Genomic DNA, 71,157 nt, shown 5'->3' with positions numbered 1-71,157 from the left:
CTCAGGAACGCTGGCTCGCTGGCAGCGGAGGTCCCGGCCCACTGTGGACAGGTGTCCGGTTACACTCTGCTCCTGACCCTCTGCTCCTGCTGGGAGCTGCTTCAGGACAGGGGCCGTCACCACCACTCCTTCAGCGACAGGAAATACTTGCCAGAGAACGTCACCCTCCAGGAGCAGAGCTGGCAACTGAGACTACCTTTCACTTGTCCCGAGACTCTTTCAGCTTAGATGGATTCCTTAATCCTTCCTCCCAGCTCCAAGACCTGCAGAAATTCCACACACTCAGTGTCCCTTTTAAGTTTAGAAACTGACCTAATAACAACGCCTCCTGTTGGAGCAGACTTTACAGGCTTGCAGGTGCCTGGCACGTACTACCCGGCTTACCTGCATGTCAGCGCCGGGAGCTGGGCAGGGAGATGGTTCAGTTTGGATATTTGTTTAAGTGATGAATAATCAAAAACTACAACAGCCGACATCGTGCTAAATATTTTTACAAATACGATCATTTGTAAAAGGAGCCCTGGTGGCACAACAGTTAAACACTTGGCTCCTAACCGAAAGGTTGGGGGTTCAAACCCAGCCGGTGGCTCCGTAGGAGGAAAGACCTGGTGATCTGCTCCCATAAAGATCACAGCCTAGAAAACCCTCTGGAGCAGTTTTACCCTGTCACATGGGGTCACTATGAGACGGAAATCGACTGGACAGCACCTAACAACACAACAACAACATCATGGTTAAGCCTCAGAACAACCATATAAAGGTGGAAGCGGAACTATCTCCATTTTCAGATGAGTAAACTGAGGCTTAGAGGTGTTAAGAAACTTCCCAAGGTCACACGGCCGGGACATGGTGAGACCAAGATTCAAACCCAGGTGGTCTGGCTCCAGAGCACAGGCTCCTCACACTCCTTGCTCCGTTCTGCCCACATGTCTATGAAATACCAGCCGCTGTCGGACACGCCGGAAATATGGAGACAATTAAGACATCATGTCCACTCTCAGGGTCTCAGCCCAGCTGGGAGACAAATGCTAACGTATTTTTAAAATTATATATTGCAGGGTGATACCTGTAAAAAATATATATATATATATATGCATAGGAGTGGTTCCAAGGACAGTGATTAATTCTGTCGATAGCGAGATCAAACAAGGTTTTGCAAAGGAGTGTTCAAAAATGAAACATCATGATTCAGCTTCTTTTCTATTTCGAGTGTCTAATCTTTAGCCATCATCCATCCACGATGGTACCTGCTGAGTTGTCCTTCATCCCTTCCTACTGCACTTTGACCTGGGTAAGAGGGACCCCATCTCTGAGCCCTAGAGGGCTCACATATCGCAAACACAAAATAAATGAATGTCTTAGAGAATATGAGTGCTCTTCTGTCACCCAGGATCCTGCGCTCAGCATTGGCCAGCACAACTCCTCACCTTAGACATCCACTCTCGTAAGCAACACCATTCAGGCCCCAGAAAACATTTCTCCACATCTTTTCACATAGAGTCGTATCTTATGAATCAAAAGGAAACTGTGTCCAAATGCCAGGAAAGTTTGTGGGTTGTGCTGCTGCCAAAGTTGGAGATGGATTCCTCCCTCCAGAGTGTGAGCAGGACTTGAGCAGTGGACACACTCAGATAAGAATAAAGGTAAACTAATTAACTTATCAAATTCTTCCTCTCAGATAGTACAAATGCAACAGGTTGATGTAAAATGACGTATCTTTTCCTGTTGTTGTTAGGTGCTGTCAGGTCAGTTCCAACTCATAGTACAACCCTATGTACAACAGAACAAAACACTGTCTTGTCCTATGCCATCCTCACAGTCTTTGCTATGCTGGAGCCCATTGTTGCAGCCACTGTGTCAGTCCATTTCGTTGAGAGTCTTCCTCTCTTTTGTTGACCCTCTACTTTACCAAGCATGATGTCTTTCTCCAGGGACAGGTCCCTCCTGATAACATGTCCAAAGTATGTGAGATGAAGTCTTGCTATCCTTGCTTCTAAGGAGTGTTCTGACTGTACTTCTTCCAAGACAGCCTTGTTCTTTCTTCTGGCAGTCCATGGTATATTCAGTATTCTTCCCTTTTCATTGTCCAGCTTTCTCATGCATATGAGGCGATTGAAAATACCAAGGCTCGGGTCAGGCGCACCTTAGTCCTCAAAGTGACAGCTTTGCTTTTCAGCACTTTAAAGAGGTGTTTTGCAGTAGATTTGCCCAATGCAGTAAGTACATTGTTTGATTTCTTGACTGCTACTTCTATGGGCATTGACTGTGGATTCAAGTAAAATGAAATCCTTTACAACTTCAGTCTTTTCTCTGTTTATCTCCAATGTTGCTTATTGGTCCAGTTGTGAGGATTTTTGTTTTCTTTATGTTGAGGTGTAATCCAGACTGAAGGCTATAGTTTTTGATCTTTGTCAGTAAGTGCTTCAAGTCCTCTTCACTTTCAGCAAGCAAGGTTGTGTCATCTGCATATCACAGATTGTTACTGAGTCTTCCTCCAGTCCTGATGCCCCGTTCTTCTTCATAGAGTTCAGCTTCTCAGATTGTGTGATTCATTTATATAAAATACCCAGACAAGGTAAATTCATGGAGACAGAAAGCAGACACACAGTTGCCAAGGGCTGAGGGAGGGCGAATAGGGAGTGATTGCCTAATGGGCACAGGGTTTCCTTTTGGGGTGATGAAAATGTCTTGGAACTTGAGCGAGGTGATGGTTGTACAACACTGTGAATATATTAAATGCCACTGAAAGATGCGCTTTAAAATGGTTAATAGTTAATTTTATGTTATGTGAATTTTACTTCAATTAAAAAAAAAGAAAAGCCTATACTTCGGAAACTCAAAAGCGTTTTCTCTCAAACGATTGCCTCTACTTTGTATTTTCAAAATAGAAAAATCTGTCTCTCTGCATATCACCGAGAGTCTTATCCCTTTCCTAAAATGGAACACAGAATAGGTGACTGCAAGGAGGTAACAGGAAGAGCCCATCTGTTATGGTTTGGAAGGTGAATCTGGTTTTACTAAAGGTCCCTGGGTAGCAGTTTGTGCTTGACAACTAACCTAAAGGTCAGCAATTCGAACCTACCCAGAGGTGCTGCAGAAGAAAGGCCCAGAAATCTGCTTCCGTAAAGATTACAGCTAAGAAAACCCTAGGGGTCCCCATGAGTCAGAATCAACTCGATGGCAACAGGGTTGGTTTTATGGTTTTACTGAAGTCCTTGGGTGGTGCAAACGGTTAATGCGCTCAGCTGCTAACTGAAAGGTTGGAGGTTTGAGTCCACCCAGAAGCGCCTTGGAAGAAAGGCCTGGCAATCTACTTCTGAAAAATCAGCCATTGAAAACCCTATGGAGCACAGCTCTATGCTGACACATGTGGGGTGGCCATGAGTTGAGGTCAACTCGACAGCAACTGATTCTGATGGTTTTACCAGATGAATAAAGGAAATTCCAGGCAGAGGCAACAGTGTTCCGGGCACAGAAGGTAACTGTTCCCACTCCCAAGAGGAGGACATTAGCCACAGAGAGGTCCAGAAAGCCATCCACTAAGTGAAGACCTCGATCCAAGCTGTAGGTGTACTCTTCACTCATGGCGGCTCTGAAGAATCAGGAATCAATACAGTTAGCAATTTCGAGGACACTCGATGGCTGCCAACCTGTTTCAGCACCAAATACAGCAATGTCGTTATCCATCTTTCCCTTCCACTGTTACCCTGAACTTCCTGTTACTTTCCTTCTGCAGGGTCTGCCCAGGAGAGAGCAATAGACAAAGCCATCATCCCCAGGTTTGCTGGGCTTCCAACCTCTACAAAACAATCAAGGCTAAAAAAGACTGTAAGGAAATTCAAGCCTGTCAGTGGATCCTGGTCTGCAGAAGTCATTCCATTCTTCAGAAAAATTACAGTTCTGCATGAAAAACAACAATGCATGCAACACTGGGGTGAGAAGGAAGTTAAATAGTTGACAGGTAAAGATTCAGTCTTCAGCCCCTTTCAATGCCAGGAGTTTTGTCATTAGGAAAATAACTAACCACAACAGCCATAACCAAGTCCAGAAGCCGTGATTTAGCTCTCCAGAGATCTCAGAATGCTCCAATTTCCAATGAGAACAGGCAAGAGATGTATTTGGAAATGTACTGAATGCTTACGTGAACTGCCCCGTCCATGGCTCCACCCTGAAGTTGATGATCCTGACGTGACCCGCTATACAGCTTGCAATGCTACACCTCTTTGTGGTTTGCCGAGTTTCTTTCCATGTCAGTCAATTTTGGTTTAACACACTCCTGCCAGGGCCTACTCTGGATTCCATCCCACACTCCCCACTTTGGCCACACTCACGTGTCTCCCTTGGGACACTTGGTGGGCACACAAATGGTGGGGTGGCTGGACCTGGAGCCCCATCATCAGCACTTGGCTCAGCAGGAGGCAGGGAAGAGACTCCTGGCTGGGACAGAAGGGGCCTTGGGTGCAAGCTCTTTTAGATGCTGCTATGTTGCTGCCCTGGGTGGTGCAAATGGTTAACGTGATCAGCTGCTAACTGAAAGGTTGGAGGTTTGAGTCCACCCAGAGGCACCTTGGAAGAAAGGCCTGGCAATCTGCTTCCAAAAAATCAGGCACTGAAAACTCTATGGAGCACAGTTCTGCTTGGACGCACTTGAGGTTGCCATGAGTCAGTCATTGCTTTTTGGTTTTTTTTAGGTGTTCTGCTCAGTTCCTTCCCCTGTCTTATTTTGACCTTGTCCTTCTGACTATATCCTGGTACCTAACTATTCCCCTGGTTTCTCTCTTCCTGAACTGCCTTGACTGATAGCTTCAGCTACTGTCCTCCCGAGCCAGGTGCTCGTCAGCCTTTCTCTGATGATCACAACCCTGCTTCCCCGCTTCCAAGCTACCCTGCCATCCGTTGGTCTGGCATGATACAGTTCACTGAGAATATAATACACTTTAAACATAAGGTCATCTGTCCCCTCAGAGAATACATAGAAAACGTCTTCCTTCAACACTTCATGTAAATAACTACGAACTCCATTCTCACCACCCACATCCTGGCTTCACCCGGCCCCCTTCCAGGGAAACACATAAATCATTACACCTAGAAGGAGATCATCTAGTTCATCACACTCTTCTCACAACTGAGGAAACTGAGGCATGAGGACAGGAAACCCCCTGGCCATGATCACCCAGCAGGAGAACTAGAGCCAGCACCCATTCTCTTGCTCCACACGAGCTGCCCAGTTGACTGTGTGCTGTTCCAGCAGCACCTGCTCCTACAAATCTCCTGTGACACCCCAGAGGACAGTTACTGTAAATTGTGGGGGCCTGAAATGGGGTGCTGGGTGTGCAAGGGAAAAAAAGGCAGAGAAGTTATGTCACAAATGACACAACAGCGCTCTGTCAAGTTGGGTTGCAGGGATTCTACCATCCTGAGAGCCTGCGAGCCTTTCTGAAGACTAAACATTTTCACAGTTCCTTTGGCCCAAGAGTTATTTTCTTGTCGGAAAGAAAAATGGAAAATTCTCCTTACAGAGGGTAAGAAAAATAACTTCAGCTGGACAAATCCAGAGACAAAGGGTCTTCTGAAACTGAACAAGGATAGAGGAGCCAGGGGGAGCAGATATTTATTTAAATAACCGCAGAATGTTTCTTCTGGGTTTCTTTTTGTTTGCTCATGCCAAGAACTTCTAATTGGCTCATTAGAGAGAGGCTGGGTCGCATGGGTCATAGGAGGAGTTGGGTGGTCATGAGCCTGCAGACAAGCCCCAGCTCATTGGGGTCCCCTGGCTGGGCAAGGCTGTTCGGAGCTGGGCCCCATAGGCCCTGGGTAGAGAGGGGGAAGTGTTTCCTGGGGAAGACCTCCACCCATCCAACTGAGCCACTCTCTAGGCTCAGGATTATGAACAGCCCAAGACCCTATATATTAGCTAGCGTGAAAATTTCCTTCTCTCTTTCAATGAGTTACTGCTTTGCATATGATCTGAAATTTGTTTTTGTTATGATATTCTTTATTATTGTAAAATATGTGTATATAAAACACAACATTTGCCAATTCAACATTGTTTACGTGCACAATTCAGTGGCACCGATTATGTTAATCAAGTTGTCCATTGTCAAGTTTTCCTTCACCATAAACAGATAATCAAAGCTTCCTAAACGATGACTCCCCTTTTCCCTCCCTCCCACTCCTAGTCACCACTAATAAACTTTTATCTCTGTACATTGGCCTGTTCTAGATACTTCCTGTAAGTGGGATCACACAGTACTTGTCCTTTGTGACTGACTTATTTCGCTCAGCGTAATGTTTTCCAGGTTCAATCACATTGTAGCATGTACCAAGGCTTCCTTTCTCTTTATAGCTGAGTGTATAATTTGTTACTTTATCAGAATGTTTTAGGTGGATTTAATCAATTTCATAATCTATTAAACTTTATCTGAATCTTCTCTCAGTTCTTTAGATAGGAAAAATCATTGCCTTGAAAGGAAAAATCATTGCCTTGAAAGAAAAAATCAAGTTAGCATCTATTTTTAAAATATTCCATCTAGGAGAGAAATCTGAAAAGGAAAAATATAACTGTTGGAAAATAATGAAAATGTCCACAACTTCAGGTACCATGGAAGGGCAATTTCTCCCGTGAGATTAAGGAAGTAGACTGTATATGAACCTAGTCTGAGAACCTACTAATGTTCTTAAAGAATGCTTCAGCTGCGTCATCATGAGTGACTGTGAGTGTTGTTTAACAACAGGCTACCAGTTTCTACGGCTTGTTTCAGTTTGTTAATCGAAGTCATAGTGTCGTGGATTGAATTATTTCCCCCAAAAAATGTATGTTTCAGTTTGGCTGGGTCATGCTTCCCCGTATGATGTGATTTTCCTATATGTTGTAAATCCTGCCTCTATGATGTTAATGAGGGAGGATGGCTGGCAGTTGTGTGAGGCAGGACTCAATCTACAAGATAGGAATGCCAGTTGAGGCAATCTCTTGAGATATAAAAGAAGCAAGCAGAGAGACAGGGGGACCTCATACCACCAAGAAAGCTGCACCAGGAGCAGAGTGCTTCCTTTGGACCCAGGGTCCCTTCACCTGAGAAGCTCCTTGACCAGGAGAAAGTTGAGGACAAGGACCTTCCTCCAGAGCCGACAGAGAGAGAGAGCCGTCCTCTGGAGCTGATGCCCTGAATTTTTACTTTTAGGCCACTTTACTGTGAAGAAATAAATTTCTCTTTGTTAAAGCCATGCACTTGTGGTATTTCCGTTGCAGCAGCACTAGATGACTAAGACATATAGGTAGATGGCTTTCACCCAGGAATTGCCTTGGATGGGCACATGCAAGTGAGGGGCTATGAAGCTGGGGCATGCCATCCAGCCTCTCTCGAACAAGCCATCTAGGGGCTCTCAGGCATGAGTCCCTCGGTAGTGCAAACAGTTCATGTGCTCAGCTGCTAACTGAGAGGCTGGCGGTTTAAGTGCACCAAAGACACCTTAGAAGGAAGGCCCGGCAATCCACTTCTGAAAAATCAACACCGTTTACACTGACATACCTGGGGTCACCATGAGTGGAAATCCATTCGACAGCAACTGGTTTTGTTATGTTGTCGTGTTGTTAGGTGCTGTGGAGTCACTTCTGACTCCTAGCTACTCCACGTACAACAGAGATTGTTGCTATGTTTGAGCCCGTTGTTGCAGCCACTGTGTTAATCTATCTTGTCTAGAGACTTCCTCTCTTTCAATGACCCTCTACTTTACCAAACATGATATCCTTCTCCAGGGACCAGTCCTTCCTAGTAACATGTCCAAAATGTGTGAGATGAATTCTCGCCATCCACGCTTCTATGGAGCATTCTGGCCTCACTTCTTCCAAGACGATTTGTTCACTGTTCTGGCAGTCCAGAATTCCAACCCCTAGCGACCCTATAGGACAGAGTAGAACTGCCCCATATGGTTTCCAATATATTCAATATTCTTCACCAACACCATAATTCAAAGGTATCAGCTCTTTTTCAGTCTTCCTTATTCATTGCACAGCTTTCACATGCATTATGAAGCAATTGAAAACACTATGGCTTGGGTCAGGCACACCTTAGTCCTCAAACTGACATCGTTGCGTTTCAACACTGTAAAGAGGTCTTTTTGCAGCAGATTTGCCCAATGCAATACATCGTTTGATTTCTTGACTGCTGCTTCCATGGCCTTTGATTGTGGATCCAAATAAAATGAAATCCTTAACAAATTCAATTTTTCTCTGTTTATCTCGACGTTGCTTATTGGTCCACTTGTGAGGATTTTTGTTTTCTTTATGTTGAGGTGCAATCCATACTGAGGCTGTGGTCTTTGATCTTCATTAAAAGTGCTTCAAGTCCTCTTCCCTTTCAGCAAGCAAGGTTGTGTCATCAGCATAATGCAGGTTGTTAATGAGTTTTCCTCCAGTCCTGATACTGCTTTCTCCTTCATATAGCCCAGCTTCTAGGGTTATTTGTTCAACATACAGATTGAATAAGTGTAGTGGAAGGTTTCAACTCTGACACACACCTTTCCTGATTTTAAACCACCCAGTGTCCCCTCGTTCTGTTCAAACAACTGCCTCTTGGTTTATGCACAGGTTCCTCATAAGCACGATTAAGTGTTCGGGAATTCTCATTCTTCACAATGTTATCCATAATTTGTTATGATCCACACAGTCGAATGCCTTTTCATAGTCAAATAAAAAACAGGTAAATATCTTTCTGGTATTCTTTGTTTTCAGCCAAGATCCATATGACATCAGCAGTGACATCCCTCGTTTCACGTCCTCTTCTGAATCTGGCTTGAATTTCTGGCAGTTCCTGTCAATGTACTGCTGCAACTGTTTTTGAATGATCTTCAGCAAAATTTTACTTGTGCGTGCTATTAATGATAGTGTTTGATAATTTCCACATTCTGTTGGATCACCTTTCTTTGGAATGGGCACAAATATGGATCTCTTCCAGTCAGTTGGCCAGGTAGCTGTCTTCCAAATTTCTCAGCATAGATGAATGAGCGCCTCCAACACTGCATCTATTTGTTGAAACATCTCAATTGGTATTCTGTCAATTTCTGGAGCCTTGTTTTTTGCCAATGCCTTCAATGCAGTTTGAACTTCTTCCTTCGATACCATCAGTTCTTGATCATATGCTACCTCCTGAAATGGCTGAATGTAGACCAATTCTTTTTGGTACAGTGACTTTGTGTATTCCTTGCATCTTCTTTGATGTTTCCTCTGTTATTCAATATTTTGCCCATAGAATCCTTCAATATTGCAACTTGAGAAGTGAATTTTTTCTTCAATTCTTTCAGCTTCAGAAATGCTGAGCATGTTTTTCCCTTTTGGTTTTCTAACTCCAGGTCTTGCACATTTTATTGTAATACTTTACTTTGTCTTCTTGAGCTGCCCTTTGAAATCTTCTGTTTAGTTCTTTTACTTCATCATTTCTTCCATTTGCTTTAGCTACTCTATGTTCAAGAGCAAGTTTCAGAGTCTCTTCTGACATCCATTTTGGCCTTTTCTTTCCTTCCTGTCTTTTTAATGACCTTTTGGTCTCTTTATGTATGATGTCCTTGATATCATCCCACAACTCGTCTGTTCTTTGGTCATCAGTGTTCAATGCATCAAATCTATTCTTGAGATGGTCTCTAAATTCAGGTGGGATATATTCAAGGTCATACTTTGGCTCTCATGGACTTGTTTTAATTTTCTTCAGCTTCAAGTTGAACTTACATATGAGCAATTGATGGCCTGTTCCACAGTGGCCCCTGGCCTTGTTCTGACTGATGATATTGAGCTTCCCCATGGTCTCTTTCCACAGATGTAGTAGATTTGATTTCTTTGTATTCCGTCTGGCAAGGTTCACGTGTGCAGCCACCATTTATGTTGTTGTAAAAAGGTATTTGCAATAAATAAGTCTTTCAAAATTCTATCATTTGATCTCCATCATTGGCTCTATCACCAAGGCCATTTTTTCCAACTACTGACCTTTCTTCTTTGTTTCCAACTTTTGCTTTCTAATCATCGGTAATTATCAATGCATCTTGATTGCATATTTGGTCAGTTTCAGGCTGTAGAAGTTGGTAAAAATCTTCAATTTCTTCATCTTTGGTGCATAAATTTGAATAATAGTTATATTAACTGGTCTTGCTTGTAGGTGTGTAGATATTATCCTATCACTGACAGCATTGTATTTCAGGATAAATCTTGAAATGTTCTTTTTGACAATGAATGTGATGCCATTCCTCTTCAATTTTTCCTTCCCAGATAGTAGACCACATGATTGTCTGGTTCAAAATGGCCAATACTGGTCCATTTCAGCTCACTAGTGCCTAGGATATTGATCTTCATGTGTTCCATTTCATTTCTGACAAATTCCAGTTTTCCTAGATTCACACTTCATACATTCCACGTTCCAATTATTAATGGATATTTGCAGCTGTTTCTTCTCATTTTGAGTCACACTACATCAGCAAATAAAGGTCCCAAAAGCTTGACTCCATCCATGTCATTAAGGTCAACTCCTCTTTTATAAAGTTGCTATGAGTCAGAATCTATTCGATGGCAATGGGTTTGATTTGGTTTTGGTCTACTTCGAGGAGGCACCTCTTCCCCAGTCGTATTTTGAGTACCTTCCTGAGGGACTCATCTTTCAGCACTGTATCAGACCATGTTCCACTGCTGTCCATAAATTATCACTGGCCAATTTTTTTCAGAAGTAGACAGCCAGATCCTTCTTCCTAGCCTGGAAGCACCATTGAAACGTGTCCACCATGGGTGATCCTACTGGTATTTGAAATACTGGTAGCATAACTTCCAGCATCACAGTAACACGCAAGCCACCACAGTACGACAAACTGATAGACAAATGATGGCAACTGGTTTTAGTCATGAGCAAATAAAAGAAACTCAGAAGAAGCATTCTGTGTTTATTTAAAATAAATATTTGACACCATAAAAGAGGATTGGCCCAGCCTCCCAAGGGTTATTTCACCTGCATGTCAAGACACCCACCTCAAGGCCAGTGAACACTGACAACGGCCAGTGAATTGGGCTTACAGCATGATTGTGTGATGGGAACAGATTTGGGGGAAAGAGCATCAGACTCAGGGCTATGTGACTTTGGGCATTGCTTTACATGTCTGAGGATACGTTTAGTCTTCTATGAAATAGAATTACTAATACTAGCCCTATCTGCCTCACAGGGGTGAGAATCAAATCTTACAAGGTCTGAAATAGTACTTTACAAACTATAAAGCACTTCTTGAAGGAAATTATATTGCTGACGCCATCATTCCATCCACTAAATATTTATTCAGCACCCACTATGTACTAGGCACTGCTATTGGAGCTAGAGTAATAAACAGATACATTGTTAATAGATAAAATTTATTTTCTTCCTGGACTTTTGGGCCGGATGGCTCTTTGGTGTGATAGGCAGTCTCTAGTACGGCTCCCGGTGAGCTTTGCCTCCTATTATTCATGCCCTTCTGTGGTCTTCTCCCAAGGAGCCCTGGTGGTGCAGTGGTTAAGCACTGGGCTGCTAACCAAAAGGCTGGTGGCTTGAACCCCCCACCCACTCTGCAGGAGAAAGATATGGCAGTCTGCTTCCACAAAGATAGTCTTGGAAACCCTATTGGGTAGTTCTACTCTCTCCTACAGGGTCACTGTGTGGGAACTGACTCAATGGCAATGAGTTGGGGGTTGGGGGGGGTAGTATTTTTTTTTTAATTGGGACCAACCCATGGGACAAATAGAATGGGTAGAAGTAACAGAATGTGACTCTCAAAGGGAGCCATGCCCAGCTGTTACCCTCTGGTTGGCTGGCTCCCTACCCTCTCTGACCTACAACCTTTGCAACACACACACACAATTGGACTCCACCTTAGGAAGACATCTGACTCTGTAATGGTCTATAAAAGTTTTATTGTTCCTTCTTCTAGAAAGTTGCTGGATCTCCCTGGTCCTTGTAAATAACATGGCACCCCAGCCTATCTCTACTTGTCCCTAACCACATGCACCCAGTGAAGCTGAGGAAATGCCGTCAGGGGATTTTGAGGTCACAGACACCTCTTGTGGGTTGTTGACCTACTGCCCCATCTGTCCCAACCTGTCAAAAGGACAATTACCACAGCCCATGTGCAAGGCCCACAGGTTTTTCGGTATCATCTCACCCTCTACCCCATCAGTCTTCCCAGCCCATCAGCTGTCTTCCCACTATTCCCTAGACACACACCCCCTCCCCAGGCTTTTGCTCATGTCGGTCCCTCCTCTTGGAATGACCTTCCTTCAAATTATGTTTGTCCAGTTACTGCCTGGAGTCCTGGGTGATGCAAACTGTTCATGTGCTTGGCTGCTAACCAAAAGATTGGCTTGCGTCCACCCAGAGGAGCCTTGGAAGAAAGGCCTGGCAATCTTCTTCTGAAAAATCAACCATCAAAAACCCCATAGAGCACAGCTCTACTCTGACACACATAGGGTTGCCATGAGTCCGAGTCAGCTCATCAGCAACTGGTTTTAATTATTACTCAGCCTTCAAGAATGAGGTCTAAATATTACTTCCTCCTTGAAATCCTCCCCAGCTGTTTCCATCTGTATATGAGTTCACCTTTGGCTGAAACACCGCAGAGTTTCACCTGGATTAGCCAAAGGCATTTGTCCCCCTCTGGGTCACTGTGAGTCGGAATCGACTCGACGGCACTGGGTTCTGGGGCTTCTTCTTACAGTTATTGGAGGATTCAACACAGGGATCCGAGTCAGAGTTCTGAGTCTGTGCTCTGCCCCATAAGCTCTGCCACAGTGAGCTCATCTGTAGAATGGGCTTCATGAGGATGACAAGAGATGATCGGAGAGTACTTTATAAATGATAATGGGCTTTACTTGTGTTATACTGCACCTTTTTCCACCTCAGTTTACACGTTCATAAAAATGGGTAGTAGTAAGAGCGTTTCCCTCTTGACTTGCATGAGGGTTAAATGAGATCCTGTCTGTAAACCAAGCTGAGCCCAGGTCCCCACTCCCACCTCTGCCCACGCACATGTCAGAAGCAGAGCCTGGATACCCCCAGCTTTCTATGCTTCACTCTGACCATGAGGTTGTGTGGGATTCAGGACGCCATTGCAAACATGCCTTCCACATGGGTGACTTCTGGAACCTGGGCAGGAGGAATTCCAGTGCTCGGCAATAATAATGACAATAATCATAAGCAGTTGGCGGCCCCTGTGTCCAGGAAATTGGTTCTCAGGAGCCGGGTCCCTCCCTCAGAGGAGAGGCTGCAGAGCATGTGTGTCTATAAAGCCACACTAATCTTCAGAGTTGGGGAAAAGTATGCCTTCATGGCATGGGAGCTGGAAATGTCCCTCAAATGGCAGTTTGGGGAGCACTGGCCCTGACCCTGCATAAACCATGTTATCTAACTGCTTTAGCTCAAACTTGGGGTACAGGGTGAACAATAAATCAGTTTAGACTTTGGGTCAAGGATCTGCATTTGAGAAGGAAATCAGGGCTGGCAGGGCCAGTTCTGAGCAACGCCCTTGCTGTTTCCCCTCTGTTAGCACAGCTCTCTTTTCAGGAGGTGGTTCCGCAGCCACTTTGTCACCGTGTGTACCTAAGCCCTCCACCTGCAGTTGACATGGCCAAGAATGGACTGCTCCAGGCCAACCAAGGTCTCTGTCTTGGAATTCTGGAAATGGAAATCAGATATGCCGGTAGGTAACCACTGGCACTAAGGAGCCCAGGTGGAGCAACGGTAAAGTGCTCAGCTACTAATGGAAAGGTCTGCAGTTCGAACCGGCCAGGCCCTCCGAGGGAAAAAGATGTGATATCTGCTTGCATAAAGATTACAGCCTTGGAAACCCTCTGGAAGCAGTTCTACTCTGTCCTACAGGGTCACTATGAGTCAGAATTGACTCCACAGCTGGGATCTTGACCCGGGAAGCGAATGGAATAGGATATACAGTAAAACCTGCGAAAGTTGGGACCTGTGTAAGGTGGAAGCCTGTCAGAGAAGGAAAATGCAGATATTTTCCACTAAAACAAGCAATAGAAAAGTGGTAAGACTGTACCCTGTCAAAGGCAGAAAATTTGAGACGCATAAAAACAAGGCAGTCCTGTTGCATTCCGGCTCTCACAGGGCTCGCTGCACAGATGGAGAAGGAGCCAGAGAAGAAGGGAGAGTGTGGGAAACTTGGGCCTCATTGGAGACAGTGAGCTCAGCGAGGGGACCCCAGTGAGGAACACTGCAAAACACACACCTGAAATGCTGGACTTCCTTCACCTGTCTCTTTAGTTAATCAGCACAGCACCTTGCACAGAGCTGCTGCTGAATAGAAGTTTGCTGAAAACTTGAGTTACCAACCAAGTCAGGCGGAGACCTAATCACAGTTTAGATTTGGGGGAAAAACGGCTCCTGAGTAGCTCAAAACTAGGGGTAGATTTATATAAGGTTCAAAAACAGGAGAAAACTAACCTAAGGTGTCAAGAGTCAAGATAGTGAAGATATTTTGTGGAAGGGGGCATAACAGCACGAGGGGGTTTTGAGGGTTGGGAATGTTCTGACCCCAATCTGGGTGCTGGTTACACAGGTGTGCTGAGTCTGTGAAAATTCAGTGAGCTGTATGCATATGCTGTACGCACGTCTCAGCACGTATCTTATGAGTTGATACCAAAAACCAAACCCAGTGCCGTTGAGTTGATTTCGACTCATAGTGACCCTATAGGCCAGAGTAGAACTGCCCCATAGAGTTTCCAAGGAGCGCCTGGCGGATTCAAACTACCGACCCTTTGGTTAGCAGCCGTAGCACTTAACCACTACGCCACCAGGGTTTTATGCATTGATAAAAGTCACACACACACACAAAAAGGTTTGCCTTGCCCCCAGAGTCCGTGATAGAGCTCTGAGCAGGACTTCAAGCCCCCTTCCCTAGCATTTTCACACAAGTGATAATAGAGTTAAAATAACCTAAGTGGCTTGGAAAGCAATAGGAGTCAAGGCCCAAATCACCAAAGGGCAGCTGGTGTTCTGAGAAAACTTTAGTGAGAAAGGGAATCGAGCTCATTGCCAAGAAGTCAGCCCCAGGCGGTGTGCTGACAAAGTCTTTGGCCAATGTTTTATGCACACACACTGCTCATATGTGTGTGTGCACATGCCTTGGACCTTGAGATAATTTTGTAATAATTGTCCAAGTAATATTTTTGGCCACTTTCTGCCTGGCAGACACTGTGGCGTTCCTGCATTAACGACTCAATTATCACAACAACCCAGCGAAGTCAGTTCTGCTATTGTCCCCATTTTTAAGATGAAGAAACTGAGGCTCAGATAGGCTTAGTAATTGGCTGAGGGCACACAGTTAGTAAGTGGCAAAATCTGGCTGGTCGAATTCCAAAGCCCGTGCTTTTAGAGTAGTGCTTTTCAATTCCACAAAACGGTACAAGCACAGTGGTTTCAACCTACTGCCTGTGGGAACTGTAAGTCAGGAAATACTTAGTTCAACTAATTATTGGCTCATACTGAAGACACAGAAACCCTGGTGGCATAGTGGTTAAGTGCTACGGCTGCTAACCAAGAATTCAGCAGTTTGAATCTGCCAGGGGCTCCTTGGAAACTCTGTGGGGCAGTTCTACTCGTTCTATAGGGTCGCCATGGGTCGGAATCGACTCGATGGCAGTAGGTTTGGTTTTGGGTCATCAAGATGAATGAGCTTGTTCGTTTCAAGGGGTAGATGTTGTTGTTGGGTGTCGTTGAGTCGATAGTGACTCATAGCGATCCTACAGGACAGAGTAGAACTGCCCCATAAGATTTTCAAGGAGCAGCTGATAGATGTGAACTGCCGACCTTTCGGTTAGCAGCTGAGCTCTTAACCAGTACACCACCAGAGTTCCCAAGGGGTAGATACCTGTTGCCGTCAAGTAGGTTCCGACTTACAGCAACCCTATAGGACAGAGTAGAACTGCCCCATAGAGTTTACAGGAGGGCCTAGTGGATTTGATTTTCCCATTTATGATTGTTGGAGGGGAAGTGACAGACACTGTAGGTTTGTCATCCCACTTAGTCCTCCTAAACATTTTATGAGGTAGATACTCTTATCCCCAAAGGAAGAACTGAGGCTGGGAAAGACAAAGGCCTTTCATCCAGTTCAGACTCCAAAGCCTTAGAACACATTTTACCCCAAACAAGGTGTTGACCTCTGACGTGGACCACTTGGTGTTAGGTTGGACAGGAGGGCTCGTGTGACCTGGCCACCAGTTCAGTGAGTGCCAAGAACAACAACCCAAGGAGTAAGCCCACGTTGGGCTCCCTGTAACCGAGGAACCCAGGAAGCCAGAGCGCAACCTCGGGCAGTCACGCCTTGGAGGAAGTTGGCTGATGACTGAGAAGTCACAACTCAAGCTGCTGCCCTGGAGGAGTGAAGGATGTGAGTACTGGCTGCCCTATTGACCACACACCCAGGGGAAAGTGTCCATTCCCAGCCATGAAGTCACCATCCTCTCCCAGACTGCAGGGCTGAAGGAGAGGGAACAAGGTGAAAACAGGGCAATCTGCTTTCTGTCTTCTCTTAGCTGAGAAGATACTCGCTGCTGGCTTTCCTAATCCTGCTAACGACGATGCATAACTCCAAGATACTGCTTTAAATGCACGCGACGCTAAACATTTGTTCACTCAATAAGCCTGTGTTGACTCTACCCCCATCAGACATTTGTGAGAGTTGATATAGCCTAGTGGTTAAGAACATGAACTCCAGAGCCTGTCTGAATTGCTTTCAAGACCTAGCCTTCCCACTTACAAGTTGGGTGACCTTTGGCCAATTACTTAATCTCTCAGTTTCTTTATCTGTGAAATGAAGACAAAAGTTCCTACCTTGTCGATTGTAATGAAGGTTTTGTTGTTGGTGGTGGCCGTGGTGGTGGCAGTGATCGCTGTCGAGTCAGCCGCCAACTCACGGCAACCCTGTACACAATGGAATAAAACTCTACTGGGTCCTGAACCGTCCCCATGACCAGTAGCAGATCAAGCAGTTGTAATCTATATGGTTTTCACTGGCTGATTTTCGGAAGTAGATCACCAGTCCTTTCTTCCTAGTCCCTCTTAGTCTGGACGCTTCGCTGAAACCTGCTCAGCATCATAGCAACACTCAAGCCTCCACTGACAGGCAGGTGGTGGCAGCACATGGCACGAGCGGGCCGGAAAACAAACCCAGGTCTCCCACATAAAGGGCCAGAATTCTACCACTGAACCACTACTACTTCCATGAAGGTTATGAGTTGATTATTCTAAAGCAGTTAGAACGGTGCCTGGCACAGAGTACCCATCATGTGAGAGTCGGCTACTGTTATTATATGTATTATTTCTAGAAGTCCTAAGCTGGGTGCTGGTAGGGTGAGGGGCAGTGCTCAAGGACTGTTCCTTCTAGGAGAGACGTTAAGACAAGCCCACAAATAGCCTGTGGTTGTGAAATAGCTTGCTGGAATATGATGAGTAAACTAACAGGTAATTCAGAGCTACAAGCACTTTCCCTTTCAATATTGTCTCTTTGGGAGGCTTCATATTTACATATAAAGCACTATTGCTCATGGTTCAAGTTCTTCGTCAACATTTGTTGATTTCCTTCTTATTATAAAACTAAAACATGGTCATTTTAGAAACTTTGGAAAATACAGAATGTATTTCTGAAGAATTTGACATTACACCACTGTAATTTCAAAAGACTACTGTTAACACTTTGGTGTGTGTTCTTTTATTTGTATGTTTTTCCAAAACTATTTTTGAAATCTACTTTTGGAGCTTCTATTTCTTTAGACTCTGTAGAACATTCTTGTAACTCTGGCCTAGTGAGGCAAATCTTTATCCTTTGAAAGTAGGTTGGAGTTTTGGAAACATTCGTAAGTCGTCAGAAACCAGGTGTGGCAAATTTGATAAGTGATCAAGCTGGGAGCATGTTGCTTTTGGTCCAAACACAAGATGGTAAAGTAATGAAACTAATTTTATTGGGTGACTTGTAAACCAGCACTCACAGCAGTTGCAGAGGGTAGTTTGAAACTTGAGTTTGCCACACACAGCGACTTAGAAATAAAGGATCCTGTGGATGGCCAGATTTCTGAGTTGCTCATTTTTTAAATTTCTGATGCCCAGCGTTATGGCTGACACATATTAGGTACTTAATGACATCCTGAAGACGATTGACCACTTTCTGTTTTCATTCATTTTTAAATGCTGTGCCCCTTTGGCTAACATAAATGCCAAAGAGGATTTTCCTTCTTATAAAAAGAACCAAACCTATTGCTGTCAAGTCGATTCTGGCTCGACTCATAGCAACCCTACAGGACGGAGTAGAACTGCCCCCATAGGGTTTCCAAGGAGTGGCTGGTGGATTCCAATTGCCAACCTTTTGATTAGCAGCCTCAGCTCTTAACCACTGTGCCACTAGGGCTCCTTCCTCTAAGAGACATAGACAATTTTATAAGTCCTCCAGTATTTTCTGTAATACACTCAAGAATATATGTTTAAATAACGATAAAGGGAAAATAAGAGATTGCCAGCACTCTCAGCATGTAATTTACCAATGTATTTTACTTATAAAAATTAAATCCTAAGATGTGGTTAAACTCTCTTTTGATTACCATTTCCAATCCTAGTCCCCCTCTAACCTCCCCAAGAGAAAATAAACTCAGTTATCAGATTGATGTGTAAATTTCCAAATCATTTATCATATATAAACATACAAAAATTATAGATATCATCATAATATGTGATATGTGTTATATATGTACTACATATCATTTTTTACTAAATCATATCACTATATGTATGATTTAAGGAGCATGAGTGATACAAGGAGTTTGCGATCAGCTGCTAACCTAAAGGTTGACAGTTTGAACCCAAGCAGTGGCATCACAAAAGAAAGGCCTGGTGAACGACTTCTATAAACATTACGGCTAAGAAAATCCTACGGGGCAGCTCCAGTCTGCAACACACGGGACCACCGTGGGTCAGAGCCAACTCGATGGCAATGGGTTTGGTTTTTGTTTTGTTTTCTATATGATTTACATCTTGCATTTCACTCAACTAAGTGAAAACTGACCACTTTAAAAGTAGCAAAGCCCATTGCAAGTTCTGGTTCACTTTCTTTTAAAATAATCTCTTGACTTCATAACTAGGTCTTGCATGCTATTTGGGAGAATTTGGATGACCAGAGAAATCAGCAGAAGCACCTAAGAACGTCCACGCTGGGTCAGCCCTCAAAGTGATCAGCCTGGTATTGCATCTCTGACCGTGGCACCAAGGAATGCTGTGGAGGCTATGGGCTGATGTCAGACACTAGGATTAGAGATACCCTAAGATGTTCTCAACATCCTTCATGACCCATGATGCATCTGCCTTTCATGGCCCATAATGCATCTGTCCCTCATGACCCATAATGCATCTGTCCTCCACAAATGAATCTGGGCTTCTTGAGAACATATTTCTATTTCCAGCTTGTGCCATCTTTAGGGGATAATGAGTTCAGTGGGTTATATCTGCTATGAGAAAGAGGTTGGCATTGCCACCATCATCATCTGATCTAAAACATCAGCTGGACTTTGCTGCTCGTCTTCACACATTTTCATGAATATCCAGAGGGCTCTGCTTCAGGAAAATATATGAAGATATTCTCTTGTTGCCTCCATCTGGCATGACCAGTAGAGGGAGGGATTAAAGATGGGAGCAAAGGATGGCATCATCACAGCTATAGCTGGTTGGCATCATGGCAGATATACCTAGCAGTTCTTTCTAACTTCTCCCCAGGATATATGTCACCCACCTCAGCCAGGGCCTGTAACAGCCACACTGTTCATGGAGGAATGAGGAGAGGAGAAGAGCCGGAAACAGAATGGCTCCCGCAAGAAAAGCCTCCCTTGGGTGATATTTTAGGATATTAGGTCAGGCTGCCTTGTCCTCAGTCATCTTGATGGCATTTAAGTAGCCCCTTGGGTTACAGATCACGGCAGGTGCTGGGAAGTGAAGAAGGCTACGCTAAAAATACCCAGCCTCTTCTGGGACTCTGCCGGCAGCCCAGAGCTCCTTCCTCAAGTAGCAGGACCTCAGAAAAACGACAGAGTTTCCTCAGCCTGAAGCAGTAAGAAAGATCTGGCACCCTTCTCCACTGAAGTTACCGAGGTAGACATGGTTCACTGGAAGAAGCATTTCTACTGAGGAATAGTAATTTCCATTTAACCCAGAGAAACAGCCTCTCTTAAGGAGAACCCAGGGTCCCAGTAGTAAGTGCCTGTGGAGAAGAATTATCCTAGTCAGCCAAGAAAGGATAATTAAAAGGAAGTCCACTGCCTATTTCCAGTGACCTAGGATCAAAACTCACAGACCACCAAAAAGACCAGACTTACTGGTCTGACAGAGACTGGAGAAATCCCGAGAGTATGGCCTCCAGACACCCTTACAGCTCAGTAATGAAGTCACTCCTGAGGTTCACCCTTCAGCCAAAGATTAGACAGGCCCATAAAACAAAATGAGGCTAAATGGGCACACCAGCCCAGGGGCAAGGAGGAGAAGGCAGGAGGGGACAGGAAAGCTGGTAATGGGAAACCCAAGGTTGAGAAGGGGAGAGTGTTGACATGTCTTGGGGTTGGCAACCAAAGTCACAAAACAATATGTGTATTAATTATTTAATGAAAAACTTGTTCCCTCAGTGTCATGGATTGAATTGTGTCCCTTAAAAAAATGTGTAAACTTGGTTAGGCCACGATTCCCAGTATTGTGTCATTGTCCTCCATTTTGTGATTGGTGTAATTTTCCTATGTGTTGTAAATCCTAATCTCTGCCTGTGGTTAATGAGGCAAGATTAAAACAAAACAAAAAAACCATGTCCATCGAGTCAATTCTGGCTCGTAGTGAGCCTATAGGACAGAGTAGAGCTGCCCCATACTGTTTCCAAGGAGTGCCTGGTGGATTTGAACTGCCAGCCTTTTGGTTAGCAGCCATAGCCCTTAACCACTACACCACCAGGGTTTCAGAGGCAAGATTAGGTTTCAGAGGCAAGATTAGGTTATGTTAAAGATGATTAGGGTGGGATGTCACACCTTTACTCAGATCACATCCCTGACCCAATGGAGTTTCCCTGGGGTGTGTCCTGCATCACTTTTTGTCTTACAAGAGATAAAAGGAAAGGGAAGCGAGCAAAGAGCGTCCTTTGTACCTAGGGTTTCCTGCTCAGAGAAAGATTCTACACCAAGGGAAGATTGATGACAAGGACCTTCCTCCAGAGCCAACAGAGAAAGAAAGCCTTCCCCTGGAGCTGGTACCCTGAATTTGGACTTCTAGCCTCCTAGACTATGAAAGAATAAACATCTGTTAAAGCCGTCCACTGTGATATTTCTGTTATAGCCGCACTAGATGACTAATACACTCTGTAAACCTTCATCTAAAGCACAATCAAAAAAAAAAAAAAAAAGTCATTGACCACCAAGCCAAATAATCTCTACTTAAAATCTGTTGTGAAGAGACCCAGGAACAAAGCTTCAGAAACCCAGTTTGGAACTTCCCTCACATAGCAGCTGATGAGTTGTAGATAGGCATCAGTTAGAGCTGGAGCGCCTAGGTAGTCCATATCCACGGATGCTTTTCCATCAAATTTCACCATCTGAGACTAAGAGAGGAGCTCTACTTGCCATTCGGGAGATTGCAGTGGTCACTTTCACATATGTTCCTGTTAAGGACATCAGTGGAAACCTGAGAGCCAAGTATAAAAATATAAAAATGAACAGGTGGCATTTAGCATGAGAAGAATGCAGAGTTTGCTGGGAAATAATGATTAAAACCACTCCAGAGCTTAGATGTGGCCCCTGAGGCTGGCGCATGTCTCTGGACTACAAAGGCTGTGGATACTTTCATTTCTCACAGTCCCTGGCTTCAGAAGACACTAGATGCTGTCCTGACCAAGCATCTTGTCTTCATTTTTTCACAAAAAATACTGCCTGGATTGACCTGGTGGCTCATTCCTTTGCCATCTGAAGGGTTTTGAGAGAAGCTGGTGTAGATTTCCAATGACTGCCTCAAACTCTCCCTGGCAGCTACTGAAGAAAATCAGTGCTCCTGCCTTCCTGGTTTCATGAAGTTGTCTTTACTGTCCGGTGTTGGGCTATGAATACGAGAGTAGGAAAATGGTCCCTTGGCCCAACCACACTTCTGACAGGTTCTCCCATCAGCCGAGGCTGAGTGGGTGGGTTTAGGTGGGTGACTGAGCTGGCCCATGTGGGATAAAATACCCCTTCAGTCTCAGCCTCATTAGCATCACTATTTAACCATGTTTTCTTTGTAGAGAGACCTCTTCTCTTTGTCTTTACCCGGTGATGCACTGCCTTTAATTATGAAATCATATCTGAACATAAAAACAGGCTGGGGTGGTTAATGAAAAGAGGACTGTTGCTGGGAGTAGGGATATCTGGGCTCCTCTTCTTGCGCTTCCACCTTCCAGTTGGGTGATCTTTAACCAGGGACTGCTCTTAGTTTTCTAATCTATTGTTGTCGTATTATTCTTGTTGTCGTTGTCAGTTGCCATTGCGTCAGCGTTGATCCATGACAACCTTAGGTATGACAGAACACACGTTGTCTGGTCCCACACTATCTCCACAATCTTTGGCATGTTTGAGTTCATTGTCGATGCCATTGTGTATTTTGAGTGACTTCCAACCTAGGGGCTCATCTTCTAGCACTATGTTCAACAGTATTCTATTGTGATCCATAGGATTTTCATTGGCTAATTTTTAGAAGCAGATCACCAGGCCTTTCTTAGTCTGGAATCTCTGCTGAAACCTGTCTACCATGGGTGACTCTGCTGGTGTTCGAAATACTGGTGGCATAGCTTCGGGCATCACAGCAACAGGCAAGCCACCACAGTACAAAAAGTTGGCAGACTAATGGTTGTTGCTAAACTACAGAGTGGGAAAAATGGCATTCATGCTGATACTGTCATAAGAGGTTGTGAAGATCAAGTGAGATAATGAACTTGAAAGTGCTTTTGAACTCTACCTAAGCAGATATTGTCTTTCCTGAGACAGTTAAATTTTATCATAAATCTGACTTGCTTGAACTTAGACATAGCTGCTGCTGATGAAAAGACAGAAAACAAGACGTAAGGCAGGAAAACTGATATGCCTTTTATTGTCCTGGGACAATATTGTATTGCCTCTGCAAGCCCTCCAGGTAGCCGCCGTACTCCGGATTCTCCCAGCACCAAAGATGAAGAGGAGGAGAACATCTACAAGATCTAAAGGCCTCTCCCAAAGCTCCAAACCCTCCCCAGAACCAGAGCATATTTTCCATGGGTCCTTGATGGAAGCATCACAAAACCCTTGTGTATGAGAACAGCAGGCTGTATCTTGTTCTGTGGGACAATGAGCCAGGAGCATAACAGGTTGCATTCCAAAGCCCAGTGGAAGAAACAATGGTCTCAGTTTAATCACACATTCTTCACTTTCCCTTAACGGCCTGAGTCAGCAGGGTTGATTCTGAGGGAGCCCTGTCACAGGTAGAGAGTTTGCTGTTAAATAAGGTGTGACTATTTTTTATTAGGTAATGAGGTTTTTTTTTTTTTTAAACAAACAAGCCCCAATGTACATAATCCAGGCGAGCACTCCCGTCAGAGATGTCACGTTAAACTATGCTCATGTTGACTGTTTTCTAAACAAATGCTGGGAGACGAAGTGTGACAAGAACAGGAGCTTTTATGGCGGAAGGGACAGCGCACTTAGTACTAAATCTCTCCTGGAAAGCCTGAGATATGTGAGCCTCACAGCTACAGGGGCCTCAGGCGCACTGGGGACGTGGTAACATGGTGGAAATACACATTAAATGGCCTCCAGGGAAAAAGTTTTACTCACTTTTCCTGGAGAAAAAGACCCATGTCTCTTACCCATTTTCCTTTATTCCATAAACCTTAGTTAAATGCCTGGTATACAGAAGGTGTTCAATAAATGCTTGTGGTATATATGTTCTGCCTTTTCACAATATTTACTACATTCCTCAAATGAAATAAGAGCCCATACTTTGAATTTAAATGAGGTCTTTTGAGCCTAGTTTTGTCACTCTTTCTTTCCGGCTACTGTTCCTCCTGCTTACTTGTACTGCTGATATTCAATAAATATTCACTCAACAAACATTTATGAGAACCACTGAATGCCAAGCACAAGAGAAATCCGGAAATTCAGGGCACTTTCTTGGTGTTCCCATAGACGCTCTGGGCCAAGGATGTTGTCATGGTTAATTCTATGGGTCTCCTTGGCTGGGTTATGGTACCCTGTTGTTGGGTTCAACACTAGTCTAGATACTGTTATGAAATACAGTACAACCTGTTAAAGGTGGAACCTGTGTCCAGCAAAAACCTGTCAGAGAAGGAAAACTCAAATATTTTCCACTGATAGGCAGTGATAGAAAAGTGGCAAGGCTGCATGCACCCTGTCAAAGGTGGAAAACTTCCAAGATCCAGAAAAACAAGGCAATCCTGCCACGTTCCGGCTCTGGCAGGTTTCACTGTGGTTACATGTGATTAAATCGGAGGGTGTGAAGTAAAGCAGATGACCCTCTATAATGTGGGCGTCCCTCACCCCATCAGTTGAAGCCTTAAGAGCAAAAAGGGTGTTTTCCCTATGGTGTGGTCTGCCCCTAGACTACAAGCAGACATTTTTCCAGAACTCCTGCTCTCTTCCTTCTAACCCGCCCCCCACCCCCCGCCCGCCCCAGCAGAGGGAATAAGAGGCCAGGGACTGTGAGAAGTATCTAGTACAAAAGGTATTCGGGTTAAAGTCATGGCTTTTTTCTTGTCCTAGTGCTTGATGGAGTCCCTGGGTGGCACAACCACACAGCTACTAACTGAAAGGTTGGCAGTTTGAACCCACCCAGAGGCACCTCAGGAGAAAGGCCCGGTGATCTGCTTCTGGTAGGTCACAGCCTTGAAAACCCTACGGAGTGGGCTCCTACTCCGCAACACGTGGGGTTGCCATGAGTTAGAATTGACTTGACGGCAACTGGCTGGATAGTCCTTGATGACAAGGAGGTCACAGGCAGCAAGGTCCAAGAAGCTGGGTCAGGCCTGGTTGTCTGTCAGGCTATCCATGGGGTGGGATCTCCACGGGGTGAAAAATGGTAATGATTGTATCCAGGGACCTGCCACGTTAACCACCAGTCTGGTGATCAATGGTGTGGTCGCAGCTTCACTTCCAAACGTAGACGCCATAGGCGTTGACTTCTGAAAACAGCCCTAGGCGAGTGGGGCAGGGAGAAGAAGCGGAGAGAAGAGAAAAGAGTGTCTTCAAACCACACAATAAGGTCTGAACATCTGAGCCTGAAATTCAAGGCCCTTCATCATATGGCCCCAATCTACCTTTCCAGTCTCATGTCCCAGCTCACCCCCAAATAAACCTGCTATCCAACCACCACCAAACATTCCCTTTCCTTTCCTTGGGCCCATACAATTCCCCTTGTCTCTATCTAACTGCTACCAGTCCTCTGAAATAGTTGAAAAGCCACCACCTTTTCAGAAAGAACTTTTCAGTCTGCTCCAACCTGGTGATTTCTACCTTTTCCTCCTCTGAATGCTCACAGCCCTGCTCATGCTGAGCAGCCAGAGGGCAAGGATGTGTCTTACTCATTTAGGATTCCAGAGTCTAGTGCCTACCTGGTATACAACAGGTGCTCGATAACAGCCTGTTCAGTGAATCATCTGTAGTACTGGTTCATTTAAAGACAATTTAATGAGTTCCTCGCCCATGTTAGATGCAGCGGAGATGAGAAAAATCTGTAATACGTGTTCCCTAGAACTCAAGGACTTTCTCTAGTTCAGTTGCCTCGTTTTACAGATGAGAAAACTGAGGCCCAGAGAGAGGAAATGACTTGCTCACTGCTACTCAAGCAGCCAAGTTTATGGAGCACTAGCCATGTGCTAGACAAAATGTCTTTCATTTATCTCATTTTCATCCTAGGTTATAATCAACCTAAGAGACAAGAATTTGTAACCCCACTTTATAGAAGAGAATGCTGAGGTTTAGACAGAGTGTAACACCGCCAAGGCCGCACTGCAAGGAGGAAGTAGCCAGACCAGGTTTGGATCTCAAAGTCTAACTACCGAGTCCCTACTCTTGCCTACCCTCTGCCGGACTCCAAGCTGCGGAGCCAGCTCCCTGTCCTTGTGTGGACCACAGGTTGTTGTCAGTGCCCGGTGGCTGCCTAGATACATGGTGGTTGAAGGACTTTGATGAACAGTGATTAAGAACTCAGCTGTTAACCAAAGGTTGTCAGTTAGAATCCACCAGCAGCTCCTTGGAAACCCTATGGGGCAGTTCTACTCTGTGCTATAGTGTCCCTAGGAGTCAGAATCAGCTCCATGGCAACAGGTTTGGGTTTTTTGTTTGTTTGTTTTTTCAGGTTTGCAGCCTGATGCTATGCACACGGATCTCACGTTCTATCCATTAGATCAGGGTATTTTTTCCATTCTGGGCAGTTGGGTTAGTAGAGGAAACCTGATAAAATCCCGGAGGGGAACTCAATCGTTCTCTGAAGGACTTACAAGTTGTTTGGCCTGCCTGGACTGCTCAGACACCGCCTGGGGAATATTCAGTATCCTTGTAGTACAGGTTGTGAATTGTTCTGTGAAGGCTGTCAACAAGACCCTCACCAGCTCTGCCTCTGCGAGGTCTCAGACAGGGCCTTAGGCAGCCCCCCTTTCCCTCCCTCCAAGAAGCTCTGAAAAGAGGCGGCTGGGAGGAGTTACAAATAATGCGGGGAAGGGGAGGTCCTTCCGCCTCCAAGCAGCGCGCACCCAGCCAGCTAGGCCTATTCCTCCTCAGTGTTAGGGCTGTGCATACAATGACTTAGCTGGGAAGACAGTTATCCCACGTTTTTGGCAACCTGGCTTCTGAGCATGGGAAGATGCAGACTCCTTAAAATGAGTGCAAGAAAATTGATAAAAAGTTAGACCGGAGGGACCGCAGGGGTCATCTACCCCCAGGATTTAAAGATGAAGAAAGGGCAGCTTAGACAACTGAGTTTCTTGTCAAGGTCACAGAGCTGCTGGTGACAGGGTAGAGACCAGAGAACAAGTAGCCTGTGTCTAAACTCAATGTTTCCCTTTGGCTTCCACTACCACCTTCACGTCTACTCTCACACCCTACCCTCGTGGAGGCACCACACACACACATACACACAACTAAGCCGACTGGGTCCTGTGTCCCTAAAGTATTTGACTTTCTCTCCCCACGGGCAGAAGGGCAAGAAGAAGACATTCCCTGTGCCATCACTGTGTGGCCCGGGTTTCCGAGGCGCACCAGCAGACAGAGTCTCAGCAATGGCTCCCCGCCTGCCTCTCGCTCTCCCTTTCTCTGCTCCAGGGCGGTTTCCAGACCGTGAGCGCCCTGGACGACACCTGGTGGGCTGAGAGCTGCCCGGAGTGCGCAGGCCGGGGCTCGGGCTGTGGCGGCTGCTGGGGCCCCGGGAGCCTTACGCCGAGCGCGAGGGGGTCTGGCGGTCCAGGGCGCAACGCGCACCCCCTGTCCTGCTGGCTCCCCCACCTCCCGCTGCTCAGGGAGGGCTGGCCTGGGGACCCGGGAGGAGAGGGCGCGATGGGCAGAGGGCAGAGCTGAGCGCCTCGCCCCGGCTCGGCCCCAGCGAGGCCCGGAGCCTTCTCCCTGGCGCGCAGGTTTGGACGCAGGGCGGCCTCACCCCGCCACCCCGGCGGCTCGGGTCCCCATATATAGTCATATCCACCGTCAACCCGGAGGCCGGCGGCGGCAGCGAATGGGCGCGCGGCCCCCGCGGGAGGAGCGGGGAGGGGGCAGGGCGGAGGGAGCAGAGGGCGAAAGGGGGACGGGGAAGAAAGCTTTCCCAAAAAAGTATTGGCTGTCCTGAGGAATGCGGTCGCCCCCTTGGGAAAGTACATATCTGGGAGCAGCCGGCGGCTCAGCGCTCGCACTCCGCCTCTGCCGCCCGACCGCGCCTTCGCCTCGTCCCCCGTCCTGCCGCAGCCCAGGGGCCCCTTGCCGCCGCCGCCATGGACGCCATCAAGAAGAAGATGCAGATGCTGAAGCTCGACAAGGAGAACGCCTTGGATCGAGCCGAGCAGGCGGAGGCGGATAAGAAGGCCGCTGAAGACCGGAGCAAGCAGGTCGGCGCCTCCCCGCTGTCCGCGCCCCAGCGCCGGCGGCGCCTTCTTCCTGGCGACCCCCAGGCGGGGAGACCCGGGGGCGGTCAGGGGCGCGTCTGGGATGGGAGATGGGAAGAGCAAGGCTCGGCCTTCCTCTAACTTTGTAGTCGCTTCTCACGTTCCCCTCGCCGCCAAGTAAATTCAAGTCCTAGAGGCCATTGATTCTCAGGAGTGGGGAGCCCTTGGCGGGGGGCGGGGAGGGTGACCCAGGCCCAGGGGCTGGAAGGAAGGGCAGGGGAGGGGGGGGTCTGGTCCTGAAAGTGTTAGAAGTTCTTCTGGACCCTTGACTGGGGACTAGAGGACCTGGAACTGGGATGGAGACTTGGAGGAAGAGGAGGGGGTCGCGGAGTCGTTTCCAAAGAACAAAGATGGGACAGGACCGAAGAGACGGTCCGGGGCCGGGGAGACCGGGGCGTTTTTCTGCGCCCGCAAGTTGTAAACTCGAGGCCGCTGAGACCTCGGCAGGAGTCGCCCCGGGGGAGGTGGGGGTGCTGGGTGGGCCAGCGTGCGGTTCCAGCTGGGGGCGAGAGGAGGTTACCTAGGGTCCCTTGAACCCCAACTTGGTGGCACCCCAAGCCCGGAGGGCCCCAGCCGACCGGTCGCGTGTGTGTTGTGTGTGTGTGTGTGTCTAACACCCGGTCCGTGCCGGCCGCCCGCGCCCGCCCGCCGCTGCCCCCCAGCTGGAGGACGACATCGCAGCCAAGGAGAAGCTGCTGCGGGTGTCGGAGGACGAGCGGGACCGGGTGCTGGAAGAGCTGCACAAGGCGGAGGACAGCCTCCTGGCCGCCGACGAGGCCGCCGCCAAGGTACCCGGGGCGCGCGGCGCGGCGCGGCGCACGAAAGGCTAACTCTGTCTCTTTCTCTCTCCCCCTCCCTGTCTCTCTCTCTCTCTCCCACTGTCCCTGTCTTTCTGGTTCTGTGCACCCACACCCCTCCCCTGCGTCACGCTGCCTGCTGCACCCCCCTCCCCGCCCCCCACGGCGAACTCCCAGCTGGAAGACGAGCTGGTATCGCTGCAAAAGAAACTCAAGGGCACTGAAGATGAACTGGACAAATACTCCGAGGCTCTCAAAGATGCCCAGGAGAAGCTGGAGCTGGCTGAGAAAAAGGCCACGGATGTAAGTGCACGAAACACTGCCTCCCGCGCCTCCTGCCCTTGTGGCCACCCAGGGGCACTGCAGGGGCCAGGGCAATGGAGGAGGGTCACCTCTTCCTGCTGGACACCCGCACACATCCCTGCCACGCCCGGAGCATGAAGGCCGCCTCCGGCTGCTGCTGCACACACATTTAAATTTCATCCATTCCTGTCTCTCTTTTTCTCCCTCTTCTTTCCCCGCCTGGGGGTGGACAGGGGTGGGTGGAGAAGCTGGGAGAATAGAGCAGCTAAAACTGGACTCTGGAGGTGGACCTTGCCTCCCTGGTGGCAGAAAAGCCCTGAGGTGTCATCACCAAGGTTTGTGCAAGCAGAGAAAGCCTGGTTTCCTTCCCTTTTTTCCCCTTTTCCATTGCTGTTGGGTGGGAAGGCCTGGTTTGGGGTGGTGGGTCTAGTCAGGGTACAGAGGGCCTGGCCCCTCAACTGAAATAATGTCATGGCACAGTACTATTACTTAGAAGGCTGAGCTTGATGGTGGAGCCAGGAGACTTGAGGCCTCCCATCTTGCTAAGGAAGCCGTAATCCAGCCCTTAAGATCTGCCTGGGAAGATGATACTTGCTTGGGTCTGCAGTCTGAGGGCACTGGATCCAGAAAGTAAGCTGGGAGTTATATATAGCTCAGTGCTTTATATGGTATAGTGAGCTAGCTGCCCCCTGCCCCTCCTGCTCACCCCACCCCCACCTGTCAGCCCTCTGACAACCACCACATAGTTTCAGGGGTGATGCAGCCACTGCTAAAGCTCAGACAAGCACTTTGTCCAGTGCCCTCTGGAATCTTTTTAACTGAAGCACTTGCCTCATCTGCCATGAAAAATCAAGCCAAGCATTACATTTCCAAAGGACAGACTTCTTTTCACACTGTTAGCTTCCATTCTAGGAGCCAATTAAGCCTAGAGGCTCGATTAGGAAAGAATTCCTTAGGAAATGGGTAACAATCCCAAGAATTTATGAGCATCAGGGAAAGCTGTGTCCAGTCTGACCCACTTCAAGTGTATGGGCGGAATCTTTTTGTTGAGTAGAATGCAAATTACCAGAGGGCCTGGGGTCTCCAAATCAGTAAAGGTTGTTTGTGGTTTGAAAGGCTGGAAGCGTATCTCTGGGTGTACTTTGTAAATGAGAATCCAGACATAGGACACTTAGAATTTGATGAAAAGAAACTCTCAGTAAAAATCAAGGTGCCTGGAAAAGGGGGCTTGGGGAGACACTGATTTAGCAAAAACCTTTAAGTTATAAACTACCTGGCTTTAGAAAAAGAACCAAAAAACAGGCATAATTCTGTGCCCATTTTGCATAATGCAGATCAGTATCTGCTTTGTATATGGCTCTATGGAGGATGCCTGTCTCCCCCAAATTCTCCAGCAGGACGCTTATTTCGCTTTTTCAAAAGAGCCGCTGATAGATCAAGGAGAGATATTCCTTATAAGGAAAAGAATGCAGAGAATTTGAAAATAGCCCAGTGAGACTGAAGGCAAGAGAAGGAGAAAAATGCTACTACCATTCTTAGGAGGGGGGGAGAATAATTACAGTAACTATGTAGCGCTATCATATCATTATTGAAAAGCCTTGTTTAAGGGAGTATGGGAATGGGGTGAGGCAGAAGTGGAAAAGAGGATATTAAAGCCAGCTGTGGGGGCAAGGCTAGCAAAGGGGGAGCTTCTTAAAATGAGTTATGGCTCTTTTTTCCTCTGGAAAACTCTCCCTAAATGGGGCACACTTTTTTGGTAGTATACTGATGCTCTTCCCCTTTGAGACACTTTGGGTGATTTGAAACCTGTAGGTATGTTGAAGAAGTTTATAAAGAAATATATTTAGAGGGATTCCTGAATAGTAAAAATAGTCAAGACTCAAGGAGGAAGAGACAAATGTCCCTAGAGAAAGGGGAGGGGTGGGAGAGGTCAGCTTCCTGAGGTAGAATCATATTACACATGGGATTAGGATATTTCACAGTCAGTACTCACCAGTGCAAAAACATTTTTCTATAAATCTTGTCTTCTGCTAATTTACCTACATACTTTACAAATCCTTGTCCAGAAGTGAGCTCTTCCTAGCCTGTCTGTATATGAGTTGGTTGTCATTGAGTTGCCTCGACTCATGGTGACCCCAGGCACAATGGGATCATACCATTGTGATCCATAGGGTTTCTGTTGGCTGGTTTTTCTGAAGGAGATTGCCAGGCCTTTCTTCCTCTTCTTAGCCTAAAGGGTTGTAATTCAGGTGGTAGCCTACCTGATGGTTTTATGTTGAATTTTTTGTTGTTCTTCCTAAGTAGTCTCACGGGAACTGAGGGATCTCTTTCCTCTTTGGTTCCCAGCCCCTTCCCTAATAAGTATAATGTATCTGATATTTGCATTATCTGTAGATCTTCGGAAACCCTGGTGGTGTAGTGGTTAAGTGCTATGGCTGCTAACCAAGAAGTCAGCAGTTCGAATCCACCAGATGCTCCTTGGAAACTCTGAGGCAGTTCTACTCTGTCCTATAGGGTCGCTATGAGTCAAAATCGCCTCAAGGGCAATGGGTTTGGGTTTTGGTAGATCTTCACTTCCTAGTCATTCTCACTCTTATCTAAGCAAAATCACCAGGGGAGTTTTTCAGCCCCAACCTGTAGGCTGTACTACAGACCAATTAAATCAGACTCCCTGGGGGTGGAACCGGGGCATGGGTATTTTTAAAGACTCAGGTGTTGCTAGTGTGCAGCCAAGGCTGAGAACAATTGTCCTAAACTCTTGTATAATGACATCAGCATGAAAATGAACTCACCTGAAACAGACCTTCCCAGGTGTTTGAAATGCAGGACATTACATCACTAGTTGGCTAACTTAGAACATTTGCACATGTCCAGCAGCTTCCCTGGCTCCTCGTGAGGACCCCAGTTACCCACTCCCGCCACCCTAATTGTTGGAGGCCCACAGTCTGTGCAGGTCAGGGAGGACCAGTAACCTCCTGGCCTGACCAGATGAAGTGTGTCAAAAGAAAGCGAGAGGCTCCACCTACAGGATGTGAGGGCTCATGCTGGCGTTGGTGTGTCTCAGCCGAGTCTGTGAGAATGCCATAGAATATGAGTCAGGCAAGCAAAGGAGCTGTTAGGGCTTTGGAGGAAGAGGACAGGGTTTGTCAAGCATGTTTTTTTTCTTCAGTATCCCTACGCTTAAACACATTAGGAACGGACTATAAGGGCCTCCTGTGAGAAAGCTGAGGAAAGAAAGCCCTGAGACAAAGAAGGCATTTTAAAGAGCAGCCCAAGGGGATAATTTGCTAAGGATGGTTCCCAAGATGGTGTCCACTGGTGGCTTTCATCCTGCTGTAGCCAGGAGCGTTCTCGTAGGATTCGGTGGCCTTCCATGGGGTGCCTTTAACAGCATCCCAGTTCAGTCCAGAATCGGTCAGATGGCAGAAGGCTTCAGAGGCAGGTCTAAAACCAGAGATTATAACTAGAAAGGGCTCTTGATTGGATTACCAAATCTATTCTTTTATGAAAGGAAAGTGAATCCCAGAGACGTTGGCTTGCCTGGAATCACACAGCTGGTTGCCAGCCCCAGGCTGACTCATAAGACCCAAACCAAAAACCAAACCGGTCGCTGAATTGATTCTGACTCACTGTGACTCCATATGTTTCCGAGTTTTCTCTGAAAACCTCCCTCCATAGGGCTTTCGATGTCTGTGGTCTTTTGGAAGTAGATCGCCAGGCCTTTCTTCTGAGGTGCTCTGAGTGGATGCAAACTGCCAGCCTTTAGGCTAGAACCACCAACCTTTCGGTTAGCAGCCAAGCTTGTAAGGATGTGCGCCACCCATCGATTCGTGACTCCAAAGAGGGTGCCTGCATATTTATTGATTACAGCTATCATTTGAGTTATTAACTATGTATGAGGTTTTCTGCTAAACGCTTTACGTATTATTTCATAATCCTCACAGCCGTCCTATGGGGAGGGTACTAATATTATCCGTATTTTTACAGATGAAGTCCAGACAAGTCAAGTTTGCCCAGTCATACATCCAGATTCAAGCCTAGGAAGACTGCATTTAGAACGGGAGGGTTAACCACTCTGCAATATATGCTTGTGATATTCACTTAGGGAGCTGGGGGCACGGGTTGCTGTGATTAGGATCTCGTGTTCTTTACATACGAGGAGCAGTCCCCGCAGGACACATTGCGCCCCCAAGACGCAAGCTCTGTTTCTCTCCCGGGCATAGGGAATCCCCGGCTCCGGAGCCGAGCGCTCCCGCGGCCAGCAGGCGGCGCCATCGCCCTCAGCAGCCAAGTCCGTTATCCAGGGTCACCCCGGCGCTGGGGCAGGACGCTGCGAGTGGAAGTGAAAACTCTCCTCTGGTGCCCCCCACCCCGGGCAGGGCCCATGCCGCCAGGTGCCCCAGCAGCGCCCCGGCCCCGCAGCCGCGAGCATGCGCAGTGCCCCCGGCGGGCTGCCAACTCCGGGGTCCGCGCCCCGCCCGCCAGTGCCCGCCCCCGCGCTCGCGCTCCAGCCTGCGGTTCGTCCGCGCCTCCCGGAGCCGCGCTTCCGGCCGAGCCTGGGCCGCAGGGGGCGCCGCGGGCGCGCGGAGGGCTTGGGCGGGGCGCACGGCGGCAGCAGCGACGGGCCGGAGCGCAGCAGCCGGCTTCTCCGCGCAGCCCGCCCGCCCGCCGCCGGCCGCGCCATGGCGGGGAGCAGCTCGCTGGAGGCCGTGCGGAGGAAGATCCGGAGCCTGCAGGAGCAGGCGGACGCCGCGGAGGAGCGCGCGGGCAGCTTGCAGCGCGAGCTGGACCTCGAGAGGAAGCTGAGGGAGACCGTAAGGGACCCACCCCACCCACCCGGCGGCGCCCCCTCCCCCGGGAGCCCACCTGCCGCCGCCGCCACTCCTGGAGGCGCACCTGGCGCACCTGGGCCAGCTGGCGTCGGGCTCCGGGGAGGGGCCCTGCCGGCTCTCTCTGCCCTTCCTTTCCGTCTCGCTGGTCTGAAGCAAAAGCTCCGAGGGGAGGCAGGGGTGGTGCTGAGAAGGTTCTGGAAGCAGCACTTTCCCGGGAAAGGACCCTGCTTCCTGGGTGCTGGCGTGCCGCCTCGGCCCTCGGGTCCCCCGGGATGTGCACTTGCCGCTGCTGGCACTGTTTGCTGTGAGCGTGGGAAGCGGGGAGGTCCCTCCTTTTGGAAATCGTTTTCTTTGGGAAGGGGCTCTGGCAGGTCGTCTGTGAGGGGCTGCTGGAGCTTGGGGCCTGGGGATGCTAAACTGCCATCTGCCTTGACGCCCAGGTTTCCTGGGAGCCTGTTTCCCTGTGGGGTGTGAGACATGACAGCCAGGTTGTGACGGAAGAACTGTGTAGCGTGCAGCCTTTTACCTTTCCCTTTCTTAGCCTTACTTCCTCCTGAGTCTTCTTACACAGATGCATACCGGTATTCCTTTGTTACCGAGGCTTGAAAAAAAGTTGGCTAAGAGTCAGCAATTACTGAGTGTATTCTTTTACCAGCTTCTCTTTCCCCGTTGTTGAATGCAGTACCTGGCTTCCTTCCTTTCTCCTAAGGCAAATGTATCAGGAACAGGATTTCAGAGGCAGCTTAGGTATTTGATATTTGTTTATTTTGAGCGTCTGTGTTTTAAATCAGGATGCTCAAACACCTTGGGAATTTTATGCCAAGCAATAATATGGTATCCAGCTGTGCTTAATACAAGGGGCTGTTCTGGGTTGAGTAAATCGTTCTGTTTAGATAATGTTTGTAATGGCAGTAGGGCTGGCCACAGAAACGGAAAGACCTGTTTTGCATGAAATGCGCAGAAGCAAACGGGTCCTCCTAAGAGGAGGGCCTGACTAGAAGAAGCTTCAGACATAGCACAGACCCAAAAGGACTAAGGAACCTGACAGGCAAAAGATCATTTTCCTCATTTGCTTTAGAGGACAAGTCAGCGAAGATCTCACGGTTGTCTCTGTACTTGGCTGGGGGTTAAATTAATTCTGACCCTCTCTGACTGACTAGCAGCTGCCCTTGAACCATGAGAACAAATAAAACAGAATGGATAAGAACAAGAACTCTGGATCTTGGCTGCTAAAGTTTAAATCCTGGATCCCCTGCTTACTAGCTGTGAGACCTTGGGCAAGTTACTTAACCTCTCTGTGCCTCCATCCCCAAACTTGAAAATGCAGGTAGTAGTAGCAGCGCCTGCCTGTTAGTGTCTGAGGTTTAGAGGAGGAGTTAGTGTGTGTGCAGAGGTTACAGTGGTGCCTGGCACAGCAGTCAGTGCTCTGAGTGTCAGCAGGTATTAAAACTTCATGGCACTTGGCATCACTAATTCCTTCATCTTAAAATATTCCATTTGGAGGATTTCAATCAGCAAGTGTTTTTGGAACTTGAGCGGAGAGAGGAAGTGGGCAGACTGGAAAGAGTGTTTGATGGGCCGAGGTGCTCTTAGTGGTGGAAGTCAGGAAAACTCCCCTCAGCCTAGGAACATGGGCATGTCTGACGTACAGAGGAGAGCCTTTGATTGACTCCTGGCATAGTGATTGATGTTAGGTGCCGAAGATGCATTTAGAAAACTCACTTTTTAACTTTTACATTCACCTTTTATTCAGTGATCATTTTTATAACCCTACTGGGCCTGTGCCAATTGGCTAAAGACAATGCTTTCATTCTTTTCAAAGCATTATAGTTAAAAGTGGCTCAAGTAGATGCATTTTTTTTTTTTTAAAGTAACTTTTGAAAGCAGTCTGTTCGGATGATCGGATGCAGAACTTAGTGACGCAACAAGTTAGGACTGGGTCAAGCCACTGAAGGGAGAATTCCACACTCAAGGTTTTTCCTAACTTCTGAAACTGGAACTCCAAGGTGGCTAATTTAAGGTGCTTTCTTGGTAGTTGTCAGACTTTAGTTTGGGTTGTGAGTTAAATTAGCAGTGATAGTTTCTCTTGGCAAGCAGCGGTAAAAGTTTAGTGACAAACTTACGAGCCACTGCAAAAAATAGTTGCCTGTGGAGTTGGTCTTAAGTTCAGATGTGCTGTAGTTAATAGGTGTAATAAGCCAGTGCTTACCTTCAAAAGAGCAGCCTTCCCTTTTTTCCTCCTGGTTTGTTTTTCCAAGGCATGTGGGCCCTTCAAAAGATTGGAATGGGACTGCTTTGCATGCATAATGGTTGATTCTAGGTCTTGTGACCCACTAGGGTTTTGTTTGTTTTTTGTCATTATTTAAAAAAAAAAAAAAAAAAAAGTAGCCAAGAAGGAACCAATCCTCCTTTCTGGGTTTGTTGTTGTTAGGTGCCAGAAGTTGATTCCGACTCATAGCAACCCTATAGGGCAGAGTAGAACTGCCTCATAGGGTTTCCTGTACAGGTTCTAGCCGCCAACCTTTTGGTTAGCAGCTGAGCCCTTAACCATTGCACCACCAGTCCTCCTTCCTTTCTGGGTAGTTCCCAGCAAACAAGAATTAAAGTTGCAGCCAGCAGGATTGTGATAATCGTGGGAAATAACCAGTTTGCAAAACTTGCCAGCCTTTTCCCACTTTAGCTGTGGTGCGTGTTTCTGGAACTGGGGAGAAGAGTGCAGCCTGTGTTTGCCTGGCGCTGTCAGGCCGGCTGGAACCGGAATGTATGTGCTCAGTCTCCACGTTCACATGTAGGCCAGGCAGAGGCACTACAATGCCCTGTTCCTGTCCACTTTCCCTCATGACACAAATATGCCTTGTAAATTATAGCTGTGGCACAGATAGCGAAGGTTGTGTTTATCTGTTATCCCTGGGAGTGCCCTTTAATGTCATCACTGTTTTTTTTCCCCTTTCCTTACCATATAAGGCTAGAAGTGTAGTTTGGCCGTACTCACTTGGTCTTACACAGCAGATTGGGTGAAACCCTCAGAGTATAAGCACAGTTTGCATGAAATAAAAGGCCCAGCCTTTGATCATTCCGTGTTCCACTCTGCCAGGCAAGACTTTTGGAAACATATTCAAGAGGATTGATTTTTTTAGGATATCCTATTATTCTCCTACCAGTATTTCATCTTTGGAGTCTTAACTGGAATACTTTTTTTTTTTTCTTTTTTAAGTAAAAGTCGTTGCTATTTTTAATTTATTTGTGTTGGCTAAAACATCTGGTTTTCATAAAAACCTAGGCCTTGTGAGTTTTTTTTTTTTTCCCCCCAAGCCTGATCTGGAGTGTTATTTTGCTGTAGTGGGGCAGATGGCCTGCCCGCGTTTCTGTGTGGTAGCCAGGACCTTACTGGGGAGAGGCAGGAGTGGTGGGCCGAGCACTAGGTGGTCGTTACCAAGGTCCACAGGAGCACGTTGGTAGCCTTTACCATCCAGCAGTCTCTTTGCTGAGACACAATAGCAGTTTTGAACTGAAAGAAACAAGCCTCCCAAACTGAAAGACTTAAGTGGCAATATCAACACACAGGCCGTTGTCAGAGGAACGCTAACCCACATGCCTAGGAGTAATGGGGTCTTGACCTTCCCCTAACGCCTTGGTGTTTGTAGCTGCTTTCAAATAACAGGTGGTCATGGGGCTGTGAGCTTCTACGAGGAGAGACCGGTACTTAAGACAGCCCAGGTGCTGGGATGCAGGTACTTTAGGATATAGCTAAATAGGCTAAGAACTCAGAGAACGTATATAGGAAATAGAAGCTGGTGAAGGTAAGACAGCAAAATGAATCAGGAGAAAGAGAAAAAGAAATATCCTTCGTTAAACTAAGGAACCACACAATCGAGATTAGACCAGTGTCATAGGGCCTGAGGAGCCTGGGTCCAGGGCTTTCCCAGGGAAAGCTTACTTAGAAATAGATGCCCCAGACACCACTCTCCAGACCCAATTTTAACCTACCAGCACCTGTGCCCACCTGTTCTGCTACCTCTGGGGCAGCAGGCATTGGCAAATAAGTGAGCTCCCTGTTAGCCATTCATGGTAGTTTGTGGAGTTTTAAATCGTATACCTGCGTTATTTTAGAAAGGATGGAGATGACTCATTTAGTGGCTGGCATTCAGTACCGTGGCCCTTCTCCTGGACCTAGTGAGGGTCTGTCCCTAAGGCCTGTCTTTCAGTTGGAGTTTGGGGAAGGGAGGGTAGTGGAGAACCTCCCACTCTGACTTCAGAAGGGGGGAAGAGACCAGGGGTGAGAACCACCAGTTCCAAGGCTTCTGGGGTGTTCCAGGAGGCCATGGGGAGAACAGAGGAGAGCCAGCACACTGGAGCCAGAGCCCTTGGATATTCTTCCTGTCTCCCACTGACGGCTGTGTGACTGAGTGTACTTCAGCACTCTGGGCCCAAGATCCCTCCTTCTTCTCTTTTAAGGATGAGCTAGATAACTGGTTCCCACAGGATTTGCCAGCTTCTCAGAGTAGGGGTGGGGTGGGGTTTGGAGGGCGTGGGTTGCTTACTTAGAGAGCAGCTTCCTGCCCTCAGACCTCCCGAATCAGTCTCAAGGGATGATGTCTGGCGATTGTATTTTTAATAAACATCTCCTAGTTGATTCTGGGAGCCCTGGTGGCCAAGTGGTTAAGGGCTACAGCTGCTAAGCAAAAAGTCAACAGTTCAAATCCACCAGCTGCTCCATGAAAAGCCTGTGGGCAGTTCTCCTCTGTCCTGTAGGATTGCTATGAGTCAGAATCGACTTCACAAGGCAGTGGGTTTTGGGAGTGGAGTTGACTCTGACGCCCAGCCAGCAGTGGGAACTGCTAACGTGAATGGTGCCTAGGGACTCTTCCCATTCTGAGGACCTGTGGCGGCTCCCCAGGTCGGCCAGGTGCCCCCAGGTCCGCTCTCTGTGTGTGCCAGCCCTGCATTTGTGCTCCCAACTGGCTCCTAGACGCATGTCTCCATGTGGAATCAGTGCTTGGATGCTGTGAACAAGGCCCTGCTGCCTGGTGCTCCTATAGGACACAGCCCCTGAGGTCACAAAGTCTGGGCTTCTATAACACGCTTCTGTGGGAACGGGTGGGGGTCATTTATAAAACAGCTCTCTGCTGAGCACCGAGGCAAGAGCTGAAGGAGAGAAGGGTTAGAGTGGGGTGCAAGAAAAGACACAGGTGGATATCGGGGAGGCTTTTCAGGTAGGGAGAGCCCCTGAGCAGAGGCAGAAACAAAATGGGGTGCTGTCTCCTTACCCTCAGTGTGTGGCGGTCTGGGGAGATAGACCAGATTTTCATCTAAAGGGCTATTTCTCTGAGGTGTCAACAGTCTTCCTCCTGTGAGTACAAAGTCCTCAAGGTTTGCGCCCGTATCTGAAGGAGAACAGGGAACTTAGAACTTGGTGGCTACAGAAATGTTTTGAAAACGTTGTTGACGTTTCTCTACTGGTGGCAGCACCTGTAATGAGGATATTTGCCTTCATATCTAAAAAAAAAAAAAAAAGACAAAAGAAAAATACTTTTGAGTGCTTGATCTAGACACTATATAGAGTTTTGGGAGTGGTTTTTGTTTTATTTTTTGGTGGGGCGGGGCTTGTTTTTCCTGGGCTTACAAAAGGATTAAAATTTTACTGGAAATGGAAAATTTAGAAAAACGACAAAATCGACCTAAATCATACCCTTTATGTCTTTGTCCTTCCACTTTTTTTTTTTTAAAGCAGAGCTAATGATTTTTTTTGAAGATAGGTCGCCTGCACTTAAACTTGTTCTCCCGGTGGCCTTCACCCCGCCTCAAAAACAAACAGACAAAAACGGTTATCTGCCAGTCAGACCTAGCTGGGCCCAGTCACTAGCTGTGTGCTGATAATGATTAACTTTGTGGCCCAGCACAGTCATAAATTCTCCTCAGATTCATTTCACTTGGCCGTTTCCTTCTGGGCCCTCCTCCCATCAAGCAATTACTGCATAGTTACTTTTTGTTGAGATAAGTGTATTTAAATACTTTCTTAGCCCCTCGCCACAGTTGGAGATGCTCTGATCCCCTCTCTAACCCCAGTTAAAATTTGCATTCAAAATGTTACAAACCTACATGCAAAAAGAGCTGAATGTTCCCGTGTGCCTTGGATTCAAGGACACAATCACATAATCATAATCGCAGCCTCTCCCTAACTTTACATGCATTTCAAACTGTGTACCTTGGGTCCCTGAGCCAGGAAAGTTGCTTTTGTTTAAATTAGGTTGGTTTTTACTCACTTTGATTGATAGGCATTTACTGAGTCGATAGTCTGTGCAGGGAACTGTGATTCTTTGTACTTCAGAAGCTTACAGCTTAGTCGAAAAGACAGGGATGTATATAGAGAACAAACATGGGTCCCTAAGTATGTCTTTTAATGTTTAGAAAACTCCCAAGTGTCCTGCAAGCCCCACTGCCCCTGGATAAACTTAGGTGCAGAGTGGATGAGGATGAGGAAATGCTCACTGGTTAGTAAATTCCATCTTTCCACTTCTGTGCATAATATTTAGATGATCACCAATCCAAGTGTGTCTAATGGACCGTCACACTCGTGGAAGTGTTCTGAGGCTCAGGGAGACAAATGTTTCTAGTAGTAGGTGATCACTGCATCCCCAAGAAAGAAACATCTTAGTTCAGAGTTGGATGCCAAATGAAAAAGTATATCTGTGTTGGTTTTCTCCTTAGGAGTTTGATACTTTCCTTGTAGCAACTTTGACTTGTAAGAAATGACACTGGACTTTCTCAAAAACACTTGGGGACTTTGTGTTGGCCCTGTTCACGTGAGACCAGTTATTCTAAAGGAGTAACTAGGGGAGAAGAATGGGGAAAATTTAGTAGACTTTCTTGTGTCTCTCTATAGTGTATATATTAGAACCACTGAATTTTAAAATGTCTTAGTTCCTTTGTAAGGCTTCTTTGAGAAAGTAGCCGGGAGAAAGGAGAAATGAGACTCCTGAGTCGGATTTTTGGCTGTCGGAATCGACTTGACGGCAATGGGTTTTGATTTGGCTGTTGTCTTACATGGCTGAGCCCCGGTAAGTCTTGTGCTCTGTCTACACCCTAGGCCAGCACGAGTGAGGTGGCTGTAATGAAGCTGTCATTCATCAGTAAAGTATTGAAATCTAGAAGAAAGGAACCAAGTTGAGAGAGCGTTTCCTAACTAACATGGTCCATCTGCCCAATGAGAATTGTATCTGTGGGTCTGTATATACACACATACGGACACACACTCTGTAAATGATGTGTGAACATCTGAAAACTTCCAGGTGGATGAGGGCTTGCAACGCACTTAGAGCTAGCTCACCCCAAGGCCCAGGCTTCCTGTCTGAGATCCTGCATTTCAGTCTCAGCCGCTTCCTAAAGGCACCACCCTCACTTTCTCTCCAACTCTGAAATGCCTTTCACTCTCTGCCTAGGCTGAAGCCGATGTAGCGTCTCTGAACAGACGCATCCAGCTGGTTGAGGAAGAGTTGGATCGTGCCCAGGAGCGTCTGGCCACAGCTTTGCAGAAGCTGGAGGAGGCCGAGAAGGCAGCAGACGAGAGTGAGAGGTGAGGATGCGTCATCCAGCCTGTCTCTTAGCACAAGCCTTTCTTCCCAGTGGAGCGGGAGGGCTCCTCTGACCTTTGGGGTCTGAGAATTTCACGGTTTTTTTTTTTTGGTGGAATCATTTCCTCAGTTGATCCCAGGTACGGACTTTGTTGGTTTTGTTTGCTTAATATTAGTGGAACATCTACTGTGTACAAAGCACTTTTCTAAGCCCCAAAGTTACAAAGAAGAAAAAGATCCTGTTCCTACCCTCACGGAGCTCACCATCCAATGAGGGAAATGGATGTGTAAACGAGAAATTCCAGGGATGCATGTTGGTCTTCTCAGTTCTTCTGACCACAGAGCAAGCCTGCAGTAAAAAAAAAAGTAATTATATGTGTGTATATACCTAGATAAATGAATTATGGGCTGCCAGTTTGTTGAATAACCTAACAAATAGGTAGAAGAAAAAGCACAGATAAAACAGAAATAATGATTTGCAAAAGTAAATTGTTTTGGACTTAAGGCAGGTAAGACACACACACATACACAGAGTCAGGTACGCATGTCTTCTGAGCCCACCCCTGCTGTAACCTGGCTCTGCCTGACTTAATTGCTCTAAGATTCCGATTTGTGGTGGTAAAGGAAGACCACTGTTGACCAGAGCAGCACGACATACTGCAGCTTAGAAGGCGTTTTCTCATATACTCAGCTGTTCACATTAATGAGTTTGCCATATTGCATTCCAACATTCCAACAAGGGCTCCATGAGACCAGAGAGAGTACTGCTGCTTGAGGGATGACATAATTGAGCACCCTGAAGTTGTGTCTCTACCTGTGCTGTGACCAGGGCAGGTGAGCACAGTCAACCATTATGTCTGTATTTTCATCTGTTCCCACATATACAGTTCAGGCTTTAGGATTAAAATAGCTTTTTAGCTAAAGTTGTCAGCTCACTATTCATTGCTGCGTATCGTTTCTTCTCTAACCAAGAGTTTTGGGATTCTTTTAAGATGACTAGCCATTTCTGACAGCATACACACAGCACTGCTTTCCTGGCTGACTCCTTCCTGAGATACCCTTGTTAGCGAACCTGAAAGGCAGTCTGTTAATGTTGCACTTTTGGAGTAAAAAGGAATTTAGAGATCATTTAGGCCAAATGAAAAACCAGGGCTTGGAGACGGAAGTGGCTTGCCCAAAGTCTCACAGCTAATTTGTAGCCCTGTCAAGACTAGAACTCAGGTCTCCTAAGATATATTCTAGTGCTTTATCAAAAAATAGTGGTTTACTTATCTTACTGCCTACTTAGACTTTGGTAAATGAATCCCATTTTAACATGACTTGTTGTTCCGCAAACGTGTAATGTATCACAGGTTAATTAACACTTTATAGAGCGTAACACCAATGCAGGAGAACCCTAATACACATCGGCTTAGAAGATCTTGTCAGTCCTGTCTCCCAACACCTGTTTTATAAAGGATTCCGTTAAGAGCAAAACTCAGTTTCTTATCTGAAGTATTAGGTTGAACTATATGAAACTGACATTTTTACAGATCTGAAATGGCCACATGTCAGCAATTTCATGTGGTTTGATCTAATAGTTTTGTGGCTCTAGCAAAAGAGGTACATGAAGATAAATTTCCTTTTCTTCTAGCTCTAGTCCATTTTCAGGTTGAAGCTGCCCACCAGGAAAGGGAAGAAATCACAGTATTTGTTTGGCAAGCAGAGCCTGTTGGCTTTTCCTGTATCCGTGCCTCCCAGATCTGGATGGAATGCTAACATGTTACCTTTCATTTCCGATTAGATGCACCAGTACCCAAACCGAGATTTCATTCATGGTGAACAGAGAGAAGCGTGTGTCTTTTCTCTGCCTTCAGCTCTGGAAAGTGTTGCTTCATGATTTGGAAAATAAAAGTAGCTTTGTGCTCTGTTTTGGTCTGCCGTCCCATGGAGCCTCGCCTACCACAGCAGTGCAGTGAGTCTGTGGAGTTTGACTCTAAATCTTGGGTTTTCCCACTTGTCCTTCCTTTCAGAGGCATGAAAGTCATTGAGAGTCGAGCCCAAAAGGATGAGGAAAAAATGGAAATTCAGGAGATCCAACTCAAAGAGGCCAAGCACATTGCTGAAGATGCAGACCGCAAGTACGAGGAGGTCAGTTCCTGGGGCCCAGCGCCTCGTGGATGCCCCACCAGCGACCTGGGTGCGCCAGGGAGCAGTGCCCAGCCTTGCATTCCTGAGAGCAGTGGTCTGCTTCCATGGCAGAAATGGGTGGCTTTGAGAAGGAGGGTTCCTTTGCCTCCGGCAAGTGGTTTTTATGTGATGCTACTAGGGGATCCCAGACTTTCATGAAGCCAGTCAGTAGCACTGGGAAAGACCAAAGCTTTTTTTCCCCTGCAAAGAGGTAGGACAAACGACCTTTGGCCAGGAGAAGGGAGAGGTGGGACTCTTGTGTCTGGGGGAAGGATCTTCTTGCATTATCACAGTGCAGCAGGTCTTCTGTCTGATTGACCATGCAGCAGTCCTGTTCATGCAGTTGCTGGGTGGATTCATGGAGACCATTTTCTGCCCTTCTCTCTTGCAAGGGCGGTCGAATCCCATAACAAACACAGGTTGATGGGTGAGTCAGCACCTGTCATGTCACCATCAAAACAACCTCCTGTGGAATCAGAGCCAATGTGACTGTTAACGGCTTTAGTTTTTTGTTTATTGTGTCAGATCGTGGCTCCCCTGAAACAGCATTGACCCTCCACCATCATCATCAGCTCCAGGTTAACAATATGCCCACATTTTATTGTACTTTAGATGAAGGTTTACAGAACAAGCTAGCTTCTCATTAAACAGTTCCTACACGTACTGTTTTATGACGTGGGTTACCAACCCCACGACATGTCAGCACTCCCCCTTCTCGACCTTGGGTTCCCTGTTACCAGCTTTCCTGTCCCCTCCTGCCTTCTAGTCCTTGCCCCTGAATGCCCACTCATTTTGAACTGCCTCAGAGGGCCACTTATTTTCTCAGGTTCTGTCTTCCACGGAACACAAATGACTTCATTAGCCATCTCGTCAACTTACACTGGCTTTCCTTCTCCTCCATCAGCTTTCTCCACCTCCTCCGCAAAAGGAGGTTGATGAACAGAGCTCTGAATTGATGGCGCTTGTCTTAGGGTTATTTTCAGCAGCTTCTCAGCTGCGCGCACCTTCTCAGCTTAACATGCGCTGTGTCTCATCCTGCTGCTGTGTCGGAGACAGTGGCTTTTCTATCTCTCCCTCTTCCTTTGGTCTCTCGCTGCTGTGTAATTAATTATCTGCAGACTTGACCCGGGTCAATCGGACTTAAAATCAAGACTGCCGGGTCGTAACTTACCGCTCTGGGTCTCATGAGTGGAAGCCTCTGGTTTCCTTTCTGTTGGCAACTCTTGGTGAGGCATTACCTCTCTCCAGTCTGCAGGGAAGAGAATCCTCCTGGTTGTAGACAAGAAGCCATAGGGGCTGATGGACTCGGCCCCCTCCTCACACCACCACTCCTGCAGTTTTCAGGCCCCATGATGTGTGTCTCGTGTTTTTCCCACTGCAGGTGGCCCGTAAGCTGGTCATCATTGAGAGTGACCTTGAACGTGCAGAGGAGAGGGCTGAGCTCTCAGAAGGGTAAGCGGGCCCGGTCCCAGGAGGCTTTGTGTGGGGTGCTGCAAAGCAGAGACTAAAAGCATGACCGTCTGGCAGCTGCACATTTACCTGTTCCAGCTCCGGGCTCCTCTGTGCTCGTTTGACTCAGATGAGCCACAAGATGGAACCCAGAGGACTTGTATGGGGTGTCTGTGTGTGAATGCGTGCGTCGCTGCATGTCTGACCTGCACACTGATTTTGAGAATGGCCTTGTGCATTTCCTGTGTCCACTAACAGCCAAGTTCGACAGCTGGAAGAACAATTAAGAATAATGGATCAGACCTTGAAAGCATTAATGGCTGCAGAGGATAAGGTACTGATGGCTCATGTGCGGGTTTCAGGTTTAACTGCAACCCAGACGTCTCTTAGCTTCCAATGTCTGCTAGTCCGCATAACGACTGTGCCTTCACTACGCCGTCTGCTGTCTTACATCCTGCTTTAGGAGCTTCCTTTTGGTCCTTTATGCTCCTTTGTTTTTTCCTTCACAAATGCTCTCTGGTGCAGCCACAAAAGAAGCCAAATTATCACACTTCAGAGTTACTGGATTCCGTCACCCTGCCTTCTGCTGTTGCAAGGTTGGGGGACAGCGTCCATGCAAAATTGAGCATGTTAATACCTGGTGATTTGGCTACTTGAAGGCAGCCCTTCATCTCTAGGACTTGGTTTTCATTTTTTCCCACCCCTCTCCTTTTTCTCTCCTCCTCCCTTTGGCCTGTCTCCCACCCTTTCTGCCTCTGATCGAAAACGTTAGCAAATGTGCCGAGCTTGAAGAAGAATTGAAAACTGTGACCAACAACCTGAAGTCACTGGAGGCTCAGGCTGAGAAGGTAGGCCAGGAGCATGGTGTCGGGGGGAAAGGTATCTTTTAAAAGGTGCTCAAAAGAGGCCGCTTCTTCTCTTCTACGGCCCTGCTGATGAAAGCAACAGTCCTGTAGGCATTTTGGTAAATGGCAACCTTTCAAGGTGATTTCCTGATGGTTGTTAGATAACAGATCCTTTTTTTTTTTTTAAATAGAGAATGTCTTTTCTGTTGGATGTGTGAGTCATCTGCAGTAATTTAATTTAGACCAAATGCCAAATGGATACGTTATCTCATTCCTCTCCCGTGTAAAACAATAGGCAAGAAAACAGAGAACACATTGTAGGGAGCCATTTAATATCAGAGGTTCCCTTACCTTTGAAGTGATCTTGAACATCTGTTGGCTGGGGTGGCGCTGTCTTTCTATGAGAAGACATGCGTATAGAATGAGCGGCGGCTGACATCTGGATGCTTTTTCTAATTACAGTACTCGCAGAAGGAGGACAAGTATGAGGAAGAGATCAAGGTCCTTTCTGACAAGCTGAAGGAGGTAATATGAGAGAGTTTTGGAGATGAAGTCAACTGCGTATTCAGTGAGTTTGTTTTGATGGAGATGGTCAGAGCTTTTCATTTTAAAGTTGAGCTGATCCAAGTCAAGACTATTCAAAGGTTGGCTTAGAGTCAATGTCTGGTGCCATCTACTGTCTCCCGCAGTCTCCTTGTATAGGTGCTGTGCTTGATTTTCATTCTCTAGTTTCCCCTAATACTTGTTTAAAAAAAAAAAGAAGTTACTCTCGGGTTGATTCTGACTCATGCCGACCCCATGTGTGTCAGAGTCAAATCGTGCTGCACAGGGTTTTCATCGGCTGATTTTTCAGAAGTAGATTGTGAGGTCTTTTTTCCTAGGCACCCCTGGTTGGACTTGAGCCTCTAACCTTTCAGTTAGCAGCCAAGTGCATTAACCCTTTGCATCACCCAGGGACTCCCCATGTACTTGTAGCTACTGGACATTTAAAATGTCCCAGTTTTGACTCAGTTAAATCATTGCAGGCTGAGACACGGGCCGAGTTTGCAGAGAGGTCAGTAACTAAATTGGAGAAAAGCATTGATGACTTAGAAGGTAAGATCTTAAGTTTTGTTTTTAATTTAATCTTTATGTTTGAATATTGATCGACCTGACAAAGTGATTTTATACTCCACATGCACCCAGCTTGATGGTGCTTCTTCGCTCTTGCACATTCCTCCTGCCTGTCCTCTGGGGTTCTCTCTCTGTGACTCTCAAACTCTTGGACCCGAGTCCTCTGCTTACCAGGTGACTGGTCAGCGACCAGATGGGGCCCGTCTCTTTGTAACAGCAGATGCCATCCAGCTTTACTTCCTGCTCTGCAGAAGTATGGCAGGCTTAGCTCTCGTTGTGAGCAAGGTGGTTGTAGGTGAGAGGGACTCATCTTTAGTGACCTTTCCCTGTTGTCAGAATGGTGTGGGCTTGTTTTTAGACACATCTGGTCTTAATCCAGATAATCATTTCTGAGTTATTATCTTAGCGAAATGTTCTATGTCCTGAAGGGAGGAGGTGGCCAGTAGGACATTGTGTTTTGAGATTACGCTTATACATTTCACACTTACGATATTTCAGTATTATTTTGGTAACACCCACTCTATCTCACGGAAATCCTAAATGTCAAGCTCTGAGGCTTGTGAAGGGCCCACTGTGAAAAAGAAAGTAAAGTGCATATAATATACACACCATAGGCAGAAGCGGCCAGAGAAGGGACTGGTGCAAATAGATAAGGTAGTAGAGAAGAGAGAATGACAGAAGTTTGCAAAATAGTCTGCCAAAAGGTAGCAAAATTTGAAACTGTCATCGCTGCAAAAATAAAAATGTAGATTTGCTACAACAAGGCCATAGGAAGTGTGGTTTTTATGCCTCCTTGGACCAGTCAGCGATGGGGCAGCTTGGGTAAGAAGACCACAAGGAGTAGTTTAAATGAAACTCAGAAATCGATATCCCAGAGGTCTAGTTCGTTCAGGAAGTCTATGGTTTGAAGGTGGATCCAGATAAGGATTATAGACTGTAGTCACAAATTGCTTCTTCCAAAACACTGCCCTTGGATGTATTTTTTCCACTGTTTATAGCTGCAGGTGCCTGACGGCCGACTCTGGTGTAATTAAAATATAGCTCCATGAAAGAAAGATGCTCCATTACCCGTCTAGGAGACAGTCTTCTGTGGTTTTGTTCAGGGCCTAACATGGCCTGTTGATATGCCTACCATATTTGTTATGATTTTCATATTAAGTCTTTCTCATTTTATTTTCTAATGGGTTCTTTTTGTTTTTGTTCCAATTTATTTTAAAAACAAAACGCACGCCTCCTGCATTGGCCACCTGCTGCGGCACCACTTCCTTCATGCATTGCCCTTTTCTTGCTGCTGTGTCGGGATGGTGCCCGTGCCACCCTCACTCACCCTCCATCTCTTGGTCACTCTCCATGTCCTTGCACCTCTGCCTTCCACTTCCTGGTCATAGACGAGCTGTACGCTCAGAAACTGAAGTACAAAGCCATCAGCGAGGAGCTGGACCACGCTCTCAACGATATGACCTCCATGTAAATGTTTATCCACCCTGCCTGCTCACACCGCGCCCTCACGCTAACACAAGGCACTCAGCACTGCTCCTCCTCTGCCTCCGTGATCTCCATCTGTATGCCCTTCTGTTCAGCCTCCTATACGATCTAGCTCAGTCGGGGTGTTTTCACATTCTACTCATGAGGACCAAGTAGATTAAACCTGTCTGTCCAGGTCGTTTTCCTCTCAGAGTCCGTTTATTTTATAACCTCTGAGTTAGATTGTTCCCACCCAGCAATGAACTGGAATATGAACGACCTTGAGCACTATCCTTTTTAGGAAATAAAACGAGGCGCAAATAAAATTAGAAGGTGGCACAAATGGTTCTTAGGAACTTCCCAAGAAATATCAAAACTGGTTTCCTAAGATTCATTAAATATGGTCATTTTCATAAAAGAAATATAAATTTACGGAAACCCTAAAGGGCCAGGTTACCGAGGACCTGCGCAGAAGGCAGTTGGGATGATCCAGTACAGCCTGAAGTTTGGTGCTGTAAAAGATCACCTCTTGCTTGCTTCTGAGAATTCTAAAGAGGAATGAACTCTCCCCTGGGTAGCCAAACCTTTAATTTTCTGTGTTTGTGTAATAGAAATTAAAATGTCCACACAAACACATACCACAACCCAGGTCAAAGAAACAGGAAGTAAAACACAAATTATACAGTATGAAGTTTGGAGTTAATGCCCCAGGTTTTCTGCTGTGGGGCAGTGGGATTTGGAGTAGATGGTCTTGTTTTCATGCACACCTAACTTACTAACCAAATTTAAACATCGATCTTACTCTGCCTCTTTACATTCTAACCTGGAATGTTCCACGGAGAGTTAGTCCTTCTAACAATATCACACTGAATTCCCTTGAAGCTGGAACTTCCTTCTCCAGGCCCACCTGTCATCCCTTTACCCATACAGGAAGGTGGCAGCTTGACAAGTATGGTGTGTGCCCAATGTTTTGGAGCTTATAGCATCTCCACCCTTAAAGAAAAGAAGTCCCCTTAGAGACATGGCTGTCACCGCGGAGACTAGAGAAAACTCCACCTTCTCTTACCTCCCTTGTAACTGAGGGGTGGATCAGATCACATGTCTCCAAGGCTTTTCCCAGTGCTAAAAACGGGGCCATTCTATGGGAAAAGCCTGAGCAGCAAGTAAGATTAAATATTCTGAAAAGTGGGCTTAGCTTAAAATGTGTTTTTAAATTCTGCTCATGGGTCATCTTAGAATGAACCTAGACCCAAAGGGGCCTATAATGGCCTCAGGTGCAGACAGGTGGGCAAGGCTGGCCACCTGCTCACAGGTGAGCTGGTTGGTCATGGTGTTTGCATGGCTGCTTCTCACCTGTGTTTCAAGCACTGCTCTCCTCTGTGTGGTTTTCATTTCTCTCTTTCCATTGTGCCACTTTTTTCTTTTTCTCCCACCTTTTATCTTCTCGCAGATAAGTTTCTTTGCTTCACTTCTCCCAAGACTCCTTCATCAAGCTGGATGTCCCACTTCTCTGAGCTCTGCAGGTTGTCTCTGCTCCAGCTGACCCTGGTCCTTTCTTTAGCGTCCTGCCTTAGGGCCGGGTACGCAGTGTGCTGTCCCCTGTACAGACGCTCTTCCTTCAGTGTAAAATAAACACTACCGAAGCTATTTCTGTTTGCTTTTCTTTTTACTTCTTATTTATTGACATTTTAGTTTCAACACTGAATAAAGCTACAAAGCTGCTTTATGCATATAAAGGGTCATTTTTGGTGGCTGCTTTTCCCCCCCCCCCCTTCTCATTCTGAAGATTGTATGTTAATGTCAAGAGGGCAAAGTGAAGAGTTTCTAAAGCAGTGGTTCCCTGTGGAACTTTTAAGAAATACCCATGCCCTGGCCCCCTCTCAGAGTTCTGGTCTCCAAGGTGAGAGTGAGCCCGGGCATTGGTGTTTAGAGGGTCACGTGGTTCTGGTATGCAGTCCGGGCTGAGAACCACTGCAGGGTACATGGCTTGTTGGGGTCGGAAGACTGGTTTGAGCAGTGTCTCCCCTATGCCAGAGGTTTCATTTGGGGTGTGGGGACCCCTCTGTGTTGATGACCTGTTTGAGCATCAGAGAATATGGTTAACTAATGAAAGACTCGTGATGACTGGCTTCGGAGCCATCCCACGTTGTTAGGGACTTAGGCATTGAGAAAAGCGGGAAAGACCTTTGATTCAAACAGTTGAACTGCTGAGCATCCTTTTATAGCACAAAGAGTTAAAATTTTTTAAACGCATACTCATTATTCAGCCACCTTCACCTTGATGGTGACGGTGAAACCCTAGATGTCAGGTTTATTAGGTGTTTTCTTCATTTGTAGAAGTTTTTGAAGTATAGCCGTTAAAGTTGATTCTGATTGTTTTGTTTTTCCTGAAAAGCATTTGGTTGAAATTGTTCAGAATAGTTTATTTTGTTTGGGTTTACCTATTTCACTTCACAAGCAAGAATGAAGTGATTTTTTTTTTCTTTCCAAAGCACGCATTTTAAAATTGGAACTTGAAAATGACATGACACCTGTTTCTTCATTCCCAACATTTCTCTGTCCTCAACACCCTGCCTCCATTTCTCCGGTGTTTTAAATATGGGTCGTCTTTATTTGTTTTGTGTGTAGTTTGTTTTAATCCAGGAGAGCTACCACTATATCAAATAAATTTGGACAAACTCAGAAAATAGTGTCATCCACTCTACAAAGACTTCAGAGCAGAGAGAAGATATTTTTCATATGAGAGCTGTGAATTAAAGTATTTTAGTAGTGATATAATAGATTTTTAAAAATCTAGAATCTGGACAGTGTCTCCCTTGAGAATAAGGATTCCTATACTTCCCCGTTTTTCTTCCACCTGCTTTTGACCATGGTGGCCACCTTGTTCTTTTTTAAATTCAGAGTAGTAGAAGTGTGCCTTCGCTGGGTAATCCTGCTTCCTCCTGTCGACAAAATGACAAGTCAGAAAGTTCTGCCTAACACACGTTCAGATAATACTAGAGGCAAACCCTTCCTGAGACTGTCACACATTCTGTAAGTCCACTGGACAAGGGGAGATGATAAACTGATGGATTGGGAAGGCAGGTCGGGAGCAGCCCAAGAATGTGTGGGCGGACAGGAGGATCAGCTAGCAAGTTGAGTTCACCAAGAAATTATTGGAGCCCAGGCTTCTAGTTCAGAGAGCCAGGCTGCAGCTGTAGCTGCAGGAGCCTCGGTTGGACCAAACCAAAAGCGTTGCTGAGTCTGAGCGCTAGGGGCCCAGAATGTCATCTTCCTTAAAGAAAAATAAGGTAAAGGCTAAATCAGTCTTGAGTGGAGATACATGCTGGCGTTGCTGCTTGAGTTGGGTAACACACACTGTGTATCTTAGCTGGACAAGAGTTCAGAATTTGCACCTGTATCCCGGCGACTAGGGAAAAAGCCAAGGAGGTTAGTTCTGCTGCTTCCTCCTGTTGAAAGAAGGCCCATGCTTTCCACTCCCCAGGTGGTTTGCTGTAACCAAGGAGACTTTCTAAGGGCACAGGAATGGAGTGCAGGGTGCCTGGCAGCCCTTCCATGGGCTAGCTGTGGTTGACAAGTCTATTTCCCTGTGATCCTAAATTCGAGTCTCCCTTGACTTGGTGGAGCTTTTTGTTTTTTCATTTAAAAGGTCGATTGACCACAGCTCAGGGTTGAGTCAAGGTTCTGCCTTATATGTTTTTTAGCTGTAAAAAAAAAAAATTTTTTTTTTTGAAACCAGTGTCTGGTAGTCATCTCCAGATTTTGCCCTTCATCTTGCTGGTATGCCTGTACTTAATAGGGGCTTCTGCAGAAATCCAAAGCTCAAAACCAGAGCTCCGCATGTTTCATAATTCTGGTAATGGAAGCACCCAATCTCCTCTGCACACAGGGCCCGTTGCTGTGATTCAGGGCCTGTCATTTGACATTTTTAATGAACACAACATCTCTTAGGGAACCCAGAGAAACCAGTTGCTTCCAGACTTACCTGAAATGCCGTCTTTATTTCCCAGGAATCTCTTTCATGAGTAATTCAGTCTTGCCAGGAGCAGACCAGCTTTGCATGTGGAGCCCACTAATGGCCTTTTTACTTCAAAGCCATTTTTTAAATTTTCCCTGATATTTTAGATTCCATTGAGGCAGGGCCTTGAACCAGTTCATTCCTTGTTAAAATGTAGATTGTAATTCAGTATATCTGGGGCAGAAATGCAAATTCTCAGCAGGGGGTCAGATTGGAATGAACCCCAAAAAATTCAATGCAGCAGAAATAACCCCCTCTGAGTACTACCTCATCTCATAGAGACCCTATAGGACAGAGCAGAACTGCCCCATAGAGTTTCCAAGGAGCGCCTGGAGGATTCGAACTGCCAACCCTTTGGTTAGCAGCCGTAACACTTAACCACTACGCCACCAGGGTTTCCATTGCTATGAGTTGGAATTGACTTGACGGCACTGGGTTTGGTTTGGTTTTAGGTTTGGGTACTACCTGCTGGAAAGCCTGCCCTCCATGAGTGGAGATAAAAGGGGCTCTGGAAAGAGGTAGGCTGAAACAGAGAGTCGAACTTTAACCAGAGGGTCGAACTTTCACTGTAAGATCTCCACTGAGTCCTAGCCAGAAGGGGGTGACCTGCTGGGCTCACCTCCAGCCCTGCCTCAGGTCCCAAGACTTTCCAGAAAGTGCATTCGGCTCACTCCGCAAAGTGGTTCTGTAGTGAGGTTCAGTGAGGTACAAGAACATTGACTTTCTCGTATCCTATTGCTCCTTTTTTCTCCCCTCCCCACCAAGAGGGAAAACGCTGACCCCTTCCTAAGTTCCCTAGGCCTTTTCCCGTCCATCCTCCCCGAACATGGGACAGATGACCATGAGGTAAGAGTAAATTGCTCACCAGTGACCAGCGGCCACCCCGCCCGAGGAATCTGTGCTCTGTTTGTTGACTCCTCTGACTCTGGCTAACCTCTCTTCTTCTGCCTCTTCTTTTCTGCTAAACTGCTTGCTGACCTGTACAGATCAACTCTACCAGCAACTTGAGCAAAACCGCCGTCTAACTAATGAACTAAAGCTGGCCTTGAATGAGGATTAAGCTTAAGGGTGAAAGAACTTGGTCTGAATTCTAGGAATGAAGCCCACATGCAGGAAATCTAAGACCACCTTACCTTCACCTCATAGGGCAGAGAGCAGTGGCTTTCTGCAGCAGTGTAAATGAGAGGAATCGGCCAAAGGCTGGCCTTGCCTACATATCCCTCCTTACACCTGGAATAATTAAGTGCTCTCTAATCCCCAAACAGCTTTATGCTAAAATGCTTATAGTATATACACGGTTAAATGTTTATAACATTCAGTTCAGCACTCCGCTTTGCAAAAGCAGGTCCTCTTGTTTGAACTGATCCATAGTGAGGACCATGAAAAATGTATTCCATTTCCCAGAGAACTGTGAGTCCTGCTTTGAGTAGAAAGCCAAAGCTGAGGGGGTGTGTGTATATATCTATTCATATTCCATATTCATATCTTCTCAAAGTGTGGTATACTGTTTGAAGTATGATTAAATGTACCTATGCTTGGGCAGATAGCTTTTGAAAACAGGAGCTCATGTCAGAAGTCCTGGTTGTCTGAAAGGTATGCATTGTTCAGTCTGACGGTGGTATGGAATATTGTTGAAATGTCATGCTGAAAATACATAGAACACTATAAGAATATTCAGAGAATGTCCTAATGAAATGTGCATGAAACATGTTCATAATCAATTCTTTTTTTGAATGAGCAACAAAAATAAATCATTTGAAAAGTTGTCAGAAACCCTCTTCACATCACCCTTGTTTTCTGTGAGGTTGTGTTCCAGCACAACGCCTGGAACCTGTAACTGTCTGTAACTCAGCTGTCTGCTGTTGCTAATGTGCCCGTTTGTATAACGGTGCTTGGAGCTGTATTGTCGCCTTTCCCAGTTCCCATGGCACCCAGTCAGTGAGCCTGCACCGAGCGCCGCCTGCATTTATTAATTCGCAGAGTGGGTTGCTGGTGAGGCTGCACCTGACGGCCCTGTGAGACCCTGCCGTGCCCGTGGTCTCCTCTGGGTCAGAGGCACTGCCCCTTCCTAGGTCCTTGTCTGCAAATGATTCGTGTCTTGTGAGCATGCTTAGTCCCATGGTCTCATGCTGTGTTTGCAATTGATAGTTGCCTGCCTAGTGTGCAGACCACCATCGTGTCCAAGTGCAGCTATTCATGACTGAATTTTCTAATCCCACCACAGAGAAAGTGGCTCATGCCAAAGAAGAAAACCTTAGTATGCATCAGATGCTGGATCAGACTTTACTGGAGTTAAACAACATGTGAAAACCTCCTTAGCTGCGACCACGTTCTCTCGTTTTGTTTCTGTTGTTCCTTGTTTTGTTTTGAAAACACCTGCTTGCCATGAAACCCCTTCAGTGCATTTTTACTTACCTTTACCACTGTCACAGAAACAGCCGCGCGATACCAGCTACATTGGGGGGCGGACAACACAATAAAAGGGCAAGCCCGCATCAGGGCGACGATTTAAATGTGCCATTTCCTGGGTTGACGTTGCCACACTGTGTAGAGAGGTTAGCAACACAGTATGCTTAGTCAGTCTAGAAGTCCTCACTGAGGCAGAAAGATTTCCACTCAGTGCCAACAGTACAGTCAACCTGAAGGTTAATGTTGGAAACGCAGTCAGGTGTGGATCGGTGCTACTTTAAACAGAAGGTCCCCCCGTGGCCTTTTGTTCAATATTGTACAATTTAGAATTCTGTCCAACACTAATTTATTTTGTCTTGAGTTGTACTGCAAGATGAGACTGTGCACCCTGTATGCCTGAATTCACTAAAGCCAAGGGTTTGTAAGCCCCACTGCTCTTGTAAGATCCCCGTTTCCTCCTTGTTGGCACACTGCAGCTCACGACCGTTGGTAGAATAGCCTTCCATGTGGATTTCCACTCTTTGCGATTCTCCACGTTCAAGTGAAAGATTGAGGCACAACATACAGTTGGTGAAGAAAAAGAAAACATTTTTTTCCCAAGAGTTATAACTATGTAAACATTGTATAATGATATGGAATAAAACGCACATTGTAGGACATTTTCTAAATTTGGTGGTCCTGTCATTTGTATGGTTTTGCGTTGTGAACTTGGGATCGCGGGATTGACCTCCCTTCCCCTGACAACGATTTCTTAAAAACAGAACCCCCCCCCCCAACAGTCCAGGAGAAAACTGGGCGTCAAGTGTTATCCCTGCGGAAGCACTAAAGGTGGTGACACGTTGGCCTGTTAATGAAATTATAACCGCGCAGGAAAGACCCTTTCCCAAAGTCATTTTTCACCTTATTGGTATACATCTACACGGACATGTATGCCTTTTACAGTGCCTTTTAGGAACCCTAGTGGTAGAAAGGTTAAGCACTTGGCTGCTGACCAAAGGTTGGCGGTTCAAACCCACCGAGTTACTCCACGGGAGAAAGACCTGGTGATCTGCTTCCATAGAAATTACAGGTAGAAAACCCTATGGGGCAGTTCTACTCTGTTATACGGGGCCACTATGAGTCAAAATTTGGCTCGACAGCACCTAACAACAACAGTGGTTTTACTGGATTGGGGATTTTTCCTCAAATTTTATCTAAGTCTTTAATGGTACCATATACACACATCAACAGATGGTGGGTTAATACGTCAGATCTGCTTCTGCCTCCCCTCTCCCACCTGCAGTGTGAGTCCACTTAGAAGTCCTGCTTTAAAGGGTATTGGTGAATTGTCTGCTTTCTAACTCATATGGAGTCTAAATTCCAACACATCTTCATTTTCTCGCACTTGAAAACTGAAAATTTCATAGGTCGTTTCTCTTGCTCATGAAAACCCTGTGAACAAAAACAGGACAAACAGTACTAGTAGTTGGTTTAACTTGTGCTGCAGGAGGAAAAAGGACGTTCTCACAAAAAGCCAACAGTAAAACGGGAACAAACAAAAGTTCCAATATATTCTCTCAGAAGTGTTCAGTACCTCTAACTCTTCTCCCATACCCTATGAGCCAGTATTTCTCCTCAGCGGAAGGAACAGAAGCCTGTGCTCTGTCTTCCAGAGCCCACTAGTAAAAAGCTGTCCCCTTGCTCAAGCAAATAAATACCCTGACTGGATCTTCCCACATCTTCACCACCCTTAGGCTTACTCCTGTTTGTCCTCAGCTAGGGAAAAAAATGCCTCTGCCTCACTGGAGTCCTGGAAACCTTTCCTAAACCAAGCTTTTACCTGGCTTCACATCATAACCTGCCCTTTACTAGCTGCCTAACCTTGGAAAAGAGTCCCTGGGTGGTGCAAACGGTCAATGCATGTGGCTGCTAACCAAGAGGTTGGAGGTTTGAGTCCACCCAGAGGCACCTTGGAAGAAAGGCCTGGTGATCCACTTTTGAAAAATCAGCCATGGAAAACCCTATGACGCAGTTCTACCCTGACACACATGAGGTCGCCATAAGTCGAATCAGCCACAGAAAACCCTATGGGGGTCTTGTACCCTGACACACATGGGGTTGCCATAAGTCAAATCAGCCACGGAAAACCCTATGGGGCAGTTCTACCCTGACACACATGGGGTCGCCATAAGTCGAATCAGCCATGGAAAACCCTATGGGGCAGTTCTACCCTGACATACATGGAGTTGCCATGAGTCGGAGTCAGCTCCATGACAACTGGTGGTTTGGTTTAACCTTGGAAAGCCCTGTAAAGTTCTGAAATCTGAGTCCTTTATCTGTAAAATAGGCGTGAGAATAGCACCTAGCTCATAAGATTGTTATTGTGAGGAATAAGTGTGTAATTTATAGCACCGAGCACAGTGCCAGGCACCTAGGGCATACACCATAAATGTGAACGACTGCTGTCAATGGATTTCCACATGTGCGCCAAAGACCCCCCAGAGAGGACAATTAATATATATCGTTGTAAAGCAAAGACTTCACTAACCTTGCCCCAAATGATGATGATGGTTATTAATAAAATTCTCAGATGCCATTTTTATGTATCAGAACCTATAATAAGCACTTTACCTGTGTCGTTTCATTTAGACTTCACATTGATCCTCATTTTGCTAACTCAGAAACAGACTCAGAGAGGCTGAGCAGACTTACTCAGAGTTCCACCGCTCACAAGTAGTAGAGCTGGGCTTCGAACCCAGGCCTGTGTGGCTCCATAGCCCGTTTGGATTCTTCTTCCACTTGTTTCAAAGTTTCACAGCAGAAGAGAAGTGACTGTGGACATAGGAGGTAGAAGCAGATGGGGCAGCAGGTGTCGTGGGGAGAGAATGAGGCTGGGAGACGTAGGTTGAGTCTACCACTTAGCAGCTGATGTGGCCAGAGTTAATGGGTTACCCCCTAACTTCCTGCCTGGGTTCAGACGAGATTAAGTATGGGACGTTATACCCACTCAAAGAATTATTACTTCATCTCTCAGGTTAATGTAAGGGAGAACGTGAGTCTGTCCAGGTGCAGTTACCTCTGACCACGCCACCATGTGAGGTCAGGGGACGGAGGTTAGGGCTCTTCGTGAGGAAGGACCAAGGCTGAGGCCAACATGGTCACCCTGTGGAAAACCGTGAAGTATAGGGAAAGAATTCAGGATTCATACTCTAAATTCCATGGCTGAAACTTAGCAGGCCCACGTTTCAGAATGAACAGCTGGAAAAGTTGCCTTATTCTGAGTAAAACGTGGAGCTCTCCACGGAGAAAAGGGCACAGGGTAAAAAGACAAGCATCTTCAAAACGTGCTTGAATTGGTGATAAGAGTTCAACAATCTGTTGCTAAGGAAAGACAAAGCGCTTTGTGGGTACATTCTGAACTTTTCGACACTGACACTGAAGACAGTGATTCCCCAGATTGCTCTTAGATCGTTTGCTGGTATGTATCCACCAGAGTTCAGTACTTTTGACCCGATTTTTTTTCTCCAGAAAAAATAACTTTTTACTTGTGCAAATATTTGAGTCTATGCTAACCAGCTCTTCAACTTGTCAACACTATTTGTAGATATATAAATATTTTTAAATCTACCAAAACCCACTGCCGATTCCAACTCATAGCAACCCTATAGGATGGAGTAGAACTACCCCACAGGGTTTCCAAGGCTATAAATCTTTACAGAAGCTGACTGTCATATCTTTCTCCAGTGGAGCAGCTGGTGGGTTTGAACTGCCAAACTTAGCAGCTGAGCGCTTAACCACTGCGCCAACAGGCCTCCTAAAAAAAAATCCACAGATGCATAACCAAACAAAAAAAACCTAACCCATGGCCATCAAGTCGATTCTGACTCATAGCAACCCTATAGGACAAAGTAGAACTGCCCCATAGGATTTCCAAGGAGCAGCTGGTGGATTCGAACTGCCAGCTTTTTGGTTAGCAGCCAAGCTCTTAACCATTGCCCCACCAGGCTCCCAGGTGCATAAACGGGGAGAAAAAAAAAAAAATTGAATTCTCCAATCAAAACGAGCACTGGGGTGTTCAGGGAGCCATCATTTCCCGAATTGGAGACGGGTTTGGAGAGAAATTAGGAATGTCAGGCAGTACAAGAAGTGCACCTTCCACCATGTATACTTTTTGACACTGAGAGTTTTCAGAGCTACATTCCTGAGATAGATGTCATAAATTTAGTGCGTCAAACAATGAAGCTGTTGAGAGTTCACGAATATGAATGCAACTTTTGCCAAATTTTTGACAAATGGGCATGGATCCTGAGAATAAGGCTGGTTCCTGCTGCTTGTTAGAGTTTATTTCCACTTGTTACCAAGGCTGTGGAGAACGAAGAGGAGAGTCCAGGCCTTATCAGGGCCTGCCAAGGCTGGGGCCGCAAACCTAAATGCTGATTCAGAGCTGGAAGGAGCCTTCGCGATCATCGAGGAAAACAAGGCATGGAGAGATCGTGTGGCTTGTTCACGATCGCTTGTTCAGCTGAGCAAAGGCAGTGCAGGGGGACAGGGCTTGGGAGCTAGAGAGGCTAGGTTCGTATCCTGCTCTACTGCTCACTGTGACCCAGGCTGATTTTGGTACGTGAGCAGCAATTTCTTCATCTTTAAAAGAGGGTGGTCTCACCTTTTCACATGCTGTGTGCACTTCCTCACGGGGCTGAGAACTAAGTGAGGGGAGAGTGTAGATGCTGCTCCCGCCTTTACACCTCCTCCGGTCCCTTTTCAGCTCCTCAGCCTGGAGCCTTTTTTCCTCCCTGTGATGAGTCTTTAAGGAGCCCTGGTGGCACAACGATTAAGCACTTGGCTGCTAACGGAAAGGTTGGAGGTTCAAACCCACCCAGCCTCTCAGAGGGAGAAAGACCTGGTGATCCAGCCCCGTAAAAGATCACAGCCTAGAAAATCCTATGGGACAGTTCTCTTGTCACAGGGAGTCACTGTGAGTCAAAGTCAACTGACAGCACACTGCAACACTGGATCTTCAGAGAAACGGAAAGGAGCTTTTTTCTTAGGAAATAAAACCCCCAGTACCATTCCCCCAGAGAACGTTGCATTGCAACACTACCCTGCATGTAAAACACATTGGGAATACGTTTGTTGACTGGACAGATGGCCCAGAAACAAAACATGCTCAAGTAACGGTTCTGGAATCTACCACCTGTGCACGGGAGGCGAAGGCTGTCTCAGAGTACTAGATTCAAATTTCATGTTTAACCAAAAGACACTAGCCCTTGAGAATAAGTTTCTATTCCTCCGTCCTCAGACTGCATTTAGGTTTGCTGCTGAGTGGGTGCAGACAGAATCCAGAATACTGCTTGAGGCCTGTGACCCGGTAAACCAGTTGCTGCTGTGTCCATTGCGACGCATGGCGATCCCGTCCCGTGTGTGTCAGAGCAGAACTGTGCTCCGTAGGGCTTTCAGTGGCTGATTTTTCAGAAGTAGATTGCCAGGCCTTTTTTCTAGATGCCTCTGGGTAGACTCGAACCTCCAGCCTTTTGGTTAGCAGCTGAGAGCATAGGCCTGTAAATGCCATGAAGGAAGGCAGTTCTGCCCTCACTGGGGACAGCCGCTCAGCGGGACCACTGTGGAATCTCGAGAGGAGAACTAGTGGCTGGAGAGGTAAAAAGAAAAGCCCTTTGTGTGTGGGGCAGAGGCAAGGTTCTCTGCTCTCTCTTCCAAGGATCCAGCTCCTCTTGGTAGGTGCGGCATTGGGGGCTTGGTGGGGGCTGGGGAGGCTACATTTAATATATGATGGAAAGTCTTTATCTGTTTACAACTCAGACGATATTCAGAAAAGGGTTTGGAATACTTTCCTTCCAGTGGAACTCTGGTCGCTTAGGCTCATAAATCCAATACGAAACCCCCAGACACTGTAATAATACAGCCCAGACCCTTCCAATGATCGGCTGACCACACCCTGCATCACCACCCCCACCTCACCCCAAACCCACTGTGAAAACCACTTTCCACAATAAAACAATTGCCAAGTAACTACTACAATCACGCTGTGGCCAAGGACCCCATTCTCTGAAGGGAACCCTGCCATTATTCCGCAAAGGAGCAAGTATTGTGTCCAGCAAACAGCATATTAGAAATGTGAACCAGCAGCCGGGCAGTGGGGGTTTTGTTTTGACTGGAGGTGCTGGCTTTATAGGGTGGGATGGCTAGCATAGCTGTGCTTGGGGAACCTAGCTGGGAAGTGATGAATTGCTGGCTTATTCAGTCTGAAGACTGCCATTCCCAGGATTTGTTTTCCGGCCATCATACAAAGCACTCCCTTCTAGAACACTCCAGGGCTGTCTGCAGCACCTTCCCAATAAATTAAAAAGGGACAAAGGCAGAGTCATTTGCCTAGAAATAGGAATGTCATAAATATAAAGAAAATGTGCCTCAGTGAAGTGCTTCTAGTCTCTCAACTCGTGGCAGAACTGCCCTCGTCTTTGTCTGCGAATGTTCGAATGTTGGACTTGAAAACCCCTGTCTGGAATGTCTCCTGTTTCCAGCTGGTGTGCTCTCTTCCGCCTCCTGCTACAATGTGTTGTTACTCTTGTCTCTTGTTCTGCCTACTCTTTCACAGACACAGAAAGGACTTCCATATTCTCTTCGAATGATGAGAGAATATATGCAAATTAAAATTATACATAATTTAGCCTAAAGAACTAACTATTAAATTCCATTTCCTTTTAAGAATTATTTACACTATATTTTAGGAACTTCAGGTTGGGGGTTGGAAGACAATACAGAAGAAGTTTAAAATACATTTCTTGCCCTCAAGGCATCTATAATCTAGAGAAAGCAACCAAATATGTGTACACATGTCAAACAATGATACTAGACAGTTTATGTTTGCACAGCAAGTGGGGGGTAAATGATACAGCAGTTCATGGAAAACAGACATCACACCACCTTCCTGGAAGCTTTTTAACCACCTAAACCATGGAAAAGGCTCTTGGGAGTGCTGAGTAATTTTCTCAGGGACTCCTCAGCCAGGGGCAGTTCACAGCCCACTCTTGTCTCAAATCTCAGAAATGAGCACTCTGCCAGTTTCTAAACACTCCGGTTTTTCTATTTTCTCTGGCCACCAAGTCTTTTGGTTCATTATTGTAGCTTGCTTCTCCCCTCTCACCACCTCCCATTCACTGTTTTATGTCATTTAAACTTTTTTTTTTAATTTTTGGTCTTACCATACCTTTGCTTTTATTCTAGAATATCTCTTAGTCTTTAGAGCAAAGAGTATAAATCAATAATTACATAAACTCTTAGAAAAACTGTAAAATCAACTTTCCCCTCTTCTAGGGAGGTCTGGGAGGAGCTCTTGATTTCTGGGAAAGCACTTCATCCATGGGAAGAATCCGAAATGCTGCTTCCTGTAGTAGTCAGAGAAGACGGCAAGTTTATGTGCTGGGATCGCCAGGCTTCGGAAACCTCAGCGGAGTCCAAGCCTCCCTAATGGGCTAGGAGCCCAGGGGTCTCTGGATAATCCATTTTCCAGCTTTCCAGAAAAGATGAAAAATGGGGCAGTGTGTGAGCGAGTCGGGTTTCACAACTGTGAAGTATGAGTTGTTCAGGTTGGGACCCTCCTTTGGGTTTCCTAAGTTGGGCTCCTACCCAAGAAGATAAAGTATTACTAATAAACATGGAATCATCAAATTTGGATGAAAAAGACTCTAGCCTGAAGAATTACTTCTAATCTGTATAATAGTAATAGTAATAGATGCATGTTATATATTTAAAGGAATATGTAAATTTTTGCAGTAATTTGCAAGTTCAAATGAAAAGCTCCTTGCCATATTTGGATACAAGGTTGCAAGGTAAATAAGCAAAATGGACACATAAGGTAAAAGCCACCATGCAAAGGTGTACATTTGAGCTATGTGTCACAAAACATCATAAAAACAATAGAGAAAAATCTATAAAGGAAAAAAGGTCATCCATAATCCCACCACCATTAAGAAGAAAAACTTATTTTCCATGAATTTTGCCTGCATGAATGTATAAGATTTTTTATTCAAAAGTTTATTTTTTATTCAAAATGTTTTGCATAAGCCCCTTCCTATGTTCCTAACCTAGTCTTCATGATGTCATTATGTGATACTCTATCTGGTTCATGTTCCATAATTTGTTATTCTGTTTTTGATCATTTGGGTATTTTCTAACATTTTGCTGTCAAAACTAGGGCTGATGAGAGTCTTTGCAATTTGTTATTTTCTGACTCATCACAAACATTCTCTTGTTTTTTTTAACTACAATATGTAGTGAGTCCTGGACTAGACAACCCTTTTCTGATTTCCAGGTTATGGGTTCTTAAAACAAAAGCAAACTGTGGTTGGGGAAGAGGCCTTTAAGAAACCTAGCTGCATTCAACTGTTCACCCCCAAAGCATGCAAGCTTGAACCTGAAGAGATGCGTCTGTGCGACCTCTCTGCTCTCTCCTGGGCCCTTGTCTATGCGGCCCCCATCCACTCTCCCCTGGACCCCCTTCTATAAGGCCTCTCCACTCTCCCCTGGACCCTTGTCTACGTGGCCTCTTGGCTCTCTCCTGGACCCTCGTTTGCACGGCCCTTCCGCTCTCTCCTGGACCATTGTCTAGGTGCCAGGTTGATAAAGTGAATAGTGGGTGTGGGCTCAGAAGCTGCCCAGGGCCATGCCTGTCTCAGCTTTGGGGAGACCTAATTACCAGTAATGAACAGTAATGGAGGGAGGAAGGCCAGATAAAGGAACTGGAAACTCTGGCTGAGGAGGTGGTATAGGATAGCGCTTAAAATCCCGGGTGATAATAACAGTACCTGCATCATAAAGTTCGGGGTGTGATTAAGATAGTGTAGTGCCTGACATTGACCTCTCAACCATGGACAACTGTTTCACTATTTAACACACCTGTATTATTTAAATCCATGCCACCAGCCCTGGTAGCCACCCTTCCCAGGCTTCAAAGAAACGGCTACCCTTCTCTCTTTCAGACTCACCCATGAGGCTGCCATATTGTGCTGTCTTTTCTCCTTTCAGGCTGCCTCGGATGTTCGTTTTTCTCGGGCTGACTCACTGGGATGGCTCATGCCTGGTGACCAGTTAGCCGAGTAGCCCAGTTGGATCATACCCCTGAAATCACAGGTAGGCAAGGCTTCATGGCCCCTCAGGACTAACGTCTAGCACTGGCGAATACTAAGAACAGCACCTCTCAGGTGGGAGGGGAGGGGTGGTGGAGACCCTGAATGACCAACCACCACCAGCTCTCCAGGGAGCCACCTCCCCCAGTGGCTTTCAGAAAGGAGCACCCAGCTTCTGTGTCTCCCCCAAGGCATGATGGGGGTTTACCTCTGCGAGTCTGGTTTCCTGGGGACTTCTCAATGACACTGTGAAAACCTAGCTCACCTTGTTCTCAGACACTGGACAGTTACCTAGGGCACTTGGAAGTTGACTTCCAACAATTTAACAGTATCATCCTCCTCTGGGGAAATCCCTAACATCTAAGGTGCTGTCCCATGGTTTCCTCTGCTGGGCTTGCAGCTCCTGCTTCTGCGTCTTTAGGCAGGAGGAAGCAGGCTGCTCTCAGCCAGGGCAGCTCCACATGAACTTCAGCTCCTGCATGAGCTGTGGCTTTTGCCTCCAGAGACTTTGGAGTGTGGGGCAGGACGCAGGGACCCAGCCAGCACCGGCAACAAAAGCCGAGCATCTGCTATGGGTCTAGTTGGCTGGTGTACACAACACCAGGGAATATCTTTCCTTTCACACTCTATTGTGCTAGGGCTTCAATTACATTCTTGACCCAGAGCCCAGGAATGGGGAGAGCAAGCACTCCAGAAATCCTTGGTGCAATGACTCACACGAGTTTTCAGCCCATATGCCTCGCTGGCGACAGTGCATCCCTCTGGTCTTCTAGGTGGATGGTGCCATCGCCGGCACCTCCAAATAGCTGAATGGAGCATCCCCCAGCCTCAGGGCTGGCATGAAAGGTGGGTTGGATGCTGGCTTATCCCTCAGGGCCATGTATGAGTGCATCAGCAAAACGGGTACCCAAAAAATGAGAAAAAAATCAGTATAATTTTGTATTTGTATTTCTGTAGTAGCATTGGTAAAGTCATCAATGGAAAAAAGTCTGCATTTCCTTAGTCTGTCTTACAGTTATTTTATTGTTGTTAGGTGCCCTTGGGTCAGCCCTGACCCATAGAGACCTTATGTACAACAGAATGAAACACTGCTCGGTCATGCACCATCGTCACGGTCATTGCTGTGTTTGAGCCCATTGTTGCAGCCACTGTGTCAATCCACCTCGTTGAGGGTCTTTTTTTTCACTGACCCTCTACTTTACCAAGCATGATGTCCTTCTCCAGGGACTCAACCCTCCTGATAACATGTCCAAAGTAAGCAAGACATAGTCTCGCCATCCTTGCTTCTAAGGAACATTCTGGCTGTACTTCTTCCAAGACAGATTTGTTTATGCTTCTGGCAGTCCATGGTGTATTCAATATTCTTCACCAATACCATGATTCAAGTGCACCAGTTCTTCGGTCTGCCTTATTCATTGTCCAGCTTTTGTATGTATATAAGGTGATTGAAAATACTATGGCTTGGGTGGGGGCAACTTAGTCCTCAAAGTGACATCTTTGCCTTTTAACAGTTTAAAAACTTATTTTATACTTTTGTGATATTTTCTTGTGCAAGGGGTGCCTTAAGCTGACCCTATAGCTCACCAGTGCCGTGGCTCACCCCCAAGGCTAGCCCAGGCCCTCTGCAGGCTTCTCCCCCGTGACCATGACTCTCCTAAGGAGCTGGCCCCCCCTTCCCCCAGCACACGCTCACACATCCACACCCAGGGCCATCATCACCACCACTACTCACAATGGGGAAAGACTAGCCACACTTGTGGCTTATGTATTATGTCTCCTGTATTTTTGTGAGTCTGCAGTATTGATAAAACCTGGGCCTGCAGCTCCACAGCTTCTTGCCAGCTCCCAGGACACCATGCCACTGGCCTATGGCCACACTCCAAGTCCCCAGCTCTGCGGTCTGATTTGGTGTGTCAGATGGGCACCCTCAGAGAGACTGAAGGGGCAGGAAACAGAAACCAACTCCTTCTGCTTAGGATTCAAAGTCCAGGAAGGGAGCACCCCTTGTCTCACACCAGCCTAGGCTCTCAGGAGGGTGAGGCCCCAGGGGTATTTTCACAAAACTGTATACAGTGAGATGCCCCCCCTCCAAAAAAAAAAAAAACCCATTGAGACTTATAGTGACCCTATAGGACAGAGTAGCACTGCCCAATAGGGTTTCCAAGAAGCAACTGTGGATCTGAATTGCTGACCTTTTGGTTAGCAGCCATAGCTCTTAACCACTGTGCCACCAGGGCTCCACACAGTGAGAAACGGGTACTAACTCCTCACAAGGAAATCAGAGGCCTTGGGATGGGGAAACACTGACTGCTGGTAGCTGTCGTTGAGTCAGTGGTGACTCATGTGACCCCGTGCACAACGGAACGAAGTGCTGCCCGCTCCTGCACCACCCCGAGACCTACTGCAGATCAGACCATTATGCTGTATGTGGTTTTCACTGGCTGATTTTCAGGATTACATCAGCAGGACTTTCTTCCTAGTCTGCCCTAGCCTGAGAAGACTCTGAAAACCCGTTAGCATCACAGCAAAACACAAGCCCCCACTGACAGGATGGGGGGCGGGCACTGAGCATGAAGTACCTTGGCTGGGAATCTAACCCAGGTCTCCCGCGTGGAAGGCGAGAATTCTACCACTGAGCCACCACCCTGCCCCCAAAGAAACACTACCTATTGCTGTCAAGTTGATTCCAACTCATAGCGACCCATTGGACAGAGTAGAACTGCCCCATAGGGTTTCCTAGGCTGTAAGTCTTTATGGAAGCAGACTGCCACATCTGTCTCCCATGGAGTGGCTGGTGAGTTCAAACTGCTGACCTTTCGGTTAGCAGCTTAGCTTTTAACCACCGTGCCACCAGGGTTCCGTAAAGAAACACTAGGTAGCCAAAATCCACAAATGCCCACAGCAACAGGGATTCCTTGGTGCCAGGGGAGTGGGCAGAGCAAAGAATCCCTGGAGGGAGGAGACTATGTGGAAATTGTGTTGCTGAGGGGAAGGGAAAAGGAACCTGGGATACAGAGGAATCTGTAAAGAGACTGTGGGTTCTAGCCCCTCAGGACCACTAGCCATTCTTGGTGGGGGGAGGGCGCTAAGACACAGGCAGGACCAGATGAGCTCACTGAAACATCAGGGTGCAAAATTTAAGGAGGCGCTCATTCTTGAGGTCCAACAAGTACTTGCCAGCAAGGGTCTCTTTAAATTTTACACCCTCGTGCCTCACTCTCTCACCCCAGTCCCAGCCCTGCTAAAGCAGGTGATAGTCACTCTTTGATCTCCTTGTTTGCTATCCCATCAGGGACAACCAGCGTGGCCTTCTGTGCCTCAGTTTCTCCCTCAAGAAAATAAGAAAATAACAAGGTGATAGTGAGGAAGAAAGTCACTCATCATAAACATCTTCAGCACTTATTTATCTTGGGATGTGTGGTACCCCACCCGGGGCCTGGCATGTAGTAGATGCTCAATAAAATGTTCAAGGAGTGGATGATGTGAAATGGAAAAGACTGTTCATCACTTAATCGCATTTGTCTGCTCCCAGCAGGCAGGGGCTGTATTTTTCGTCATCTCTGCACTTATCACATCCCTGGAATATAATAGAGGTCAATAAAGTCTGTTGAATTTGATACAGGTGAAATGCATTCTGCCTGAAAGTACAGTTAGTAGTCTCATTTTTACAAGGTATCAAATGAGGGATGTTCTTCAAAATATGTTGCTTGCTCTTCTTGAAATTCCCTACTAGGAATTTATTCCTTTGGCTTTCATTTTCCTTGCCCACTTATCTTATTTTCAAATACCAGTGCCCATAAGGGGAGGAAAAAAAAAAAAAAACCCCATTGCCATCGAGTCAATTCCAACTCATAGTGACCCTATAGGGAAAGAACTACATTAACCGAAAGCAGAATTTTACCTTCTTTGCAAGTTTGCCCCAGGAGTACTCTAAGCCAGGGGGTTGGCAAATTAGAGCCTGAGGGCCAAATTCAGCCCACTGTCTTATTTTTGTACAGCCTGAAAGCTAAGAATAGTTTTCACATTTTTAATTATTTTATAAAAGAAGAAGAATATTTCATAACATGTGAAAATTATATGAAAGTCAGGGTTTATAAATAAAGTTTTATTGGAACATAGCCACACCCATTTGTTTATGTAACGTCTGTGACGGCGTTTGTGCTACAACTAATGGCCAGTAACAAACAGTACCAGTTGCCATCAAGTCCATTTTGACTCATGGCAACCCTGTGTGTGTCAGACTAAAACTGCTTCCATAGGGTTTTCGGTGGCTGATTTTTTGGCAAGTAGACTTTTCTTCTGAGGTACCTCTGGGTGGACTCGAACTTCCGACCTTTTGGTTAGATGTGGTAACTTTTTGTACCACCCATGGACTACAACAAACAGCAGAGTTGAATAATTGTGACAGAGACCACAAGGCCATAAAAAAAAATATTTGCTACCTGGCCCTTTACAGAAGTTTGTTGACCCCACTCTAAAGGGAGGCTCTTTGTACTCCTAAAATTATCCCATTAGTTTGTTTCAGTCTTTTTAATAAAATCACTAGATGTAAACTAGCTTTAGTAAGGAAGTGATATTCACTTTAGGAGATAAACACAGATTCCAAGAAAGTTGGGTAAAAATAGAAATCTTGTGAACAAAACCCTATTCTAAATACTTTTAAATTTCTATTTAAAATAATTATTTAGGCTGGGAGAAGTGGAAATGTTCTCTCTCTGAGTGTCGGGGGGTCAAGCTTGTCTGAAACAGCATCTGCATTGCTCTGGAGACCCGTGCTCTTTATCTTGTCTCTTCTCTGATCTAACTCTCCAAGTTCAGTCCTGTAGGCGCTGGTGCGCACCCTACTTAATCTCAAGGTCTCAGCTCACTGGAGGCAAACTGTTTGAATTATGACCCAAGCAAGAGAGAAATCTTTTCCCAGGAGTAGAGAAGGAAGTGGTTTACTCTGGGCACTCCCAACAATATGCCTAGGAAGCCATCCGTCTTCAGCTAAATGGTTTCCATACTGCAAGGCGTAGGGGGAAGGGACAGGCCAGGGTAGGAACTCCAGAACTGGCTTTTCTCCCATTCTCCCCAACCCCAGCCCCAAGTTTGTCAGCAAATGTTGAATTGTTCATTTTGCCCCCACCCCCCCGCCCCCACAACCCCACTTGGATTCTCTTCCCAAACTTCTGGTTTTGCAGCTGGCCATCTTCAAGGGAAGTACACTTGGACTGAGATGCCAGCACAAGGATTTTCAAGTCAGGACGTCACCTCCCAGTCGGGAAAGTTGATGAAGTCTGATCCAGTGTGATTTTCCCTGGTTCACTGGAATTCTAGATTTTCCTGGATTTGTCAGAGGGATTGTGTTAGTCTCACATTAGTCCAAGTTGTAGCAGAAAAGAGAGTGTCTTAGCAGGGTAAAAAAGAATTCTCGGGGCCAAAACAGCATGCGAGCCTTCTAGGCATGCTCTGGACTGCTAGTAAACAATCCAAACAACAACTCCACCTTCAGGATGTGAACTGAGCAGAGTTCACAGAAGGCAGTAGGCTCTCACGCTGCTTGACCCAGTCTGCAGTGAAGTGTTCTAACCCCGTGCTCATAGTGTGGAACCCTGGTGGTGCAGTGGTTAAGAGCTTGGCTGCTAACCAAAAGGTAGGCGGTTCGAATCCACTAGCCCCTCCTTGGAAACCCTAGGGGGCAGTTCTACTATGACCTGTAGGGTCACTATGAGTCAGGGTCGATGGCAACAGAGTTTGGTTCATACTGTAGTGGGGTGTATGTCATGAAATAAGCATTTTAAACAAGAAATTCCACATCTTTTCCTGATGCGAAGGAACTTTGAATTTTCCCAAAGTCATGAAATCAAATATGAAGATCAGGTTGTTGAAGCAAGTGGCCCAAGATCCTGCAGCTAGGGGGCAGCAGAGTTCACATTATAATCCAGGGTCCCTGACACTGATCACCTCCCATCATGCAACACTGTCTTCCTGTGGCTGCTGGGGGCAGGGTTGTGGGTAGAACCATGAAGGCAAATTACTGTGGGGTGGAACCAAGTCCTTTATAACGAGAGAGCTAAATGTCCATCAACAGATGAATGGATAAATAAAATGTCATACATACAATGGAACATTTATTCACCCATAAAGAGAAATGAAGCCCTAATGCATGCCACGGCAGGAGTGAACCTTGAAAATATTTTGCTGAGTGAAATATATTAGTCACAGAAGGACAAATATTATATGATCCTACCTATATGAAATAGTTGTTTATTACCAGTTACCAGGGGAGAAAAGGGAGTCATTGCTTAGGGGACACTGAGTTTCTATTAATAGTGGTGGAAATTTCTGGAAAAGTGTAGTGGTAATGGTTGCACATGTGATGAACATAATCTATGTCATTGAATTGTACAAGTAAAAATTGTTGAATTGGCAAATGTTTTGTTATATATACACCCTCTCCTCACTTACTGACATGGTTAGATTCCAAAGACCAGGTCATTATGTGAAAATCAGTGTTAATGCAAAAATGGAAGATGATCACATCAGATCACAAACTGGAGGATAACTGCATCATTACATAACCGCCAAATTACATCATTATTACATAACTGCTAAACCACTGAGAATCATGGCCTAGTCAAGCTGACACATAACCTTAACCATCACAGCCAGTGTTACTCTTGCCTTGCCAGATACACGTCGTTTTAGTATTGTAAATGCAAAATGTTGGATAATGAGATAGTAATAAGTTAAGAGAAGCTGTATTTTTACCACGAATTTAAAAAGAGAGAGAGAGAAATAGAGGAACTACTACACGCCAGACTCCCATCTTTGGTACAAGCTATTGATATTTTCTTTATATTATATAAAATGCTATGAAAATACAGCTTCAAGA

General features: G+C 46.3%; 1 protein-coding gene across 26 annotated transcripts; it reads left to right on the top strand.

Moving 5' to 3' along the window:
* The first annotated feature begins 27,916 nt into the window (after positions 1-27,916).
* Positions 27,917-55,826, top strand: TPM1 (tropomyosin 1). 26 transcript variants are annotated; one of them, XM_064267442.1, is made up of 10 exons: positions 27,920-28,131; positions 28,851-28,976; positions 41,560-41,693; positions 43,704-43,821; positions 45,242-45,312; positions 45,568-45,643; positions 46,617-46,679; positions 47,180-47,249; positions 48,656-48,734; positions 50,182-50,378. In XM_064267442.1, exons 1-10 carry the CDS (start codon positions 28,018-28,020, stop codon positions 50,183-50,185), a joined length of 855 nt encoding a protein of 284 aa, XP_064123512.1. In that variant the 5' UTR covers positions 27,920-28,017; the 3' UTR covers positions 50,186-50,378. The 26 variants fall into 26 exon arrangements, with proteins under 26 accessions (XP_003418385.1, XP_064123512.1, XP_064123520.1 ...); XM_064267447.1 differs by lacking the exon at positions 50,182-50,378 and adding an exon at positions 29,163-29,288 and having other exon boundaries at positions 27,926-28,131; positions 48,656-48,738; XM_010598026.2 differs by lacking the exon at positions 45,568-45,643 and adding an exon at positions 46,082-46,157 and having other exon boundaries at positions 27,927-28,131.
* The last annotated feature ends 15,331 nt before the right edge of the window (positions 55,827-71,157 follow it).

The sequence above is a fragment of the Loxodonta africana genome, chromosome 13 (assembly GCF_030014295.1).
Source record: "Loxodonta africana isolate mLoxAfr1 chromosome 13, mLoxAfr1.hap2, whole genome shotgun sequence".
Taxonomy (NCBI): Eukaryota; Metazoa; Chordata; class Mammalia; order Proboscidea; family Elephantidae; genus Loxodonta; species Loxodonta africana.
Note: the sequence above shows the minus strand (reverse complement) of the source record. Positions and strands in the feature narration are given on the sequence as shown.

Bases quoted from the DNA above. Each gene is read 5' to 3' on its own strand.
- TPM1 (XM_010598027.3), top strand. From the start codon at position 28,018: ATGGACGCCATCAAGAAGAAGATGCAGATGCTGAAGCTCGACAAGGAG. The intron at 45,313-46,081 runs GTAAGCGGGCCC...CGAAAACGTTAG, and splicing joins AGGGCTGAGCTCTCAGAAGG to CAAATGTGCCGAGCTTGAAG. The intron at 46,680-47,179 runs GTAATATGAGAG...AAATCATTGCAG, and splicing joins TTTCTGACAAGCTGAAGGAG to GCTGAGACACGGGCCGAGTT.